The sequence below is a fragment of the Panicum virgatum genome, chromosome 6K (assembly GCF_016808335.1).
Source record: "Panicum virgatum strain AP13 chromosome 6K, P.virgatum_v5, whole genome shotgun sequence".
Lineage (NCBI taxonomy): Eukaryota > Viridiplantae > Streptophyta > Magnoliopsida > Poales > Poaceae > Panicum > Panicum virgatum.
This window is the reverse complement of record NC_053141.1, coordinates 25059745-25131317: the sequence shown is the minus strand read 5'-3', so window position 1 is coordinate 25131317 and position 71573 is coordinate 25059745. Positions and strand designations below refer to the sequence as shown.

Here is a 71573-nt window from a genome sequence, read left to right as displayed (position 1 = left end):
GTAGGAGGTACATAAAGTCATCGGATGTTCAGGCTCCTCCTGTTCATCTGGATGCGGTCTCCCTAGTCCATTGATCAAGCTTTTCCTTAGCGTATGAACCACTCATTCCAGCTTGCTCGTGAGAGTACAATAGATTATGGCTCTAGTTACCCTTGATCTTGCTCTTTCCTCTCCGATGTCCTAGACAAATTATCCAGTTGTGTTTGTATGTTCTGCTACCCTCCTTTACCATGAATATTATCTCCCTGTTCGGATCATTGGCATTAATCCATAGAGGTTCCCTCTAACTTAACTAAATTCTACACACCGCTGCCTTCCCTGCGGAAATATAATTGACACCCCGGGTTACTCTCGGGTAAAATGCTACGGCGGTACTCCGTGCGCTTGCGGAATTATTCGTGACCCATGAAATACCTGCCACCCCATTGACGTCTGCGGACGCCATCACTGTTTTCCAGTGGTGACGTTGGTAGGCGTCAACACGTAGATAGGCCCAGGTTGACGACGCATCACTTCGTCGTCTATCTATAGCACTCAAAGTTACCGAGCACGTTAAATCCGTCTGGTGAGGTTTAACTTGTTTACCAATTTATCAATAAAAGTTATCAATCTGTTAGATTAATCTGTTTTGTCTAGTCTTTTGTTGTTTTTATCCCATGTTATCGGTAATTTATTAGATCTTGCTAGATTAATCCGTTTAATCTAGTTTGTTTTAAGTTCTTACCACAAGTTATCGATAACTGTTTAGATCTTGCTAGGTTAACCCATTTAATCTAGTTGGTTTTAAGCTTTTACCACAATTTATTCAGCCTTAATTTGCTCGCTATCGGATTCATACATGATTGCATCACAATAGATGATTGGATCTGAATCTAGGTGTTGTCCTTAGAGCTACGTCGCTTTAGACCAACTTGCTTCCTCAGATCGGCTGTCCGATAGCCGATTGCTGACGTCATCAGTATCGGCTGGCTAGCCGATAGCCCCTGGAATTTAGCATTTATCCTTCTTGTCAATTACAGTTCAAATTGACTGGCACGCCAAGCGCATTAGATGCGCGCTGACTGGGTTCGATACTTGGAGCGAAGCAAATTTCCCCTGCCCTAGCGTACGTGAAGCATGAAGATCCGTTTGGCAGGATTTTTGCATTCACACACTTCTTGGCACGCCCGGCGGGACCCGTGATCAACAACCACGTGACATCATGTACGCCTACATCAACATGATCGATGCCAAATCGGCCAACGACGGCTCTCATGCTAAGATCAACCCCAGCAACTGTTGGCACTCCTTAGCCTATACGAATTACTCCGCAAGCGTACATAGACCGAGTATAGCTTTCACCAGGGAGTATACCTGGGATATCAAATCCAAGAAACGGTAAAGCTTCAACCAAATCTAGAACTATTCAACCGAACACACCAAGAGAGAAAGGTAAGAGGGAAGAGGGCCTAACTCCAGATAACCTACTGTTCTACCTAGCTAACAAGCTAACTACTAACTTGATCTACTTCGGTGGCCTCAGGGAAGGACTCAGAGTGGGGTGAGAAGGGAGTCCAACGGCAGTCGACAACTACTGCTATGAAAGCACCCGAATGTGGTGGACTACAAGGGACGGACAGGGCTGTCACCACCTGCCGCCTACCACAACGGTACCGAGGGGTGGAACACAACCTGAGATACTAACCAAGCCTGGGCACCTCGCCCACAGCTATCGAGCTACTTGCTACTTACGCAGACTCAGGATCCCGCAGATCAAAGGAAGGAATGAAACAAGTAACTAAGGCAGAAAGTAAAGCTAGCGAGATACTGAAGTTGAGACAAGGAACTTACTCAAGATATATTCCTTTGAGGTGGATACAAAATATGGAGTAAGACCGAGAGAACTCGAGTCCACTCCTTTAAGCTTGGTTTGCACCAAAGCTCTCACCTCACACTCTCCCTATTCTAATACAAATTTAAAGAGAGTAACAAGTGAACACTCTTCTCAAGTGGATGGTGTGTGTTACAAGTGAGAAATGGAGCTCTATTTATAGTACTCCAAGGTCGGTATCTGGCCGGTAATCCTATTGGCGTCACATGGAAGCAAGTGTAGTCAGTGTGCTTGACTTCCACACGAAGCTTGAAGTCCAGAGGCTGCAGAGGCTGGCCGGCCTAGAGATCGTGCCATCTGGCACATCTCATCCCTCCATTGCTCTGTCACGTTGATTGATGGTTGTATATTGCTCCTCAAGTCGGTTTGGGTCTTGGTTGATTTGGTTGTCACTGCAAATGGACCCGACTTGACTTGGTTCAAGCCTTTCGGTCTCAACTTGTGATTCTTGTGCGAGAACTCTTGGATTGGCTTGATCTTGTGCTTAGGACCATAGGTACAGAGTTGCAAGATGACATTCCGTGGGGGGGGGGAGGCTGACCGGCCTGGCCTAGGCCGGCCGGCCTGGGAATTCTCCCAGTTTGGCTCATTTTTGTATATGTTGTCCCTGAATTCAAATATTCACCAAATCTTGTGGAACTTGTCAATGTTTGTGAATTTAGTAAGATTACGGTCCTGAAAGTATGAAATCTGAAGGAATGTTGGTGGTAAAATTCATCGAAAACGACCGCCAACAGCAACGTCCTCAAAGTCATTGAGGAGCATCTCGACGAAGCCCAGAAGAAGAAGTTAGAGCAAGCCGTCGACGGTTTCAAAGATGCTTATCTTCAGACATTCAACTTGGTCGGCAGAGAGGGCAAGGTGATCCAGAAGACTGACATCCCTATGCCGTGCCACATCACCGTCACCAAAGACTCCGCAAAGTTCCAAGAGATGCTCAATCAAGCCATGCATCACGCTGTGATCAATTAATTGGACATCATGAAGAACTCCGTCCAAAATGCCATCTATCAGATGATGAATGGTAGATGGGAACCTAGATACACAAGGTCGTGGTACTCCCTGTTGACGCAAAAATCAACACACTGGAATCCGAAGGCGATTGTTCGCCAAGCTCGGAAAGTAAACCAAACATGCCAGTCAATTTGACCTGCAATTGACAAGGAACAGATAATTGTTAGATCTGAGAGCGTATCGGCTGGAATTCCGAATAACTCTTGTGCAGGTGTATCGGCAAGTTCTGCCGAGCGAGAAAATGACAAAAGAATATTAAACACGGCCTATACGAAAAACGACGAGATCGGCTTGGAAGCGGTCGATTATACATGCTTAACACTATAAAAGCTACGAATGTATAACTAAGATAATGCTATTCAGTATCATCGAAAACAGATCTAAACCGTCTTTTACAGTAATATGAGAATATCACAGAGTTTATAACCGATTTTACGTGTTTTAGGTAGATAGATCTGGTAAAAGCCGAAAAATACAGGAAAAACCTATAAACCTAGCCGATATAGATAAATTGTGAATAATTCTAGACGAGAAAACAGCGATGCACCAGAGATCAAAGGCTAGACAAATTCGATAACTTTTGAATAGATTTGAACGAAGCTACAGCGATACGCCCGAAAGCTAAAGCTCAGATATACTCGGTAAAATGAAAACTTACCAGCAAATCAAGTCACTCGAATGTGAGACATCCTTGATTAGCTTGAAAGAACTCGCCGAAAAGAAAAAAGCGAAGTCGCCGACAAGAAAGTAAATTTGCAAAGAAATTGTAAAGGGTTGTTGTATTGGATATGTATCAACTTTTTCCGGTCCCGTACAACTGATATATATAAGCTACGCTAACAAGTCCTAGCCGATTACGACAAATACATTACTTGGCTAAAAAGCAAAAGACCTCCTGAAATAAACTATACTAAATCATAACCGAATCATCAGAATCTCGATAAAATCCAAACCCCTTCTCCTTCTGACTCATCGGTAATACTTTCATCGGCTGATTGCCAAACCATGCAGATCAACATCTTCTATAATATTCCTCCAGCCCATCGGCTGCAACTTTATCGATTGATCCCGGTCCTATGCATGTTTTGATTTCTTTCAAATCAGCAACTTCTTCCTTCACACCATCACCTTTCTTGACACGCGTCAAAAAATGGTGTCAACACATGTCCTCCAGTTTCGGAGTAATATATCATTATGCTCCGAAATTAATTCTAATCAAGATTGCCTTTTTCTGAATCAATATTCACACAAATCCTCGTTCTCTGTGCAGGCGGCACATCAAATCTCCATTTTACCCCTTAGGCAAAGACTATAAATATTCCTTTCCTTCTTCTCTGCCGGCACCTTTCCAGCAGCATCCTCTTATTCTCTCTCCTCAAGAACAAATCTGCTCAGCCACCTCCATTCTTCAACAGAGTATTACTTGGGGATTTCAAGAACTCATCTTCATCCGGCTTTAGGAATTTTCTACCCCTAGTGATGGCTTCCATCACCGAGATCCCTCAGGTACATTCCTTCTTCCTCCTCTTTCTTCAGCATTTCCTATTATTTCTGCTTTTCGCATCAGTCTTGTTTTTGCCATTCCTCATCACTATCCTTCCTTCTTCAATCTTAGGAACAGCATAGTCATTCCATGTAACACCCTAGTTTAAATTTCAGTATTTATTAATAAATTTAATTGGCTTTATTTAATTTCCTAAGGTTTATTGTGTTAGACTTGCATTTAATCTAATTTTGTTCCTCAAGTAATTAAAATTTACCATAAGTTTAAAAATTTGTTGTTGCATTCATGCTGGTGCATAGTTTCAATTATTTGAGTGTGGTTTGAATTCAAATTTGTATTTGAATTCAAACTTTGTTTGATTTAGAAATAGAAAAGAGAAAAACCCAGATAAATGGAAAACCAGCCCGGCCCAAGCTGCCAAACCCCAGCCCAACCCGCTTCCTTCTCGGCCCAACCCACTCTCTTCCCGCGAGGCCCAATCCACACCCACGCTCCCTCTCTGTTGGGCCAGGCCGCTCGGCCTCCCTCCGCACCCCGGCCTGCCCCGCTCACAGCTCAGTCAGCGGCTCGGCCCAGCTTGCCACCTCCGCTCTACCGCGCGCTCACTCACCCGCACACCGGACCAGCCTCCCGCCTCCTACCGCCTGGCGCGTGGACCCCGACCGTCCTTGGCCCACCTGGCAGCCGCAGTGAGCCGCTCTCCCGCTCGCGTTGCCGCTCAGCCGCGCCCCGCCCCCTCACTGGCAGCCTGACCCCACCGGTCAGTTTCTTCCCCTCCGTGACGCGCCCGCGGAACGGCCTAGCCGCAGAGCCCGCCGTGATCCCCGTGGCCTTCCATCCCTGCTCCCTCGCCGAGATGTCCGGCGCTCCCCCTATAATTGGCCCCTGGCCCTCCCCAGCACCCCACATCCACCCACACGCCGCCATCCTAACCCTAGCGCATCGCCCCGCCTCGCTCCGCCCGGCGCAGAGCACCGCGCCGACGTGGCCACGCCGCCCCGCGACATCCCAGCCTCCCCCAACCTCTGTCCGGCTTTGACTCGGCACCTGGAAGCGCCCCGAAGCCCTCACCTCCGATCCCGACCCGTGTGCGCGTCGAATTTCCACCCGGACCCGCCTCCGGTGAGCACCGCCGCCCCTGCGTATTCCTCGCCGCCGGCGACTTCGAAGCCCCCTGACCCCTCTAGCATCCCCGCAGGAGCTTCACGGGTCGAACCATCGGATCCAGGACCCAGGAGTCCCGCCGCGACGACCCCGTCCGCGAGCACGGCCTCTGCACCGCCGCGCGACCCCGACGCCAGCCCTGCTACGCCGTGTCCTCAGCCAATTCAGTGCTCGGTGAGCATATCTATGACCTCTCTGCCCTGTTGCGCTAGATTCCGCAAACCGTAGCCTCAAACCGAGGCCGGGACGCCTTACTCCGGTGAGCGCCGCCGCGTAGAACCGCCACCAGCGCCGCACACGCCACCCAAAGCTTCCCCGCCCCGCGCACGAGGCCCAGGTGGATTACGCGTGCCGCGTACTCCATCCCAGGCCAAAGCCCACTCGATTTGACCCCCGGATGGCCAAGATTGGCCAAGTTCGGTGAGCCGCCGCCGCGGGAGCTCGCCTCCGGCGACCCGCGCCGCCGCCGTCGCCCCCTTTCAACCTGGGCCGTCGGATCTGTTTCTTGCGGCTTAGGTTAGATCCTGAACTATTTTGTTCTCAGCCGCCGGATCGTGATCCAATGGATCAGATCCGTGCGTACCGCTTCAGCCAGGCTCTTTTGCATAAGAGTCCCTGGGTTTTCTCGGAATAAACCCGCCATCCAACTGTATTCAAAAGTAATTCCTTTTCAGCCCAGAACTTTACACGAAGCCCCTGGTTTTTCTAGAAATAGGACCCGCCGTCCATAGCTGCTGTTTTTACACGTTAGCCCTTAGATTTAATGGTTAATTATGTTTTAGTCCTCGGATTTTGCAGAAAACCCCCTGGAACCCTGTTTTTATTACAAATAAGCCCATGAACCTTGTTTTTAGCCTAGATTATGCGTTTTAGCTCCGTTTTAGGCGTTCTTTATGTCCATGCGATCGTTGTAATGCGTAGAATAGCTTTAGACTAGTTTAGTGTGCTGTTTTTATGTATTGATGTACTGTTTCTTAGTTTTTGTTAGTGTTTGCTTGTATGCTTATTATTGTGCATTGTTTTGGCCATGTGTTCGTGAGTAGACGCTGATCCATCTGAGGAGCCCCAGTACCAGTACCCGGAGCAGCCGTCTTCCGAGCACTTTGAGCAGCAGCAGGAGTAGTACGAGGAAGGCAAGTATAACATGAACAACCTATCACTTTTAAATACATTTTCATACTGCATCTTAATACTGTATGCCTATAAGGACATTCCTAGCCACTTCATATCCTTTATATATATCCTTTGGGTTGCATTTTGGTTAGTTGTGCTAGGTTGCTGCGCTACAACATATTCTGGTCCTTTTTAATTAAATTGATTAATGGTTTACTTGAATTTAATTCTGAGAGTGGCACTCTGTGTGGCTTGAGTGGCTCACTTCTCGTTAAAATTGGTTTTGTTAGAAACATGGTTTAGGGGGCCAGCACGGTGCTTAGTGCTTGGTTGGCCACTCTCCATAAGGACCGGTTCATAGAGCGACAACCTGGGACAACAGCGCTACCACAAGACTGGAATGGGACGGTCTTGGCTTACTAATTAGGCCATTTTGGTTCGGGAGTAACTTACCGACGGGGCATGGGGGGTGGTGAGCTTCAATGGTGGCCAGGCTACGAGGCTGGTCTGTGTGTCTTGTACCCCCTCGAGGTGGTTACCATCGTTGCGGAGCCTGATTCCTTAGCGGTTACACCTTACCAACATGTCCTTTGTAATGGCCTCGTAGTGAGTTTGCTAGTCATCTCACCTAAGGAAGTGTGATGAACAACTGGCGTAGCTCACGACTTGTGGGTAAAGATGTGCAACCTCTGCAGAGTGTAAAACTGGTATACTAGCCGTGCTCACGGTTATGAGCGGCCCAGATCCTCCTTTTGATTAGTGGAGTTATCTCCTTCCGACGAGGGAGGTGCTTCTCGGGGTTACCTTGGTGGCTTGGTTTCGGTTTGGTTCTTAGTAGTAGTATGATTAATTCTGATTAATTACTATGTAACTGGGTTAATGGTAATTCATCAACTCGTAGTAAATAGCTTTAATAAAATTTTGCCAACACTTAAAAGCTAATGCAGTTGAGTCAGCCAACCTTAGAGCCTCATAGTTTGTGTTATACTTGTTGAGTACAAGTTGTGTACTCACCCTTGCCTCTTCTCTACTTTTTCCTCTTGGATCCTCTACTGCTGCTCAGTTCCTGCCGACGCGAGGGAGTTCGCTCAGCGCTACCAGGACTACGAGGGCTTCTAGGCGTTCGTCTCCCAGTCGACGTCCCTGTGGCGCCCTGCTTCAGCTTCGGAGAGTCTTTATCGTATTTGTACTTTGCTTCTGCTGTATCAGACATTTTTGTCATTAATGTAATAAATAACAATTCGTATTCGCTTTATTATATCTTTTTACGTGATATGTGCAATGATATACTGTTCATTCTGTTGCATATACGTGTGACTTGATCCTGGCACGTATATGATTGCTCGGTTTATGTTCTTTTATAAACCGGGTGTTACATTCCACTAGCAGACCAATCCGGCATGGCTTGTTTAGGTCCCTATTTGCACTCCTTAGCCTATACGAATTACTCTGCAAGCGCACAGAGACTGATGTAGCTTTCACCAGGGAGTATACCTGGGATATCGAATCCAAGAAATGGTAAACCTTCGACTAGGTCTAGAACTAGTTCAACCGGACCCATTAGGTGAAGAGAGGTAAGTGGGTAGAGGGTCTAACGCCGGTTAGCCAACTCATTACCTAGAAGACTTGAAACTAAACTGTCTTGATCTACTTCGGCGGCCTCAGGGAAGGACTCAGACTGAGGTGAGAAGGAAGTCCAACGGCAGTCGGCACTACTGCTATGAAAATACCTGAACGTGGTGGACTTGCTACTTACGCAGACTTGGGATCCCGCAGATCAAGGATAGAAAGTAAACAAGTAACTGAAGTAAAGAGAAAGACTAGCGAGATACCGATGAGAGATGAGGAACTTTACTCCAAAGATAATTCATTCCTTCGAGGTGGCTTACAAAAGTGGAGTAAGGCTGAAAGAATTCAGTACCGCTCCTTTAGCTTGGCTTTCACCAAAGCTCTCACCTCACACTCTCCCTATTCTAAGATGGACTACATCTTGTTTGAGTCTCTTCTCCTCTCCAAATGGTGTGTCTCCAAGTGAGGGGGGTGGTTGCCGTTTATAGGCCTTCAAGGTGGGTTGCTTAGCTTGTAAGCAAAGCTATGGTTGCTTAGCTTGAAAGCCAAGCTGTCCACTCATGCATGGCGGTTGTGTATCTTCCACTTGAAGGCTGCACACGTGGCGCGAAAAAGTGAGGCCGGCCGGCCTCACCTAGGCCGGTAGGCCTAGGATCTCTGCCAAATTTCCACCGCCTTTATGTGAATGCTCCTGATCACTCCTGGAGGTCGGTAGTGGTTGTGTTGGTCCAAAGCTATAGTTACGGGGCTCGTGTCAACTGTCTGTTGCACCGACGTGTCAATCAACGCTCATGAATTCCTTCACAAGATGGTCCATGATTTGGTTTCCAGTCTGGTCACTACAAGTGGACCCATCTTGTCATGGCTCAAGCCTTTCGGTCTTGGTTTGTGCGTTTTATATTAAACCACATTGGATTGGCTTGCATTTGCACTCGTGAGCACTCTGACCAAAGATGAACTTGAAACTCCCTGGGTATAGGCCGGCCTGGGATTTCTCCCATTTTAGCCAATTTTTACACACTGAATTCCTGCATTCAAATATTCAACAAAACTTGTGGAACTCGTTAATATAAGTCAAATTTAGTTTGTGTTGGCCCTCAAGTCATGAATTCTGGAGAAATGTTGGCGGTAAATCGACCGCCAACACACCCCCACAGCTAGAATTTGCTCGTCCCGAGCAAAAAGAGTCGAAAAAGATCCAGCGGATCAAGCAAAGTCCAGAATTCATGAACTCAAAGAGTGTATAAGAATTATTTCTAAGCTTTCCTCATACCTTGGATTCCGGGTGGCTAACACCTTCATCTTTGAATATTGATCCTCAGAACAACTTGATGGAGAGCATGATTCATTTCCTTTTCGCTGTACTTGGAGATTTTGCAAGATTTTCAAAACAGTAGGCATGCTCTCATCTCTTTCAACTCACTCTTAGTCTCTCTTTTGTATTTGAATCTCACTAAGGTAATTTGAGAAACCTCTCCTACTTTTTGATAGGCTTTTGTGTAGCTCGGGGTAGGGCTAAAAATACATATATTCCTCATTTATTTTGCAAGATCAAAAATCTAGTCTTTGAGAGGTCATGTAACCTTAGAACTTGGTCATGTGCATGTGTGTGATGGCTGAATGTCCTTTTGAGTGGTGTTTGATCTTGGCTCCTCCATCCTTCCCCTTTGTCCTTTTTTTTTGCTCGAGTAAGAGTGTCTCCTCACTCGCATTCCTCTTTTTCTCTATTTTTTCAGGGGATGGAGAGCTTCCGATGAACCACTTTTGATGGACTTTATTGATGAATGTGCGTGGTAGATGACCAAAGTATTGGATGATCATGACATTTCTCGAAAGGCAACGATGTTTGATCAAGCTCAAAATGTAAAAACATAGCTATGTGGGCTCAACTCTACTCATGTATGGCTCTGGATAGGACTTTTGTAAAGTTGAGAAAGCATGAGAGTTGTCTCATTTTAGCCTTTTAAAAAAATCTCCAAGACTTTGAATTGGAAAGAACATGTCTCGCATTTCATTATATCATGAGGGTCAATAGACCAAAGTTTAGGTGATCCTATTATGTAAGTTCCAAAGGTAACAAGTACTTGCATAAGAAATAAAACTTAGACACCTTTGAGAATCATGTATGAATTCAACTCTTCCAAGGTTTTTACAAGCTAAGCAACCACAGCCTTAGAACTCTATCAACTGCTCTAGTATTCGTATGTTTGCTCTAGTGTGATGTCTGTCCATCCGGAGGGTGGGGGCTCCGCGCGGGACACTAGAGTATCGCTTACTAGTGTAGACATGGTGTCTAGATTAGCTAAGAGTTGCTGGATGTCAACTATACCCACGGTTTGTAGAGGTAGCCGGCATGTGGTGACACCCTGTTCGAGCCCTAGTAATCCTCCATGTTCGGTATGGGGGGTAGGAGGTGCATAAAGCCGCCGGGGTGTACGGGCTCCTCCCGTTGCTTCGATAGCGGTCTCCCTGTTGTGTAGTTTAATCTCTGACGATCTAACCATAAGATGGCATAGATTTAGCTAGCCTAGCACAGTTGACTCGAGCTCTAACTTCTACCTTGCTCTCGGCCTAAAGCATCTTTTCTTTTCTTGTATTTATTTATCTAGAGGGTAGTTTGTGTATGTGTCACACTACCTCCTACCATGTTATATATCTTACCCCTGTTTATGCATGAGAATATCCAATCTAGATAAAGTTCATCAACTAGTCTATATCTCTTCATTCATCGCTTTCCCAGCGGAAATATAAATGACATCCCGGTATACTCCCGGGTAAAATGCCACAGCAGTTTTTCGTGCGCTTGCAGATTTATTCGTGGTTTCCGTTCTCTCTCCCGGGTAAAATTGCTCCGTCTGTTTCCGTTCTCTCTCTTGGGGAGAGCGAAGCAATGGTTTTATGCTAACAAGGCTACTGTGGACACTTGGGACAAATGTGCCAAGGCATTCCTCTCGAAGTTCTTCCCGATGCGCAAAACCAATGCTCTTCGTGGACGGATTTTAAACTTTCAGCAGGCATCAAATGAGTCAATTCCTGAAGCTTGGGAGAGACTTCAGGAGTACATTCTGGCATGTCTGCACCACAGAATGGACAATTGGCTCATTCTTCAGAACTTCTACAATGAGTTGACTCAATCATCCCGTGATCATGTGGATGCCACTGCGGGTGGAGCTTTCTTCTCGCTGACCATTGAAAGAGCTACATCATTAATCGAGAAGATGGTGTCCAACCAAGGTTGGAGCGATGATCGTCTCCAACCACGCTAGCGAGGCATGCACTCCGTCAAGGAGGCCGACATGCTTGCTATGAAGATTGATCTCCTCCTCAAGAAATTTGAGGATTATTCCCAAGATAAGGCTCAATTGTAAACACTTCAAGCCTTGGAAACTCGCATGACGTGTGAGGTCTGTGGGAATGTTGGACATTCGGGCGACAACTGCCCAGAAACCCAAGAAGAAGCATTATATCTCAATGGCAACAACAATGGGTTTCGTCCACAAGGAGGTCAGGGGTGGAATCAACCATGCCCATACTACCAAGAAGGTAATGGCAATTCAAATTCTTTCAATCCTAACCAACCTACCTTAAGAGATCTTTCTATGGCCAAGCAAAGATCAATGAGTCCCTTTAGAAGAAGTTGGCCGCTACAGACAAATCAATGGAGACCATCCATGCCATGATGGACGGATTCTCCACTGCTATCAAGAACCAGCTGAGTTTCAACAAGATGCTAGAAACTCAATTGGCTCAACTAGCTGCTGCCACACCTGATGCTGAACTAGGGAAGATTCTGGGGCAACCCGAATCAACTCTAGAAAGCGTCAATGTCATAAATGCTATGCGGGAAAGAGCCACTTAGCAGGACACCCCTCAGCTACGCAAAAAAACTCACACGCCCAAGAAGAGGTGAGTGGGGCGAGCTAGCAGCTGCAGTACGAGAAGATCCTGGAACCCCAGTGATAAATTGCTCAATCTTCGATTGTGAATTTGATCACGCCTTGTGTGACCTTGGAGCCAGCATCAACATTATGCCCAAGGTAACGTTTGAAAAGCTAGGCTATCCATCAATTTTCCCTACTACTATGTGTGTTTAGCTAGCGGATTCCACTGTGGGATATCCCGAAGGAGTCGTGAAGAATCTTATGGTAAAAGTCAAGAATACCTACATATTAGTGGACTTCATAGTCCTCGATATGGAAGGAGATCTTGGGATCCCCTCATACTTGGATGCCCGTTCCTCAAGGATACAAATGCCAGAATTGATGTAGGGACAGGAAGAATCAGCCTCCGCATCATGGGAAAGACCATAAAGTTCAAATTTCAAAACAAGAAGGAAGTATTCCTGATTCATGAGGATAGTAAGAAACAGGGGTTATGGGCAGAACTCGGTTGGGATGATCAAGATTATCACTCCCTTGCCAAGCTAGCTTGGGAGGATTGGAAGATTCATACTCCCCCGACCAAGCCAGTGGAAGACGACCAGAAGATCCCTAATTTTATCACCAATACAGTATGGAAAGATCTGGAGATCGTCTATCCTACATCCGACGATCCTATTCCTGTGCCATCTACGCCATCAAAGAAGAACAAGAAGAAATGGCGCAAGAAGAACAAGACGTCATCGACCGCTGCTACTTCTCCAGGTACGGACAAAACGACCTCAACCCGATCAGGTATGGAGAAAGGTCCTGCTTTTCGGACCCTAAACCAAGAGCTAGCTTGGGGGAGGTTTCCTCCCATAAGTCAACTGTATCCTTTATTTGCTTTTTATATAAAATTTGATAAAAAATTTTCCAAAACAAAATAAATATTTACTGCTTTATTTCCCTTTTTATCGTGCGCGGTAAGAATGTTTTAACTCCTTATGAAAGTTGAAAGGATGAGTTTTGCTTCGCTCTACCATGTCTGTTGTGCTTAGTTTGGAAATAAGAGTTCTCTTGAGTTTAAATCTGTTGGTTATGTAAATACCTTGCCAATGAACCTGAAAGTTCTGTGGGTTGCATACGCTTGATCCAAGTCTAAGTTGTTGTGAGTATGGATATGGTAAATAAGGTTGTACAAGTTTGTTCTAGTGATGCTCGAAATCTGGAGTTCTTTTCGAAAATCTAAAAAGGCAAGTTCCCCAGTGATAAGCAAATTCCTACCAGAGCCATATGTCATATTCCTTGAAAAACATTACACATATGCCGCTTGATGTTTTGTTGAGTTTTGTCAAATTGTGTGACCCTAGTGAGATGCTTTTCATGCATTCTCGATCATAAGCACGCACACGTCCCATCCATTTGCTACATTCCTACACTGAGAATTGGGCACCACCATTTATCCATCATCAATGCTCCATGTCTTGGTGATCCCTCTCGTAGAACAACCCTGAAATAAAATAGAGTCCGATTATGGTTGCCCCAAAAAGAGAAAAGATAGCATGCCAAAGAAGCATGACCCAAAAAAAAAGAGAAAAAAAAGAAAAGAAGAAAAAAGAGGGGAAGCCATGTCTAAAAAAAAAGAGAGACAGGGATGATTCGAGAGAGAAAAACCAATGCCTTAAGGACTAAGCCACATCCATCCATCCAATTGAGATTGCATGACCTATTTCTCCGTGGATCCTCTCTTTGACTTTACAATATATGGAATGCAAGTATGCCCTGTTCTTATCCTACCTTGAGCTCCACAAAGGCTTTTTAGCAATAGGAAAGATCAAAGGCAAACACTACCCTGGTGAGGATAGTAAAAGATGAGTGCCTCGAGAGAGTCATCCTGGGGACTCTGCCAAGTTTTCAAAAATATTTCAAAAAGTATCTCCAGATGGATTGCAGATCTATGAACAAGTAAGTACTACTCTATGCACCGTTCTAACTCTCAATAGCCCGAGACAAGGAGACAGCTAATAAGCCCCATGAAGGAGTAAGGTAATTGTGCAAAGGTATAATAGCCAACTTATTAAAGCTTATAGACGAATATCTTTGCTTCAGACTATGACATGACAGGTAAGGTACGAGTCAAATTGATTTTCTGATCAACAACCTGATTTGTCCTACTTTGCTCGGGACGAGCAAAGGACAGCTTGGGAGATCTTGTTGACGCTCACTAACGACCATTTTCAGGCGTTAACTTGATCAGAAAATCATGAGAGTTTACATTTTTTACACGCATCTTTATCCAATAAAGTTCCTAAACCACACTTCACCTTCTAGAAAATGTAAGTTGTTGCAAGTTGCAAGCACACTTTGGTCCGACATAAAATCACAGAAATTATCAGAGCACCGATTCAGGCTCAGATGGACCAAAAGTGGCTCAAGAACCCAGCTCAGATAAGCCAAGACAGACCAAGACCAACATGAACCAGATGAGGCAGCCCAGAACAACCCACCAGAGGAAGTTGGGGGCGGTTGGAGCCTCGGGCAGGCCGACCGATCAGCCTGGTCGGCCGACCTGGCCCATGGGCCCCACCACCTTAGCCATGCCACGTGTCGTCTCCTGGTTGGTCCCTTAGGTCGGTTGCAAGGGTCTCACCCCGTGGCTCCCTGCTATAAATACAAGGGGGGGTAGAGATTAAAACACACACACACACACACCTCACAACACTCACCTCTTGTATAGTCTTTAGGCTTAGTGGAGTTTAGGAGAAGTCTAGGAGTCTTCAAGTCACCGGAGTTGCTCGAGAGTTCTGGTATGGGTTCATCTCTAGCTCTCTCTTATAATATTCGGTTGTTTGTAATAGAATTAGACTATGGTTACCGATATCTGCTCGAAGTATGTTCTGAGTTATTGGATATATGCTTCTTGATCTGGTTGCATTATTGTTCAATGCTTGCATTGCATCATCGCTCTGTGGTTGCGATGGTTAACATATCGGCCTTAGAACTCTATCAACTACTCCAATATTTGTATGTTTGCTCTAGTGTGATGTCTGTCCATCCAGAGGGTGGGGGCTCCGTGCGGGACACTAGAGTATCGCTTACTAGTGTAGACATGGTGTCTAGATTAGATAAGAGTTGTTGGATGTCAACTATACCCACGGTTTGTAGAGGTAGCCGACAGGTGGTGACAGCCCTGTTCGAGCCCTAGTAATCCTCCACGTTCGGTATGGGGGGTAGGAGGTGCATACAGCCGCCGGGGTGTACGGGCTCCTCCTGTTGCTTCGATAGCGGTCTCCCTGTTGTGTAGTTTAATTTCTGACAATCTAACCATAAGATGACATAGATATAGCTAGCCTAGCACAGTTGACTCGAGCTCTAACTTCTACCTTGCTCCCGGCCTAAAGCATCTTTTCTTTTCTTTTATTTATTTATTTATTTATTTATCTAGAGGGTAGTTTGTGTGTGTGTCACACTACCTTCTACCATGTTATATATCTTACCCCTGTTTATGCATGAGAATATCCAATCTAGAGAAAGTTCATCAACTAGTCTATATCTCTTCATTCATCGCCTTCCCTGCGGAAATATAAATGACACCCCGGTATACTCCAGGGTAAAATGCTACAGCGGTATTCCGTGCGCTTGCGGATTTATTCGTGATTCATGAAATACCTGCCACCCCAATTGGCATCTGCGGGCGTCATCGCTGCTTTCCCGGTGGTGACGCTGGTAGGCGCCAACAAACTTTATCCAAGCTTACAAGCTAAGCAACCCACCATGAATGCCTATAAAAGGCAGCCACCCCCTCACTTGTAACACACACCATTTGGAGAGGAGAAGAGCCTCAAACAAGATGTAGTCCATCTTAGAATAGGGAGAGTGTGAGGTGAGAGCTTTGGTGAAAACTATGCTAAAGGAGCGGTGCCGAGTTCTCTCGGCCTTACTCCACTTTTGTAAGCCACCTCCGAGGAATGAATTATCTTTGGAGCGAAGTTCCTCGTCTCTCATCGGTATCTCGCTAGTCTTTCTTTTTACTTCAGTTACTTGTTTACTTTCTGTCATTGATCTGCGGGATCCCTATTCTGCGTAAGTAGCAAGTTCTACATATTTGAGAGTGCTCTTTGTCTTGCCATGGAGGTAGGAGTACGTAACTCGATAGATGTAGGTGTGGTGCCTAGACTGGGTTAGTTACATAGGGTTGTGTTCCACCCCACGGTACTGTTGTGGTAGGTGGCAGGTGGTGACAGCCCTGTCCGTCCCTTGTAGTCTACCACATTCGGGAATTTTCATAGCAGTAGTGCCGACTGCCATTGGACGCCCTTCTCACCCAAGTCTGAGTCCTTCCCTGAGGCCGCCGAAGTAGATCAAGACAGTTTAGTTTCAAGTCTTCTGGGTAATGAGTTGACTAACCGGCGTTAGACCCTCTACCCACTTACCTCTCTTCCCCTGATGGGTCCGGTTGAACTAGTTCTAGACCTAGTCGAAGCTTTACCATTCCTTGGATTCGATATCCCAGGTATACTCCCTGGTGAAAGCTATATCGGTCTCTGTGCGCTTGCGGAGTAATTCGTAAAGGCTAATGAGTGCCAACAATCTCGTGCGGCTCGGTCCAGTGTGGCCATGTGTGCGCGTGTGCACCCCGCCCAGGTGCTCGATGAAATGTCGCTGAGGTTCTGGACGTGACGTGCGTGCGACGTCGCAGCGTCGGCCGTGGTGTTCGCGCACGGCGAGGGCCGGCGAGGCGGCAGCAGGGTGGTGGTGTGTGTGCGCGCGCCAAGTGTGATGCGGCCGCAGTGAGGAGTGGCGAGGCCACGGCATGCCAGCGGCGGCTTCATTCAGAATGGCAAGGCAAGGCAGACGCAGCGGTGAGGTGGTCAGCACGTGGATGACTAGAAAGGTGGGGCCTTTGGCCTGTGCCAGCGGCAGCACGTGTCGTGTCAAGGCCACGGTGCGGTGTCGGCGGCGGCGACGCAGTGCGGCTCACGTGGGTGCATGGCGAGGGTCAGGCAAAGGTGAGGCCAAGGCAGTGCGCAAATAGAAGGTCCAAAATGTGGCCTTCCGGCCAAGGTGGTTGCGTGTGCGCGACGAGGCGCGGCCATGGCATCGCTGGACGGCGACGCAGCGGCACTCGCAGGTTTCGGCTCGAGCCATGGCGACGGATTTCAAAAGGGGGTAAAATAGGGTGCGGTGATGGCTAAGCGTTCCCGCAAGCTTGGGGACGCGGGGCTTGGTGCCGTGGCGAGGCGACGCAGGCGAGGCGTGGCCGTGCAATGCTGCGCGGCTATGTCGAAGTCGATGTCCGGGCACTGACGTGGTGAAGGTCCATGGCGGCGGCATGGTGTCGTAGTGCCGGTGGTGCTCCTCCTCCTTGGTTCCCGCCTCCTTGGCGTCGCTCTCTTCCTTGGCCTGGTGCTCGACGACTGCATCGAGCTTCTGCAGTGGTTGTCCTCCTCCCTCCTCTGCTCTTCTCCTCCCCTTTCTTCTTCTCCCTTCTGTGTGGCGGCGGAGGCTTGGGGATATGCCCCAAGGGCGGTCTAGGGTTTGGCTACGGCGGCCAGGGCTTTATAGAGGCGCGGCACAAGGGCTCCCCTTGGCATGGATGCCGAGGATTGCCGGTCCGAACCGGGGGTGCACGCGTCGACGTGTGGTGCCAATCCAGCCGCTCCGCGCAAGAGTTAGGGTTTCGGGAGCACGGGCGGGCGGCTTCCGTGCCTTGTCGCGGAGTGGGGGGAAGGGCGCGGGGGCAGGTGGGGCAAAGCAGCGCCAGCGATAAAGGCAGCGCGCGGCGACAGTGAAAAGCAGATTAAAGGGCGTCGGGCGGTTGGAAATGGGAAAAAGAAGGGGCTGACATACGGGCCCCGCATGTCAGTGGCAGCAGCGAAAGGAAGGGGGCGGTGAGCCGGTGTTGGGCTGGCCTGAGCTGGATAAGCATGTTAGTGGCAGCAGCGAAAGGAAGGGGGCGGTGAGCTGGTGTTGGGCTGGCCTGAGCTGGCTAAGCGGGTCGTGCACGCGCGGGGAAGCAGGCTAGCTGTGGTGGAGCTGGGCTGGTCGGGTTTGGGCCGAACTAGGCCAAGGCGGGTTAGTAGACCAAACTCGGCCTGTGGGTTAGGCTGAGCTGGGTTTAGGTGCTTGTCAGACCCGAGGCAGCAGGACTGCTCATAGGCATCGAATATTCTAGAGTAGGGAGTAGCACGTGGATATGCCCTACCTCTACTATAACTACTCGAATAGCAGTAGGACTAGTTGATGTACAAGGAAACTAGCCGACCACATCGGACTAGGACTCTGATAGTACTCGACTAGGAGTTTCCATGTAACCCTGTTCCCCCAGATTATATAAGGGCGAACAGGGACCCCTAAGGCAATACAAACCACGACACGGGACGTAGGGTATTATGCTCCGGCGGCCTGAACCTGTCTAAATCTTTGTATTCCTTGCACCACCGCGTTCTGATCTCGGTTAGTCCCTGCCTACGATCAATCTCCTCAGGGTATACCTTGGAGAGCTTGCCGGTAAAACACCGACAGTGTTGGGCTGGTTTCTAGGTGGGTTTAGGCCCAAAGCAGTTAGAAGGTTTTGTTAGTATTTGAACTTAATTTGATTGGTTCAAATCAAATTAAGTTCCACACAATTCAAACAAAAAAATTCAAATCCAAATTTAAACAAGGTAGAATCAAATAAACCACAAAGTTCCAAATAATTCACACTAACATAATAATCCTTGTATTTAATTTATTTTTAATTTTCTAAGAATTCGAGAAGGAAGAAGAGATCAACCTTATATTATTCTACCTATTAGCACTTACACACAAAAAGTTTTTGAAATTTTACCTTTTTGCTATATAACATTCCGTAAAAATTACGGGATGTTATAGAAATGCTAAATAATGTTCTTGTTGTCATATATATGCTTGTTGTTCATGTTGAAATTTGCAAATAGTGATTTAATTTGCTGCCTATTTTTTATAATGAGAGTAATATCTTATTACCACTTTTGCCAAATTAAATTGAGAGATTGAGAGATCGATACGACTATACAAATTAAAGCAGATTGTTCTTATGCTATTGTGTACTTGCACATAAATATCTCTGCCTCAAATGGCATGAAGCACATGCCATACAGCAAGGCAGAGGTGTTTATGGCAAGTATACAGTAGTTTATGCCCTTCGAGCATGAGGTCTTCATGGATTGTAATAATCCAAACATATCTCTCCCAGTTCTGATGCCTTTTTGAAATGCTAAATAATGTTCTTGCTCTCATATATATACTTGTTCATCTTGAAATTTGCAAATAGTGATTTAAATTGAGACAAGTGAATGCATGGTCTTCTATTCTCTGTGATATGAACGGAGACATGTGTCTTTTGTGCTATTTGTTTGCAGGTTCAAGATATGGCTGCCAAATCCTGACTGTGCTCTAGGAATCAGCCGGAGGAAAAAAAAAGGCCTTGCAGGGGTCTACTGTCAAAGGTAACGGGTAACAACCAAGGCGGGTCACCTTTGGTATTCACCAGGTGAAGCACAGTCCGTCACCTTTGAAAAATACAAGTGACTTGTGTTGTTTACGTCTGTCACTTACGAGAGCAGCACAAATGACGGGTGTTGTTTGACACCCGTCACCTTTATTGGACAAAGGTGACGGGCGTGGACCTAATACGGGGGTCCTGGTTACAAATTAAAGAAAGGTGACAACGTCACCTTTTACGTACATTGGTGACGGGTAAATCCCCGTCACCTTTCTATTCTAAACAGTGGCGCTGAAGAAGTGATGGGCGCGATGCCCGTCACCTTAGGGATTTTCTTATATAGTGGAAGACTCTGAAGTTTCATTAAAAAATTCAACACTGGGGGCAAGAGCAAAAGAGGACCACCAAGTTTGCAAAGATCGGTCGGACTGATCCCTCTGGTAATTTTGGAAAAAGTTCCAGAAACAAGAAGAGGGGGAGACTGAGATTTGAAAAACTCTTGGCCAAGTTATAGCAAAAATGGCCTCTCATGCCATATTTCAATATAATATTTTGGCGATTGATGACATACACAACACTTGGACTAATGTGATTGTTAAGATGACCATTCTCAGGCTTTTAGGTTCAAGTGATGACAAAGAGAAGATAGGCGTACCTAGGCCCGAAGGGCCGCCCCTACGGGGGTTTCGCTACCCGGTTAGCGGACGGGGGTCGAGGGGCAGCACCCTGAAAGCTCTTCGGTCCAAAGGACAAGAATTGAAGAGACCGTGAAGAAAACCAAGTCAAAGAAATCAAGACAGAGACAATTTACTATCACCGGTTAAACCGACGATAGGGAAATTGTACTCACCGGTGCAACGGATTCAGAGAAGGCCAAATCAGCAGAGTACACCGGTTGAACCGACGCTAAGAAAATTACATACGTCGGTGCATTGACTTGGAGCACGTCTGGGAGTTTTGGTAACACCAGTTGAACCGACGCCAGGAAAGTTGAATACGTCGGTGCAATGAACTCAGCAGCTGAGACAAAATCTATACACCGGATGAACCGACGCAAGATATTGGTAAACGTCGGTGCAGTTGTCCAGAGAGTTAGTTTTTCAGTAACTACACTCGCCGGTTAAACCGACGCTGCATCGGTTGAATACGTCGGTCGATTGAGGTAGCCGTTGAAGTATAACGGCTAGTTGGAAAATGCACTCACCAGTTAAACCGGTGATGACAAAAACGGGAGCATCGGTTTAACCGGTGATAGCACTTTTTGTCAGCCTTTTTCCAATGGCTAGTTTGGGGTGTGTGGGCTATATATATGCCCCCCCACGGCTCATTTGAGGTTGCTGGAGACCAAGGAAGTATACAAGAGCCAAAGATCATCTCCAACCACCATAGAGCTTCATTGTACATCATATAGGTTTAAGCACACTTGTGAGAGTGCTTAGTGCTTGTAATAGGGATTAGTTCTTGCGAGAGCTCCCTTGAGAGAAGTCTTGCTGCGGCAAGCAATCCTTGTGATCCATTGTGTGACCCTCCGACTTGGTGTGGAGTGGCAACGACACTTTGTGCGGGGGAAGAGGAGACCCCCTCCTTGGTGGAGAAGCTCCGTAGTGGATTTCGGCTGGGTGACCGAGAGAGACGGTGGCGGTGCACGAGACTCGGTGTCTTGTGGGCACTTGCCTTTGCTTGCCGGCATCGCCTTGGTGGCGTAGTGCAAGACGGTGATCGGAAGAGCCTAGGTGTCCCGTGGACGTAGGCGTTTGTGCCGAACCACGTTACATGACCGTGTCTACTCGGGAGTTTGCATCCCTCTTGCACTTACCTCTTTACTTACCATATTACGTTTCCGCATTTACTTTATCTTGCGTGCCTTTACTTTCCTAGTTAGTTTGTTTAGGATTGGCTATAGGTTGCAAGTATTTTGGGGTAAGTAGAGAGTAGCAAAGATAAACCTTAGTCATAACTAGCTTTTATAGGACGTGTTAGGTTTATCTTATGCAAGTAGTTTGAGCCCTAGGATAAAAAGCGATTAGCGACCCTATTCACCCCCTCCCCCTCTAGGGTCGGACACCCCGGTGATCCTTACACAAGTACGAGAAGAAAGGATCCACTCTGAATCAAAAGGGCGGCCAAATAAAGCTAATGATACGAAGCCATTGCCGCGACATCATGAGCAACCGGATTCTCATCCACGCCAAGGTAATCATGTTGCCGCACCATATTCATTTGATGAGTTGGTTGCTCCATGGTTTTGGTTGAATCCTTGCTATTATACACCATTTGATTATAGTAGAATGCATATGCAGCCATATATCATTCAATATCCTTCTACCTATCCAAATGGTGGCTCATCACAAAGATCGATTATAGTTAATAACAATCCGGTCAGAAGTGTAGTTACTAAAGATGAAGGAGGTGAGAAGAACTAGAAACAAGACAACTAAGTGTTTGTAGCCAAGGGGTGTTCCTCGGGCTTGTCTCACACCGAAAAGAGAAGATTACAATGGATGCGCAAGAAAGAAACTGTGGAGCAATAGGCGAAGGTTGTATCAGCAAGGTTAGCAACTACGAAGAAGGTATGGAAGCCAAAGCAAGTTGTTTCATCGTTAGCTTGAGTTAAAGCAAGTAACAGGCTCATAGCCGATAATATTTATCGCCCTTAGAACTAATAAATGGCCGATGTATTGTTCATCATCGTCCGTAAACAATTTTAGTCTAGAAGATTATTTTTTTGGCATGCAAGCTTTGCCAAGAAGTAGGGGGCATATGTTGACGTTCAAAACTGACACACTATGCAGACTGATTAGATCGTTATGCACAAACCTGTCTGACCGGTCAGGGTGACTTTATCAAAACTCAAATTTGACTTCACCATTGCATAGCTCTTGTCGAGACGATCAAAATGCAAATATAGAATGTCCAATTTGGACTTCGAATGAGAGAGTTATGACTTCGGAAAGATTTGTCCCCATCTGACCGGTCAGATCAGTTCAAGCTGCACATTCCGAGTTATGAGTTGTATTTTGACCACCGTTCGCCTATTTACACCGTTTTACACGATGTGTAAATGCTACTCGATGGATTGCAGTGTAGGCCGATTAGCCGTGTAAAGTCATGCAAAACCATTTCGACCGTTTAAAAGGCTGTTTAAACGACCGTGTGTACTGACCTTTTGCTAAACGATGGGTGACCAACCACTAACCGTTTAATGTTTAGCAAAAACTAATTTTGATATGAGCTTTGTATAAAATTAGACTCTGAATGGAACAAGACCTCCTCTCACAATAAATATAAAAGTCCATGGTTAACAGAGAGTATCCCATCGATAAAAATTATAATCTTTATTATTTTCTCCTTTACTTTTGTATTTCTTAAACCTGAGCTCTTCTAACCCCAATCTTCTATTCTTCCTGCATCTCAATAACATCCGAAAGCGTTCTAGATATGTGACAATCTAGGTTTTATGGGTTAAAAATATAGCTTTTGTGTTTATGTATATTTAAAAGTTTAAAACATGATTGCCCTAGCAAGGGTATTTCTGTAATTTTAGAAAAGTGCAGAGTCCTTTTTACAAAATAGTTTTTGCAAAAGGCATAATTTCCAAATTTTATGAGGGGTTAAAGTGCATAATTTGTTTTTCACTTTTACCCTCATAAAAAGATATATTTATGCTTAGGGCTACCCTTGCAAATTTAAAACTTAAGTTGTGTTCTTTTGCATTTTAAAAGATTTGGTGGATTTAAAAATAATTTCAAATCCTTTGACCTAGTGAATTTTTGCACAACATAAAAGTTGTAGATCTTGAAAAACTACACAACTTTCATGTTGAACACATTTTCATCTGAGCCCTAGATCAATGGAAAACTTTGTTTTTCAGTTAGGTCCCTGAGATTTTGGAAAATTATGAAACCACCCTTGTTTCTTTCTTCTTCCTCCTTCCTCTGCCCGAACAGGGGCGCCGCTCCCGCCGCCGGTTCTCGCCGCCATTTTGGTCGCCGTCGGTTTTCCTGCCCGCCTGTTGTCCCGCGCCGCCTCCACGCGTCGAACACAAGCTCCCGCCGCCATCTGAACCGCCTCTACCTGGCCTCCTTTTCTCCTGCTGGCGCCCTGCACTCGCACCACGACCGCCGGCCGCCGCTGGACCGCACCCCCATCATCGGATCCTGCCCACCGCCTCCAGCGAGCTCATTCCTTCCCTCTCTTGCTTATCCCCTATATCTTCCGGCTATAAATAGCCCCGGTCAGGCCCTATCCCGATATTCCCCACCGCCGCCCTCCTCCATTTGCAATGCCGCTCGCCGGCCGCACGTGGAGCTGCCACCTCGCCCTTTCTTTCTTCAATTTGAGCAACCCACGACCTTCACCACCTCCCCTGGAAACTTCCTAGCCCGGCTGCCTCCTCCACACCTCGCCAGAGCGCCGCCACCGCGGCTCAGTTCACCGCCAGCTCACTGCTCGCCGTGGCGCCGCCGCTATAGACCGTCCCAGGCCCAATCCGAGCCACCCACAGGTGCGCCATGGTCTACTCGTGCCCCCTGGCCCCTTGGCCCTCGCCGTCGGCCCGTCCCTCGCCAGAATCCGACAGGCCAGGACTTCCCCTGCCGCCGGCCAAGGCCCCAGGGACCCGATTGCAGTGATATAATTTCTCCTGGGGTCCTTTTTGCAAAATAGTCAGAACCCTTTTCTTTTAAACTTGTGAACTTTGAAAAATCCTAGAAAAATAAAAAAATGCCAAATTAATTTTGTTGTGTTCCTTTTAACTAGCTCTATGACTTTGGCTGCTTAAGTTTGTTTGAAACCTTATATTGTGTGCTCTAGTTTAATTGTTAGGAAATGAGTGATTTATTTATATCTTTTAACCATAGCCTTGGTATGCTTGCTTTTTGGAACCTAGCTTCCTCTTGCCATGTATAGTCTTGTGAAAAATTTGTGGTCCTAATGCCTGGCTTTTGCTTGTTATTTCATGTACTTTATTTAATTCTAACTTATGCACTTATTATTTTATTAAAGCATGTTTTTATTCGTTTATTAGGGTCATCTTTTTACCATGGGCTCTACTGATCACAAGTAGTTTATGGTAATTTTTGGGAGAGTTTTAGCGCTGTCTAGATTAAGGTTTTAATTTAACCATGGGTTCTAGTTTTAATTCATGAGTTATGTGCTGCCTGTATGGATTTGAATTTTGTAGGGTAGAATTGCTTTTTTTAGTATTGTTTAGCATAAATTTTATAGGATCAGAACATGTTCCTAGTTTAGGGTTTGTTAATTGTTTCTGAACCATGACTTAGGTGGATATAAACCCCATCCTAGTTGCCATGTGAATGTAATTATGTTGCTCTAGTTAGATAATTTTTGTAAAGTACTACTCCGCCAATATTTGCCAAGTTTATGTTAAAATGATTGAATGCAGGGTCATGCCACGTTTGCATTAAGGTCTAAGTCGTTTGACTTTTTTTGATTTTAAACTCTAGATTTGAATGAAACCACTCTATGTTGCTTAGAATAGCCAACCATGTTCACTTTCACTCTATAAACGATTGCCCAGTAAAGTAACACTTTTAAACTTAGTCTTAAATGTATACTTTATTGGTTTACAACTCTATAGTGAAGGAAAGCTATACTCAAGCGTCTCACTATTAATTTCCAATTATTGCATTGCATATAGAAACAACATCGTTTGCAGACGGAACATACAAACTTATTCAGGAACTAGACGGGGATATTTCTGAAGCTCAGGCTAATATTTTGGAATTAACCGAAGTCCCGAACTCCGATTCGGAAGAGTTAAAGCCTACTGACTCTATAGACACCACTGAAGGCAAGCCCTGGTGCATAATCCTATTATTTTGAATTATGCAACTTACTGTTATTATTTATTTGTGCATTTAAGTTATTGGAGTTGAATGAAATTCTTAGATGCATAATTCTAGGTACCTATTGATTGAACACTAGAAACTGAGTCCGATTAGATGCTATGCTAATAGGACCGGTAAAAGTCGAGTGATTGCCTGTCACTCGCGAGCTTTATAGGAATTGATTGTTTACTTTCTTGCAATCACTATAAGGACCATGAACGGATTGGGTTACAAGCTTCATGGTGGAAATCCGTCTGTGTTGATAAAATTTGATAAGGCCGCAGTGTGTGGTAGCGGTGGTTAAGCATTTGAAAGTACTAGCCACATACCGTAAATATAGTACGCGGTAAGTCTAGTAACCAATCGGCCAGGCAAGTGGACATACATTCCACTCTCTCTTAGAGATAGGATGGATAAAATGGATAAAATAGAATCTGTAGCGCTACACTATGACTATGAGGGACGAGGTTGGTGCCCTATAGTCGGGGATAGTGGCTCTGTTCCACGAACCGGAATGAAAGGCAAACGGTTGCTTGGGAGTGACTCGACAGTGCTCCAAGCGTGTGTGTTAGGTTTACCCTTGCAAGGTTGGAAATTCGATTCAGAATCGTCCGTTTCTCGTGGAAATTGAGACTGCTTGATCCCTTTGCCACCTAGAGTAAGAAGTGGAACAAAACAATGCTCAATATGGTTGGATGCAATTAATTCCTCTACCATATTTGTATAGATAGGTGCATACCTAGATTGATTAATCCAACTAGAGTCTGGAAGCTAAAACTTGAAATTAAGGACGTACTCTTTGTTGATTTTCAGCAAAAGAAACCCTAGAGCCTTCACAAGCCTTGCATGTCTAGTTAAAGGGATATTATATACCCTTAGTCGGGTCAGTCTTGCTGAGTATTAGTATACTCAGTCTTGCTTGTGACTTTGTTTTCAGGTAACTTTTGAAATGCTTAGTGAGCATGTACGGGCTTCATCATGATGTCATATATCGTCGCTAGTTATCGTTTTCTTTCCGCTGTTTATAAACTCTGAAGAACTTATCTACTTTCAAATTTTTTGAGGTACCCTATTTGAAATTCTCAAACCCAGTTTGCAATAACATTTACTATTGAGGTTTGTATTATAAAATTTATGGTTATTGTAATCTCTGAACTCACCCTCGGGTGAGGTATGTTGTTTCGATCGGAAATACAGTGGTTTTATCGAGATTTACCCGACAGACTGTCAGATTACTTCGGTTGAAGTGCGTGTTAACCATTTTAGCTGTTAGAATAATAGTTAGCGTACTTAAATCGGATTAATTTAGGCAGTTCTGCCACAAGATAGTCTACTGACTTTGAGACAACCTGTGAGCACTTAAGAATTGCTCCTCTATAGACGTTTAGGGCATCTGCAATAGTTAGCTATTTAGGTAGCTAGATTTGATGTGATAATAAAAAAAGTAGGAGAGAGATTAGTCACCAGCGACAAGCAAATAACTGATTTATTTTACGTAATCCAAAAATATGCACATCAAAACAGACTACTTAACTGGTACTGGCTATTACCATTGCAGACGCTTTTGGATTCCCATGGACGTCCCGAAAAAACTGGTGTACCAAACACTCTGTTCTGCTGGCTTGTCAGGCAACCAGCCAGCAGTACTTTTCTCTCACCAGCACCGGCCACTAATCAGTCAATAATACTTTTTTTTCACAATAAATTAGCACCAGCCACGAGCCACGATCAGCCGAGCCGAAACAGAGGTGCTGTTTGATTTCAGGGACTTTTTTAAGTTCCTGTCACATCAAAAGGAATTTTATTATTTTAGAGTATTAAATAAAATCTGTTTATAATTTTTTTTGACAGCTGAGTGCTAATTCGCGAGACGAATCTAATGAGCCTAATTAATTCATAATTTGCTACAGTGATGCTACAATAACCATCATCTAATCATGAATTAGTATACTTCATTATATTCATCTCGCAGTTTAGCTCTAGAATTTTGCAGTTAGTTTTATAATTTATTTTTATTCAATACTTCTAAATACTAAAATTGTTTTTGATCTGATATAGACTAAAATTTGGCCCCTAAAACTAAACAAACCCAGAATACAAAACTGTCTGACGTCTCTGTGCGACCGGCCTGAGGCGGCGCTGCAACGCGCGCCCTGCTGCTGTACAGCGGAGCCCTGCTGCAAGAAAGGTTCAAGGCCTGCGCTCCCTTCCTTCTCCCCTTGGGGTTTTGCGCTTGGGAAGGGGAGAACAGCTCGCAATCGCAAAGGTACGAATCTTCTGCTGCCTATTCGCCCCCTCCCCCTTCGATTCCTCCCCTGGTGCTGCGATTCGATTCCTTGTGGCGCGCCGTTCTTGGTGATTTCTGGGGGGCTTATGTGTGCAATCGGGTCCTTGTTCTGGTTCGTTTTGTGGTGGCGTCGCTGCGCCATGTGGGTGTGGAGCGTGTTCCTTAGATTTGTGAGGTGCCCCCCTCCCCCCGATTGATTAAAAAGAGAAATCCAGATGTGTTACGGTTAGTTTTTATATTTGCTATTAACAGGAAAGGTTTCTTTGATAGTGCCTTGCATACGTTTAGATGCTGGCCGCAAGTGTCGATGGATTTATATTGGTTGTTTTCTGTGAATTTCTTTCGCATAAGCATTCACGGGGATTTACAGTTTCATCTTTTATAATGTTTCAAGCACAATATTCAGACTCCATCGTGCAATTAAATGTTCATTTTTTGCCATTACTGCTGCTTATGTTCTTAAGTTACAATTGTTGCCCATGCAAATGCTCCTTTTTTCTGGGCATTTCTCGCCTGCATTTTCATCTGTTGGCTGTCGAATCAGTGTTAATTGAATTGGTTCTCTATTGATTATAGAAAAGGAAAAATTGGCTATGGGACACCGTTCAAAGATGGGAAAAATTTGCTGTGGGACACTCTTCAAATGTGGTTTTTGCTCCAAGACACTAAAAAATGTGGTCTTTGCCCAAAGACACTAAGATTTTGTGGCCATTTGCCACGGCACACTAAGAAGGATGGGATGGATGGTCTTCTTAACACCGTTAGCTACAGGGCCCACTTGTCATCCTCTCCAACAATATATTCCCCTTATCTTCCCACGCGACGCAAGCGGCAATGGTGGCCGGTGCCTGACCTCGCCTCCTTCCCCTGGCTCCATGCCTAAGCTCGCCGAGCTGCTGCTGCAGGGCCTCCGCTGCCCAGCTCCGTGCGAGCTCGCCGACGACACGACGAGTGAGCGCACCGCGGGTCTGAGCCGTTGTTGCCGGGCCTCCACCACCAGGCTCCGCGCCTGAGCTCGATGCTCCATCTTCGCTACGCCGCCTACGAGTGCCCAGCTGCGGCGGCCTTTGCTGCCGGCAGTGGCCACCGCCGCACCTGACCGCGGAGCCCCGCGCCCTGCCTACACTGCTGGCAGGAGGAGGAAGAAGGAGGCGCGGCAGCGGTAGGAGGTGCGGCGGCGTTGTCATCAGGGATGTGCGGCGGCCGCATCAAGGAGGTGTGGTGGCAACATCAAGGAGGGGCGGCGGTAGCAGTGGGAAGGGGCGGCGGCGGGCTCCTCCTCACCACCGGCACGAGCAGCAGAAGGAAGAGGATGGAGGCACGACAGTGACGCGAGGGAGACGGAGGGAACCACGATGTGTTGTGGCAAATGGCCACAAAATTTCAGTGTCTTTGGGCAAAGACCATATTTTTTAGTGTCCTAGGGCAAAAACCACCTTTGAAGAGTGTCCCCCAACAAATTTTCCCTTTTCTTTAATTCAGTAGTTACCACTGCTATTGGTTAAAAAAATCTGAGGGTTGCCAGCAGTTCAATTGTTTATGCATTTGAATTGGGGAAAATATTATCTCTTGCGGTCCCCTTTCAAAAGAAACACTTTTTAGCCTTGGCTTAAGTAGCCAGAAAGAATTTAATTAATCAGTTAATCTTGACTGAAGTTTGGTAGATACATTTCTGGCTTTATTGCACACTTAGTTACAAATCTTTTTTTGGTGGCTATTATTGTCAGCAGTATTTCCTTTTATCGAAAACCTTGCGTATTACTTTTTTTTATATTTTGTGCAATATTTTTCATGCTTCCTTTAGTGGACATGACTGGACACTCTATGCTGTTATTTGATATATGGTTCTTTACTTGATGTTTTGTTCTGAAATGAGATGACTTCCAATTGTTGTTTGCTTGTCATTGAAAAGGTAAGATTTCTGTTGTCCCAGCAGAAATTGAGGAACCATGATGTTTGATGATGATGATGATGATGGTGTGGAGCCACAGTTCAACGCCGTGGACGAATATTATTTTGAGGTTACCAAGGACGAGCTTGTTTGTTTTAGTATTTTGCCTTTTCAGTTTGATGAGAATGATGAAGTGGGAGAGTGTGATTCTGAGAAGAAAGTATACTTGCGTGGAGTCATGGATAAAATCCCGTCTAGTGCACAAGCAAGTGGTAGCTTGGAGGGTAGGACTTGACTGTGAGCAGCCAAACATCTCAGTTCTTTCGACTGAGGGAAAGTGGATAAAACTGTTGAATCCATGGAAATGCTACAAACATGAGCTTGCTCGGTCAATATTGATCACAGTTCAAATGCTCCACTTTGTCAGGAGGCAGCATAGATATAAGAGAGACCTTTGGGATCGCCTTTGGGATCACCTCAATGAAGTTTTCATGTAATCCATCCACATGCCTTCATTTGACCTTTGCTACTATGTCAGTTGTCTATTAACCCATAAGATTTATTATTTGTTCTTTTTTGTAGTAAACTTGGTACTAAACCTGCCATATATGACTTGAGGAAGCACCATCCCCTTATCAAGCTATTCCTAGAGAGAGATCAAGCTTTTATGAAGTTAAAGGCATAAGTTACCAGAATATTTACTGCCTAATTAAATTATCTCCATAAGTATCCGGTATTGTGGTTCTTAAGTATTCCGATTCAATACATTTTTCATGTCTTTTCACTCTAGACTTGTCGGCTTTCTTTGGCTCATTGCTGTTGTATTCTTGGTCTCAGACCTTATATCACTTCTTCATTTTAATATATTCAGTATGGTACACTTCCTTACTGTTCTCCTAAATAGGTTACTTAAATTTTTTCGACTAATAGGTTACTCCATTTAGTAATATAGAGTAAGGGTTACTCAAACCTTCACTATTTTGCTGTCACATTGCAAGGTAGATTAAATGCAGAGCCTTGTAGTCAGAAAAGCTTATTGTCATGGGTTTGAACTTTGAAAGCAAATAGTGCAATAAGGTACAATGTGCCACATCTACATTTTGCATTTTAATGACATCATATTTCAGATACGATCTGACATTTTCCATGGAAGTCTTCTTAGGAATCCATTGTCATCATGAATGGCATGGGCTTTATTCATATACAAAATTGAGACAATGATTCGACTGCTTGTTTGTGTTGGAGTATATTGAGCCCATGTGTATAGAGGCCCATCTAGAGGCCCATGTATAGGTATTATATATACCCACCCTTATAGGGTTGGAGGAATACAAACAATCATTTCCTCCTACATGGTATCGAGCCATCTCTTCCCTCTCCCGCCCTCCTTCTAGCAGCCGCCGGCCCTACCCGACGTCGCCACCGCCGGCGGCCATGGCCGGCCGGCCGCCGCCCCTCTTCCCTCACCTCTCCTCCTTCTGCTCCTCCCCTGCGCCCGGCGCGCCGCCCGCTTGGCCGCAGCTGTCTGGATCCGCCGCCGCGCCGTCTGCTCGGCCGCGCTCGGCTGGATCAGCCGCCGCCGCCGCGTTTTCCGCCGCCGCCGGTGCACCTGGAGTGCCTCCCCTACCTCCGGCTGCCGCCGCCGCCCAGGCCGCTCCTGGTGCGGGCGCGAGCGCCCAGGACGCGGGAGGCGCGGCCCCTGTTTCCACGCCTCTGCTGCGCGCCGCCGCCGGATCCGCCGCCGGCCCGCGCCTCCTGGCCCTGCGCGCGTGCTGGCCCGCGCGCTACCCTCCTCAGTCGAGCGCTGAGGCCTCCAGGTGCGCCACCGCGGGTTCCCCCGCGCTGTGGCCGCCGGATTCCTCTCCTGCGCGCCCTCTCCCTCCCATTTCTTCCTTCCACTGCAGCGCGCGGGACCAGGGAAGGCAGGGCGCCCCAGACGCTCCTGCCCCCGACGGCGCACCCCTGCCGCGGGGGTGCCCTCCTCTGCCCCGCTCGCCTGGGCCGCCGCGGCCAGAGCTGCTCGCGTGGGCGGCTCGCTTGTCGGGGCTGTCCCTCCCCTGCAGCCGCCCGTCGGGGCGCCCCCCTCTCTCCTGCTCCGATTCGCACAGGCGCCCCCGGCAACCTCAGCGCCCACGTTCCCGGCGACCTCTGCTTCAGGGACGCGCTGCGCGTGGGCCGCGGGCTCTGTTCCGGGGGAGCAGCGCGCGTGGGACCAGTCCGCTACTGCGCAGCCGCCTCTCACCGCCGCCCCCGTGGCCACTGCGCCCGTGGGCGCCGCTGCCGCGGTCCCCTGCCGCTGCGGCCTGGCGTGCCCTGCGACGCGAGCTCGACACGCTAGCTGCCATCGAGCAGACTGCTGCGGTTCGCTGCAAGAGTACACACGCCGCGCAGGCCGCCGCTGCGCACGCCGCGCAGGCCTCCGTCGCGCCCGTCGCACTCGCTGCGCGGGCGCACGCCGTGAAGGCTGTCGCGCCCGCCGCGCACGCAGCGCAGGCCGCCGCCTCCCTCGCCGCCGCGCCCGCCGCGCGAGCCGTCGCGCCCAGCGACCCCGCGCGGGCCGCTGCCTCTCTCGCCGCTGCGCAGGCTGTCGCGCCTGCCGCGCCTCGTCCTCAGCCTCGGCCGGCGGCCATGCTCGCCGCTGCCTCTCCCCTGTTCGCGCCGCTCTGGACCCCGCCCGCTCCACCCAGCCAGCAGCCGCCCTGGCCTGGGGGGTGGGACCAGGCCACACTAGCGCAGTCCTTCAGCGCCATGGGGCGGACGCCGCCGGTCAGCACCGAGTGGATCGCCGACTCGGGTGCCTCCTTCCACACCACCCCACCCCACATGCTGGTATCCTCTCTTCTGTCCGACCCCACACACCTCTTGTCCTTCTTCCATCATGGTTGGTGACGGGTCTTGCCTTCCTGTCACCGCCGTGGGTTCTGCTCCTGACTCTTTTCGTCTTCCCAATGTCCTTGTTGCTCCTCAGATGGTTCATAAGTTTCTTTCCATTCGTCAGTTTACAGCTGACAATTCTTGTGCCATCGAGTTTGATTCTTCTGGCCTCACTGTAAAGGATTCGGCCTCCCGGCGCCCACTACTCCGGTGTGACAGCACGGGGCCCCTTTACACCCTTCGCTTTCCTTCTTCCGCTGCACCACTCTCGCCTTCTTCTTCGCCCTGGCCGTCTTTGTCTGCCGCTTTTGCCGCGACACCGTCTTCCACCACCTGGCACCGCCGTCTTGGACACCCTGGCCGCGACGTTCTGGCTCACCTCGGTCGTAGTACCGATGTTCCTGGTACTAGGGCTCCTGCTCAGCCCCTCTGCCATGCGTGCCAGCTCGGTCGTCATGTTCGGCTCCCTTTTTCCTCTTCTTCGCATGCGACGCGTGCATTCGATCATGTTCACTGTGACCTGTGGACCTCTCCTGTACTTAGCTTTTCTAGTTATAAGTACTATCTAGTGGTGGTCGACGACTTCTCGCACTACTCTTGTACGTTTCCTTTGCGCGCCAAGTCTGAGACCTTCTCCATCCTCCTCCACTTCTTTGTCTGGGTGTCCACTCAGTTCGGCCTCACCGTTAAGGCCGTCCAGTGTGACAACGGGCGGGAGTTTGACAACTCCACCTCCCGTTCCTTCTTCCTGTCTCGGGATGTTCAGCTGCGTATGTCTTGTCCGTATACCTCTCCTTAGAACGACAAGGCTGAGTGGATGATTCGCACGACGAACGACGTCGTGCGCACCCTTCTGATCCAGGCTTCCTTGCCCCCGCGCTTCTGGGCTGAGAGCCTCCACACCGCCACCTACCTGCTCAACCGCCTTCCGTCCACTGCTTCTCCTGCTCCCACTCCACACCACGCTCTCTTCGGTACCCCTCCTCGATACGACCACCTTCGGGTCTTCGGGTGTGCGTGTTACCCTAACACCTCTGCCACCGCTCCTCACAAGCTGGCGCCCCGCTCGACTCGTTGTGTGTTCCTCGGTTACTCCCCTGACCACAAGGGGTACCGATGCTTTGACCTCACCACTCGCCGCGTCCTGATCTCCCGACATGTCGTCTTCGACGAGTCGGATTTTCCATACTCCACCTCCTCTACACCTTCTCCTGACCCCGAGCTGGAGTCTCTGTTTCCGACTGACCCGGTGGTTCAACCACCGTTACTTGTCTGTCCTTTTCCTGTAGGTTTTCCCGGCACGCCGGCACCGTTTCCGGTGATCCCTGCTGCGCCGAGCGCGGCCCCGGTGCCCGCGGTCGCGCCACGCGCGGACCTGGTGTCACCCGCTGCGCCACGCGCGGCCCTGGTGCCTTCCGCTGCACCTGCGCGGTATGCTCAGCTGGTGCAGGTGTACCGGCGCCGCTCGGCGCCGAACCCGACACCGCAGCGGTACGCTGAGCCGGTGCAGGTGTACCGGCGTCGTTCGGCGTCGACACCGGCGCCACCTCCTGCTCCAGAGGCTCCTGCGACGCCGACACCGGAGCCGTCGCCGCTGCCGCCACCTCCGGCTCCCTCTCGAGCCGAGCCGGAGGTGTACCACCCGCCGGTCATCCATCGGGATCCTCGGCATATCCATCCCATGGTGACTCGGCGGATGGCGTCCCAGGCTGCGACTCTCTCCGCCACCGAGGGAGAGCCGTGGGTCTCTCCGGTACCCTCCTCTGTCCGCGACGCCTTGACGGATCCTCACTGGCGTCGCGCGATGGAAGAGAAGTACGCGGCTCTTCTTGCCAACCAGACGTGGGACCTCGTGCCGCGTCCGTCTGGTTGCAATGTGGTGACTGGCAAGTGGATCTGGACGCACAAGCGTCGGGCTGACGGCACACTGGAGCGCTACAAGGCTCGCTGGGTTCTCCGGGGGTTCACTCAGAGACCTGGTGTGGACTATGATGAGACCTTCAGCCCGGTCGTGAAGCCCGCTACGGTGCGCACGGTCCTCTCGCTTGCGCTCTCGCGCACTTGGCCTGTGCACCAGCTGGACGTGAAGAATGCGTTTCTTCACGGCACCTTGTCAGAGACTGTCTACTGCTTTCAGCCCGCTACCAGCTGGATTTGTGGACTCGAGTCGTCCGGATATGGTCTGCCGGCTCAACAAGTCTCTCTATGGACTGAAGCAGGCCCCTCGGGCTTGGTACTCTCGGTTCGCCACGTTCTTGATGACACTGGATTCACCGAGGCCAAGTCTGACATGTCTCTCTTCATCTACCGCCGTGGGGATGAGACGGCATATCTGCTGCTATATGTCGATGACATTGTGCTCACAGCTTCCAGTCAGCAGTTACTTTAGAGTGTCATCTCCTCTCTGCAGCAGGAGTTCGCTATGAAGGATCTCGGTCAGCTCCACCACTTCTTGGGCGTCACTGTTGAGCCTCGCCCGTCTGGTCTTCTCCTTCACCAGCGGCAGTACGCCCAAGATATTCTGGAGCGGGCTGGGATGACTGATTGCAAGCCCTGCTCCACTCCAGTCGACACTCAGGCGAAGCTGTCTGCTGATCTGGGTGATCCGGTGGCTGATCCTACTGCCTACTGGAGTCTGGCCGGCGCTTTGCAGTACCTCACCTTCACCAGGCCGGACCTCACATACGCTGTTCAGCAGGTCTGTCTCCATATGCATGATCCCCGGGAGTCACACCTTGCTGCGCTGAAGCGTCTCCTCCGGTACGTCCGTGGTACTGTGGACCTCGGCCTGGTACTTCACCGCTCGTCCTCTGCTGAGCTGGTGGTGTACACCGACGCTGACTGGGCTGGCTGCCCGGACACTCGTCGCTCCACCTCCGGCTACGCCGTCTTCCTGGGCGGCAACCAGGTCTCCTGGTCGTCCAAGCGGCAGCCGGTTGTCTCCCGCTCCAGTGCCGAGGCGGAGTACCGGGCTGTCGCTAACGGCGTGGCGGAGGCGTCCTGGCTACGACAGCTCTTGGCGGAGCTCTACAGCCCGCTCGCCAAGAGCACGCTCGTCTACTGCGACAACGTCAGCGCCGTGTATCTCTCCACCAACCCCGTCCAGCATCAGCGGACGAAGCACGTGGAGATCGACATACACTTCGTGCGCGACAGAGTCGCAATCGGCGACGTTCGGGTACTCCATGTCCCGACTACCTCCCAGTTTGCTGACATCTTCACCAAGGGGCTGCCCTCCTCGACCTTCTCGGAGTTTCGATCCAGCCTCAATGTAGCCGGTGGCTAGTTGTGGCTGCGGGGGGTATTTGCCCTTTGTACTCTCTTCTTGTCCAGTCTTGAACACCGCTGCATCGGTTGTTCAGACTGCGGGGGGGTGTTATCTTTCTTGTTGTCCAGTCTTGAATACCGCTGCGCCGGTAGTTCAGACTGCGGGGGGGTGTTGGAGTATATTGAGCCCATGTGTATAGAGGCCCATCTAGAGGCCCATGTATAGGTATTATATATACCTACTCTTCTAGGGTTGGAGGAATACAAGCAATCATTTCCTCCTACAGTTTGTATGATGATTCTTTTTATGTAGATCCTGCACAGGTTTATTGGGGATATCACCAAGACTATGGAAGAGGTACGCTAATAGATATGCTAATCTGTTGTGGTCTGTAATCACTTTTTTTTTCTCAAACGTGTTGGAGAGCTGCATTTCATTTCATTAAAGACGAATGCACGTGTGTGCACACAAGCTCCCTCCCTCCCCCTCTCCCCCTCCCTCTTCCTTGCTCGCGCACTCCCTCCCTCCCACTCTCTCTCTCTCTCTCTCTCTCTCTCTCTCCCTCCCTCCCTCCCTCTCTCTCTCTCTCTCACACACACACACGCACCCACCCACCCGTGCGCGCGCACACGCTTGCAATGATTCTTTGTTCTTCTGTGTATTCCGGGAAAAATATTTCATTATTGGTTTCTTTTACTTTTCTTTTGATTAGCCGAGGGCCTTGGGCACCAAAGTGCAATTCACTGGTAGTGATGAGCCACGTGAAAGAAACAATGGCGCTGATTCTGAATATGATGATGATGATGGCAATGATGATTCTGATTACGATGAAGATATTAACAGTGTTGGTGATACTAATAATGACGATGGTGCTGATACGTTATGTGCTTTATGCGATGATGGAGGAAATTTGCTCAGGTACGCGAGCTTCCGTACTTTATTAAGTTGATCAGTACAACAACAACAACAACAACATAGCCTTTTTTCCCAAGCAAGTTGGGGTAGGCTAGAGATGAAACCCGAAAGAAATAAGTTCAAGGTTCAGGCACATTAATAGCTAGTCTCCAAGCGCTCCTATCCAAAGCTATCTCTTTAGAGATGTTCCAATCTTTAAGGTCTCTCTTAACCGACTCAGCCCACGTCAGTTTAGGTCTACCTCTACCCCTCTTTACATTATCGACTAGCTCAAGGACCCCATTACGCACCGGCGCCTCAGGAGGCCTTCGTTGGACATGTCCAAACCATCTCAGCCGATGCTGAGTAAGTTTCTCCTCAATTGGTGCCACCCCGACCCTATCCCGAATAACTTCGTTCCGGACTCTATCCCTCCTTGTGTGCCCGCAAAACCACCGCAACATCCGCATCTCTGCTACACTCAGTTGCTGCACATGTCGCCTTTTTGTAGGCCAACATTCAGCACCGTATAACATCGCCGGACGAATTGCTGTCCTATAGAATTTGCCTTTTAGCTTTTGTGGCACCCTCTTGTCACAAAGGATGCCAGAAGCTTGCCGCCATTTCAACCAGCCAGCTGAAATTCTATGTCTAACATCTTCATCAATGTCGCCATCCTTTTGTAGCACCGATCCTAAATACCGAAACGTATCCTTCTGGACCACCACTTGCCCATCTAGACTAACGTCTCCCCCCTCATGCCTAGTCGCGCTGAAATCGCACATCATGTACTCGGTCTTGGTCCTACTAAGTCTGAACCCTTTCGACTCTAACGTGCGTCTCCACAGCTCTAACTTCCTATTAACCCCTGCCCTACTCTCGTCAACTAGCACCACATCATCAGCAAAGAGCATACACCAAGGGATCTCACCTTGTATATCCCTTGTGACCTCATCCATCACTAAAGCAAATAAATAAGGGCTCAATGCTGACCCCTGATGTAGGCCTATGTTAATAGGAAAGTCAGTGGTGTTGCCATCACATGTCCGGACAAACGTCGTCGCATCCTTGTACATATCCTTAATGAGGGTAATGTACTTAGTTGGGACTTTGTGCTTCTCCAAAGCCCACCACATGACATTTCTCGGTACTTTGTCATATGCCTTCTCAAGGTCAATGAAGACCATGTGCAAGTCCTTCTTCTGCTCCCTATATCTCTCCATCAATTGTCGTATTAAGAAAATCGCCTCCATGGTTGACCTTCCAGGCATGAACCCAAATTGGTTTTGGGTCACACTTGTCCCTCTTCTTAGGCGATGCTCGATAACCCTCTCCCAAAGCTTCATCGTATGACTCATCAGCTTAATCCCACGGTAGTTAGTACAACTTTGAACATCGCCCTTGTTTTTGAAGATAGGTACTAATATACTTCTCCTCCATTCTTCCGGCATCTTGTTTGACCGAAAAATAAGATTAAAAAGCTTAGTTAACCAAACTATTGCTCTATCTCCTAGGCATCTCCACACCTCAATGGGAATACCATCAGGACCCATCGCTTTACCTCTCTTCATCCTCTTCAAAGCCTCCCCGATCTCTACCTCCTGAATTCTCCTCACAAAACGTCTGTTGGTATCGTCAAAAGAGTCATCTAACTCAAGGGTAGGGCTCTCACTCTCTCCATTAAACAACTTGTCGAAGTACTCTCTCCATCTATCCATGATCTCCTCATCCTTCACTAGCAGTCGATCTGTCCCATCCTTAATGCATTTGATTTGGTTGATGTCCCTTGTCTTCCGCTCGCGGATCCTAGCCATCCTATAAATGTCCTTCTCCCCTTCTTTCGTGCCTAGCCGCTGATACATGTCATCATACGCCTTACCCTTTGCTACACTCACAGCTCGCTTTGCAACCCTCTTCGCTAATTTATAGCCCTCGATGTTGGCTGCACTCTTGTCAAGGTGGAGGCGCTTGAAACACTCCTTCTTCTCCTTAATAGCCTTTTGCACCTCGTCGTTCCACCACCAGGTGTCTTTCCCCTCCTGTTTGCCTCCCTTACTCACGCCAAACACCTCTGAGGCCACCTTCCGAACACATGTTGCCATCTTTAGCCACATGTCATCTGCGTCTTCTCCTTCTTCCCAAGGCCCCTCACCTAGCATCCTTTCCTTAAACGCTTGTGCCGCTTCCCCTCTAAGCTTCCACCACTTTGTTCTCGCAATCTTAGTACATTTGTCCCGGTGGATACGTACCCGAAGACGAAAGTCCGCCACCACAAGCTTGTGTTGAGGGACAACACACTCCCCAGGTATCACCTTACAATCTAAGCAATCACGTCTATCCTCCCTCCTAGTAAGGATAAAGTCGATCTGGCTCGAGTGTTGTCCACTACGAAAAGTCACAAGATGGGATTCCCTCTTCTTAAACACGGTATTCGCTATCAACAAGTCGTAGGCTAACGCGAAGTTCAACACATCCTCCCCCTCTTGACTCCTGCTACCATACCCAAAACCCCCGTGCACTCGCTCGAACCCTACATTAGTCGCACCCACATGGCCGTTGAGATCTCCTCCTATGAAGAGTTTCTCGCTGGTAGACACGGTACTAACCATGCTATCTAGATCTTCCCAGAACTGTATCTTGGTGCTCTCACTAAGGCCTACCTGAGGGGCATAGGCACTGATCACATTCAAAACCGAATCTCCAACTACCAACCGGATTAGGATAATCCGGTCGCCTTGCCTTCTAACCTCTACGACTCCATCCTTAAGGTTCCTATCAATCAAGATGCCTACACCATTCCTACCCGGAGTTGCTCCCGTGTACCAAAGCTTGAAGCCAGTATCCTCAACCTCCTTCGCCTTCTGGCCCTTCCATTTAGTCTCTTGAACGCATAGAATATTTACACGCCTCCTAATTGCTACATCAACTAGCTCTCGCAACTTACCCGTTAGGGACCCTACGTTCCAGCTACCTATACGAATCCTAGTTGGCTCGGCTAGCTTCCTTACCCTTCGCACCCGTCGAGGGAAGTGCAAAGACCCTTGCTCATTTTTCACTACACCCGGGCGTAGATGTAGCGCGCCATTCAGGTGACGACCCGACCCTTGCTCACTTATCATCGTACCCAGGTCATGATACGACGCGCCCTTGGGGGGATGGCGACCCGGCCCTTGCCCATTTATCACCACACCCGGGTTCCGATGTAGCGCGTCGCTAAGAGGGTTACGCCCCAACGAGTTTCTTGTAGGTTTCATATCCATTAGAGTGGCATTTTTTATGCTGGTTTGCCAAAACCTAACGCAACCCTCCTCCTTTACCCGGGCTTGGGACCGGCTATGTTGAGACGACTCAGGAGAGAGAGTCTTCCAGTCAGCATAGGCGGAGTTATTAAGTTGATCAGTGACTAGTTTTTATGCATTTTTATCCATTGTGGGATGCCATGTGCTTGGTCTCCTTTTTCTACATCATGGCACTAGTTTTGGGTTGGGTTGGGGGGGGGGGTGCATGAAGACCCACCCCTGCACATATGATTCCGTCTACACTGAATTTCTTGCCATGTCTATTTAAAGATATATATTGCATGTTGAAGCTTATCTTTGTTATGTAGATTATGTTATGACCTTTCTTGAAAAACTATTTTTTTGGCAATACTGTTTGTGCTTTGTGCGTTCATGTATATAACAGTGCAGCTATCTACCTTAAACATTCCTTCTTTCTTTGCATCACTTAACTAATGATGTTTGATTAGCAGCAATTGTGCCATCTTATTGTCTGGACCATTTGTGTTAATACCTAATAATGATAGGGATGAAAGCATATACTTTATGGAGACATATCTTCCATAGATTTGATGTTTCTAACTTGATGCTTTAGATGTAACAATTCAGATCGATCCCATTATTTCCGTGGAGAAATCATTTTTGTTTCAGCAGCTTATAAAACCTCCTAAGCAAAGCATAATTATTTGTTGATTAACTGAATCAATTTGGTTATATCTTTTGCTTTGGCAATTTTTTTATCTAGCTGTATAGGCCGGTGCAAGAGGTCCTTCCATCCCAGAAAGGAAGATGGCAAAGAATCTAAATGTAAAACTCTTGGTTACACTTCGGCACAGTTGAAGGTGATTTTTGAAACATTGGTCCTGCAACTTCATCCTTTTCCTGGATTGAATTGGCGACATATTCTTTTTACATATTTATAGGAAATTGATTCTTATCTATGCAAGAACTGTGAATATAAGCAACACCAATGTTTCAAATGTGGAGAACTTGAGCCATCAGCAGAACCAAATGCTAAGGTATGGACCTGTGTGCTGGGAGACTGCTATTGTTTTACTTCTCACGAAGACAATGCTTGATTCCTAGCCTGCAATGAATGGGGTTGAATTTATGACATCTCATTTTCCCCCTATTTTGGTTCTGGTACATTGAGGCAGACTGCTGAGCCTAGTGTAGTATAGATATATTTGAAGACAATGCTTGCTTTCTGGCCTTAAAAATGGTGCTTATTTTCTTTTATGATTTATTTAGATCCCTTTTATGTCTATACTTTTAGCACCCTTTCTTCATGCTACGGAGAGTGACTAACTGCTGCAACCTGCAAGGATGAAAAATCAATAGTAAACTCTCATCGAATGCTAATTATTGAAATGGTTATGCGATGTTTCAAAAAGTGATAGGCAGTAGGCATGCGATTAGGCTCAACCTAGCACCTTGGCATGCCTATGAAATTGTATTTTTCTTTTTTTTCTAGAACATGCAGGAGAGCTGCATATCTTTGTGTTATGAAGAAGGAATAGTCCAATTACAGAGCCCAAATCCCACCTTGGACCAGAATGGGGTTGGTGATTAACTTATTAGGAGCAAAAACTATTACAGAATAACTAACTGGAAGGACCTAACCACGAAAGCACAAATGGCTAAACTACTGAACCACCCGGCCAAGGCCAAGGGTGGACCAGCCGACTGCCACTGCGCCGTGAGCCCCTGCGCGACACTGTCGATGTTGCTGAAGGAAGACGAGTTGTGCTCTTTAGCTGCACCGTCTACCATCGCCATCCGCGGCATATCGTCCTGCTGAACTTGTCAGTAAGAAGCTGCTGGTTTTGTGCACTCGTACGGTTTTGTTGATGCTTTGGACCCGCATCGTCTACCACGGCTTTTACCGCGTCAGCGCGTCCACCTCGATGGGTCAACCTCGGCTACTTGGGCACTAAGGGGGCTATCATTTGCATGAGCTACTCCAATCGAAGCATTCTCATTGGCGTTCCGACTACGGGGGGATATCTCCATTGTTCTCCAGTCTATCTGTTCGTGTTGCTACCGCTACGACTCTGTGGGGATGTTAGAGTATAAGGCAACATTGGATATGGTTAGTTTAGGATTGATTGTAATACCGGGATAACCATCCTTATCTCTAGGAGAGGCTACTTGCCCTCCAAGCCATGTACTCCTATATATTCGCCCTGCAGGCTCAATACAATATATCCCGCGCATTATACTTTATACATAATCTTACACTCGGGTATTTTTCCTCCACGATTTTTTCCACCACTCTACCAAAGAAGTACATCTTCGGTTTGGAACCAGTGCCGACAAATTCAGGGGTTGTAGAATGCTGAACCAGAATTGTCTAGCAAAAACACATGAAGTGAGTAGATGCTGAACCGTTTAATCATCCTGGTCACAAAGGGGGCAATGCTCTGGATGTGGAAGTCCTCTCTTTTGTAGTCGGTCAGCTGTCCAGCAACTGTTGCGGACGGCCAGCCAAATGAAGGTTTTGCATTTCCCTGGTGCCCAGGATTTCCAAATCTGTTTCCAAGGCTCAAAGGTGGTTGAACCAATGAAGAAAACACGATAAGCCGACCTGGTAGAAAAGATGCCTGATGATTCAAACCATGTTCATTATCATTAAGAGCAATGTCAGAAAACATATCCCAAAGCTGCAGATATTCAGCAAGACCCATGCCAGCCAAGATAGCTCATGGAAGGCCTCGGCTACAGTTCTTTTGTTCCTCATTCTTGGAGGAACACTCTTTGAGAACATTGGGTGCAAGGTCTTGTAAACTACAGCCATGGATCCAGTGATCCGTCCAAAACATTGTGTTCTCACTATTACCAACTGAAGTTACCACTGAAATTGCAAACATAGCCGATTTGTGCATATGAACAGGGATCTCAAGACCAGCCCAAGGGCGCTCTGGCTTAGTTTTTTCAATCCAAAGCCACCTCATTTGCAGGGCCCATCCCATAACTTCTAGGTTGTGAACAGCCAACCCTCCTAACTCAAGTGGCCGCATGACTTTCTCCCAAGTTACTAGACAGCACCCACCATTTGCCTCTTTCCTTCCTTTCCATAAGAAACCTCTTCTGATTTTATCGACAGTTAAAAGTATTTACATGTCACATTAGGTTTGTCCTAAGTCAAACTTGACCAACTTTGACCAAATTTATAGGGGAACAAAATGTAAGCAATGTAGATTGCAGGGAATGAATGGATTGATTGATAGAGGTGCACAAGGGTGTACATATATAGGCGGGATACTCTAGATGGTTTATAGAAACACCACCATCAGGGGGATTCTGCCACCATCTACCAAACAAGGAGGGGGCGGCGCCCCCAGCTAGGAAGGCTGGGCGCCGGCCACCCAAGGCCCAATGGGCCAGCTACTCATAACCCTAATTGCCTTGCTAACACGCCCCCGCAGTCTGATCGTCGAAGCTCTGAACATTCAGACTGGACCTGAACTCCTGAAACAGAGAAGTAGGTAACCCCTTGGTGAAGATGTCGGCGTACTGTGCAGACGTCGGGACGTGCATGACACGGACATCACCAAGAGCAACGCGCTCCCGCACGAAGTGAAGATCGATCTCGATGTGCTTGTTGCGCTGATGCTGGACGGGGTTGGAGGACATGTAAACAGCACTGATATTATCACAATATACCAGCGAGGCGCGGCGTGAAGGCGCATGAAGCTCCAGCAGAAGTTGGTGCAACCAGGTGGCCTCGGCCACGCCATTGCCCACGGCACGGTACTCAGCCTCTGCACTGGAATGGGAGACTGTGTTCTGCCGCTTGGAGGACCAGGAGACCAGATTGTTGCTGAGGAAGACCGCATAGCCGGAGGTGGAGCGCCTGATGTCGGGGCAGCTAGCCCAATCAGCGTCGGAGTACACCGTCAAGTCAGAACTCCGAGAAGGCTGAAGTAGAAGACCCATGTGCAGCGTGCCACGTACATAGCGCAGAATGCGCTTGAGGGCAGCAAGATGCGGCTCCCGAGGATCATGCATGAAGATGCAGACCTGCTGAACGGCATATGCGAGATCCGGACGGGTGAAGGTCAGCCACTGAAGAGCTCCTGCGCGGCTGCGATAATCCGAAGGATTCTGGATGGGCGGTCCATCTGCTGGCAGCTTTGGATTGATGTCGACAGGAGTAGAGCACGGTTTGCACTCAGCCATACCTGCGCGCTCTAGAAGGTCCACCATATACTGACACTGGGATAGGAACAGGCCAGTGCCACGGCGCTGCACATGCATCCCCAGGAGGTGGAGCTCACCGAGGTCCTTCATAGCGAACTCAGACTGCAGCGAAGTGATGGTGCGCTGAAGGAGTCCGACAGAAGAGGCCGTGAGCACGATGTCGTCGACGTAGAGCAGCAGGTAGATCATATCATCGCCGCGGCGAAAGACGAACAGGGAGGTGTCCGACTTGGCCTTCGTGAATCCCAGGGATAACAGGTATGCAGCAAATCGACTGTACCAGGCACGGGGCGCCTGCTTAAGTCCATAGAGGAACTTGTTCAGGCGGCAGACGTGGTTAGGAAGAGCTGTATCCTCGAAGCCAGCAGGCTGAGCACAGTAAACTGTCTCAGAGAGAGTCCCGTGCAAGAAGGCGTTCTTCACATCTAGTTGATGAACAGGCCAGCCGCAAGAGAGTGCCAGAGAGAGCACGGTGCGAACTGTGGCCGGCTTGACAACTGGACTGAAGGTCTCGTCGAAGTCCACGCCTGGGCGCTGGGTGAAGCTGCGGAGGACCCAGCACGCCTTGTACCGCTCCAGAGTTCCATCAGCATGGAACTTGTGCTTGACTATCCACTTGCCGGTGACGATGTTGGTGCGAGGCGGGCGAGGAACAAGATCCCAAGTCTTGTTCGCCAGCAGAGCGTCGTGCTCGGTTTCCATAGCAGCCCGCCAATAGGGATCGGCGAGGGTGATGCGGAAGGTCTTCGGGATCGGCGACAGTGGAGTGGCGTGGTAGAGCGCCGGCTGGCGGAAGCCGGACTTCGCCCTGGTGGTCATGCCGTGCTGGTTCACCAGGGGGGGGGGGGGACGGGCACGGCTCCCTTGGGCAAGGGAGGAGGGCCAGCAGGGGGCTGCTGTCGCCGAACGTAGACGTGCTGGAAGGCAGAGAGCGGTCGGTGAAGAGCAGCCGGGCCAGCAGGCTGTGGTTGCTGTCCGGGTGACGGAGTGGCTGGCCGGGGCTGACTGGACGGCGGAGTGGCTGGCTGAGGCCGGTCAGAGGCCGACGGGGAGCCAGCCATGGCGACGGGCGACGGAGGAGGCCGGCTGGGGCCGGCACCTGGCGCCGGAGTGCCCACCGGGCGGGGTGGGAAGCCAGGAGGCGGCCCGGCCTGTCTAGGGAGTGCCGGGGCGCCTGCTGGTGAAGTCGTCGGGGCGCCGTTGGCCGCGCGTGGCAGCACGGGGACGCCGGAGGTCGCGTGTGGCAACGCGGGCGTCGTCGAGGCGCCGGAGGCCGCGCGTGGCAACGCGGCTGCACCGGGGGCCGCATGTGGCAACGCGGCGGCATCGGGGGGAGATCCTGTAGAGGAAACAAGAGGTGACGGTCCAATGGGGGCCGTCACGTTAGTAGTAAAATCATCCAGGAACTTAAAGTCTGCCTCGTTGAGAGGTCGGGATGGCTCAGCAAAGGGAAACGAGGCCTCGTCAAATGACACATAACGAGAGATGATGACTCGATTCGTGGAGCGATTAAGGCAGCGGTACCCCTTGTGATGAGTAGAGTAGCCGAGAAAGACACAGAGTGTAGAACGCGGTGCAAGCTTATGAGCGGCTGTGGCAGCGAGGTTCGGGTAGCATGCACAGCACAGCCAAAGACCCGGAGGTGATCGTATGTAGGCAAGACCCCGTGAAGGGGGAAGTGCGGTGTAGCGAACCCTAGGGTTTTGGTTGGGAGGATGTTGAGCAGGTATGTGGCCACGCCAAGAGCCTCAACCGAGTAAGATGGCGGCATGCTAGCTTGGAACAAGAGTGAGCGGATAATATCGTTAGTGGAACGAATAACGCGCTCAGCTTTACCATTCTAGGAGGAGGTGTAGGGGCACGACATCCAAAGATGGGCGCCACGGGTCAGGAAGAATGTGCGGGCGCTGGAGTTGTCGAACTCGCGGTCATTGTCGCACTGAACTGCCTTGATGGTGGTGCCGTACTGTGTGGTCACATGAACAAAGAAGTTAGCCAGGGTAGAAAACGTGTCAGACTTCAGGCGCAAAGGAAAAGTCCACAAGTGGTGCGAGCAATCGTCGAGGATGACCAAATAATATTTGTAACTGGAGACACTAACAACTGGTGATGTCCAGAGGTCACAATGAATAAGGTCAAAATTATTGGACGCACGCGAAGTGGATGAAGTGAACGGTAACTGAACATGGCGACTGAGCTAACACGCATGACATAAAGATGTGCTAAGTTCTTTATTACATGAAGGTATGATAGAAGCTAACTTGGTCATGACTTCATGACTGGGGTGACCAAGACGACGGTGCCACGGTGATGGGGCGCCCACAATGAAAGCGGCGGCGGGAGGCAGGCGCAGAGGATATAGGGGACCATCACTATTGCACCTGACGAGAACTCTCCGAGACTCCATATCCTTCACAGAACAGCCAGCGGGATCAAATTCAACAGAACAATTGTTGTCAGAAGTAAACTGGCGCACAGAAATCAAGTTCTTAATAAGACTAGATGAAACTAGAACATTATTAAGCGAAAAAGGACCTGGAAGGGTGGCTGTGCCGGTAGAGGTAACCGGAAGCAATGAACTGTTACCGACAACAATGGATGAGGGATACCGCAAGATAAAATTATGAGTAAGATTGGAAGAATCGGAGGTCATGTGGGAGGTAGCACCTGAGTCGAAGAACCAGTCAGTAGTAGGAGGCTGGTTCAGGGAGATGGTGCTGAAGGCGGAGGCGAGCGATTGCTGATTCCATCCGGCTGGAGAGACGGCCGGAGCCTGGACGCCGGGTGCCCAGGGAAAGTACGCCATCTGGCCCTGCGCCGCCTGCGCCTGGGTGGCCTGTGCCTGCTGCAGCGCCTGCGCCTGGGCGGCCTGGATGGCGTGGGCCTGCGCCTGCTGAGCCAGCAGGGCTTAGCGCCTGGGCCTGCTGGACCAGCAGCGCCTGCTGCCGCGCTGCTGAGGAGGTGTTGGGGCGACGGGGAGCGGCGTCGCGGGTCGCGGGCCGGGCCACATCTGAATGGCCCCGGCCCACGGGTGGAGGAAGGACGGCCAGGTGGCGCCACCAGCACCACCTGGGCTAGGCGCGGAGGCCGGCTTGCCGCCCCCGGATGCCCCGCTGCCGGAGGACGACGACTGCTTGCCGGAGCGAGGCTTGCCGCCCTGTCGGCGGCGGTCCTTGGATCGCTCGCCGGAATTCCCGCCCCCGGAGTTGGAGCCCCCGTTGCGGGCAGGGTTCACCAACCGGTCAAACCGGTCCGGGCTGGTTCCGGTTTCGGCCGGTACCCAACCGGCCAAAATTCAAAATTTAAATTTAAATTCAAAAAATGAAAAATTCACAAAAAATTCCTAAAAATACTTCAAGGTGCGATGAATCTAATGGTGTCAAATTTTCTCAAAAATTCGTTTATTTAGTATAGTTTGCGGGGATTTAAAGTTAAATCAAAAAAGAAAAAGAAAAAATGGGCCGGCCCATTAAGGCCCATCGGTCAAACCGGTCAAATCGGCCGATAAACCGGCCGGTAAACCGGTTGCACGGGAGCTTTTGAATTTGGATTTGAATTCAAACCGGTCAAACCGACTGGTAAACCGGTAAAACCGGCCGGTAAACCGGTCAAACCGGCCGGTAAACCGGTCGGAACCGGTTGCACAGGAGCTTTTGAATTTATTTGAATTTGGATTTGAATTCAACCGGTTTCCACCGGTTACCGGTCAAACCGGTCCGGTAAACCGCTACCGGAGGGCGGCGGTTTGACCGGACCGGTCGGTTTGGTTAACCCTGGTTGCGGGAGGCCTGGGGGGGGGGGCGGGTGCCTGACGAAGACGGCGGCGGCGGCGCCCCGAATGGGGCGCCCTTCCCAGCGGCGAGGAGGGCTGTGGGGGGAGTCGGCGCTTGATGCGCCATGGTGAGCTCCTCCAGCATCAGCTCATCGACGGCGTCCTTGAACTTGGGGAAGGGGTGGCCGCGGCGAATGTGGCGGCCAGCGTCGCGGAAGTGCTCGTTGCGCCCTCGGAGAAGGTTGAGGGTCAGCGTGCGATCTGAGACGGGTTCCCCAAGATCCGCAAGCTGCTGCTCCATGTTCTTGAGGCGCCTGCAAAAGTCCGTGATAGACAGATCACCTTGGACAAGATTGCGGAACTGGACGTCGAGGTGGAGGGCGCGGGTCTCCCGATTGCCGAGAAACTGGTCCTCCTGGGCGCACCAGACGGTGCGGGCGGTGGCGACGCAGTCGATCACCATCTCGGCGAGGTCAGTGGAGATCGTGCCGGCGATCCAGGACTTGACAGCGCAGTCCATGCGTGTTCAGTCCGGGAGGTCGGGCGCGGGGAGGTCGACGAGGACGTGACTCTCCAGCGAGTACTTGCCGATGATGAGGAGGATCTGATCGCGCCACCGGGTGTAGTTCCCGGCGTTGATGTCGAGGAGGACGTGGACGAGGCTTCGGATGTTCTGCACGCTGATGGCCTGAGCGTGCATGTTGATGAGAGCGGCGGCTTCATGGGCCAGGATGGCGTGATGAAGTGTATTCCCGTCGGAGTCGACGGAGGCGGCGTCCTCCTCCTTCTCCTCGTCGTGATCGGCATCGGGGGCGCCCTTGGCGGCGAGGGCCCGTTCCTTGGCCGCGCAGGCGAGGGCGTCGCGGGCGCGCGGGGCAGCGGCGTCGCGCTCCAGCGCGGCGGCGGCGGCCTCCTTCTCCGCGGCCTCGGCCCTGGCTAGGGCAGCCTCGCGCTCCTTCTGAGCGGCGGCGGCAGCCTCTTGCTTGGCTGCGGCGGCGGCGGCGGGGTCGACGACGCGCGGGGAGGAGGTGGGTCCTAACCATGGTGGATGCAGCGGCAGATCACCAGCGCACTTGGTTTGGGGCGCAGCTGGAATGGCGTGCTATGGCAGCGGAAGGAACAGGGAATAAACCCTAACTCGTGATACCATGTAAGCAATGTAGATTACAGGGAATGAATGGATTGATTGATAGAGGTGCACAAGGGTGTACATATATATGCGGGATACCCTAGATGGTTTATAGAAACACCACCATCAGGGGGATCCTGCCGCCATCTACCAAACAAGGAGGGGGCATCGCCCCCAGTCAGGAAGGCTGGGCGCCGGCCACCCAAGGCCCAATGGGCCAGCTAGTCATAACCCTAATTGCCTTGCTAACACAAAATAACATTTACCATACCAAATTTGTTTCATTGAATCCACCATGAAATATATGTTGATAGTGCATATGTTGGATAGTATAGTTGCTATATTTTTCAATAGATTTGGTCAAATTTAGCCAAATTTGATATAGGACAAACCTACCAAATACGACATGTAAATAAAAATGGAGGGAGTATCCTGTTAAATATTTGAATTTGTTATATGAAAATAAAGAATTTAACATAATAAGACATTGATGAGTTCTATGACCATAACTAATCTTATCCCATCTCCGATTCTCCCACTTTCATACATAAGTCATGCTTTAAGAAGCTCTTGGTGGGAAAAAAAAACTCCTAGACAAAATGCCTATGTGAGTGATTATGTAATTGTAGTATCTTGGTGATGTCTCTTCTAGTCGTCCCTAAATCTGTTACATGCAATTCCTTAGGTGTTCAAGTGTAATAATCCAACTTGTGGACACTTCTACCACCCCGAATGTGTTGCAAAATTACTGGAGCCTGATGACTGATGGATCTTGTGAATTGGCAAAAAGGATTATGGCTGGGATGCCATTTCCGTGCCCTGTGCATTGGTGCTTTGAATGCGGAAGAATGGAGGATAGAACCCAAAGAGCAATGCAGTTTGCCGTTTGTAGACGTTGTCCAAAATCGTATCACAGAGAATGTTTGCCAAGGTATTGTAGAGCATCTAGATTGTTTGTATGTGTTTTGTTTGCATATTTGATTGTTCTCATGATATCTAATGTCATTTCTTAGGGAGATATCATTTGAAACAAAGGACAAGGATATCAAACAACGTGCTTGGAAGCTTTCTGGAATTGTTATGATTTACTGTCTGTAAGTTTATTATTGATTTGTTTCCTAGTGTTTCTCTGTGCTATCTGCTCAGAGCTATTAACTTCTGTTGAAATCTACAGAGACCATAAAATATGCAAGGCTACTGGAAATGCAGAAAGGGGACATATTAAGTTCCCGCACACTCCAAAAATTACCAATGTCGGAGATCTTTCTAAAAAGAAAGGCAAAATGGTTGGCAAATGGAAAAGGAGCATTGATCAGTGTTCAAAGAAATCCACAAAGGTCTTAAACAGGTTTCCGAGAGAAAAAATCGACCACACCCAAAACTCATTGGAGCATATGGTTATTGAACCTGAGTCCCCAATGAACTTGAAAGAGGACCTGCGTATTGAACAATCATCTGCTATGAGTCGCAAAATAAAGAGCAGGTGACTCGCCATCCTCATCTTTCGAGAAAGAAAAAAACTCACCATTCTCATCATCATGCTAATTATTTAATTCATTTCTGATAGAATACACAGATAATTTTTTGCTACAGAAGACACCAAAAGGTTTAGCTTGTTAGACTATTTGGTATACTAAGTATTTGCACATACTGCAAGCGACCTTTTCATTTCTTTTCTACTTTATTTTAGGCTTCTTTACCTTACTGACAATTAGTTGCAGAATGCTACAAAAGGCAACATGCTTCATAAAACCTCTAAACAAGGCACAAGTGATAGGGATTTTTGTGTTTCTTCATCCCAGGAAAACAAGTGGACGAAAGAAGGAAAGATCCTCAAGGACATCATGCAATATTGCTAAGAAGTGTGTTGATCATTCTGTTCAGGTACTTAAATTAGGCAGACAACCTTTAACAATCCCTGTATTTGTGACCAGCTCTTCATCTTATAGTATGCTTTATACATTCGGCGGAGTTAAGGCTTTATTATGCTTTAAAACAGTTCTTGAAACAGGCACTCAAAACTAGCAGAATAAACTATTGAGTCTGAAGTCTTTAATACTATGAGGAGTTTGTAGAAGAAGAGCATATGTACCCAAATTTAGACTTCTTTCACAGTTGATTACTTGTTTTGTTTTTCCTTATAAGCTAATCTGGTTGTTTCTATAATCTCGTAATTGAGCGCATCGAATTAATTTGGTACCCTTATCTATGTTGGTGATGTGGATTTAGTTTTTAAGTTCTATTTTGATGACATGGTAGTAGCGCCTACATCCTATTTTCTAAAATCCTAAGACTAGGCCACAACAAATATGCTACCACTGGGAGAGATTTTTTGGTAGATCAGTTATTATCGTAAGACGTAGAGGTAGAGAGGTAGCTGTCTGAATTTCAGTTGAGGTCAACAGACCATGAATTCCTTCCATGTCCCGAGTGTGTTGGAAGGCACATAAAAGTCATGTGGTAGTTGAATTTAACCAGTTGGCATGCTCTGCTGCTGCTCTAGGCACCCTTTTCATGGTTGGATTCATTGGTGTTCTTTCTAATTAGATCGTTTCTCTGAGGTGTGGTGGTCGACTGGTGTTTGAGACACTCAAATTTTAATGTTAGCCAGTCCGACACGACTGTGAGATCAAGCAAGTAGTTAATTCTCCCGGCAGATGTGGATGACACCCATATTTGGTAGTTTTCGGCATCAGGCCATTATTCTGCAAAGACTGATTATGAAGCTCTTTTTACTGGAACTGTCCAATTCAAACCTGGGAAGAGAATTTGGAAAAGTTGGGCACCTGGCAAGTGCAAATTCTTCATGTGGACGGTGGCGCACAAAAAATGTTGGACAGCTGATCGCCTTGCAAGAAAATGACTTCCGCACCCGACAATCTGTCCTCTCTGCGACCAGGTTGAGGAAATGCTGGACCACTTACTGATCTCCTGCATCTTCTCCCGGTAGATGTGGTTCAATTTGCTACAAGGTCTTGGATTGCAGGTGTAGGAGAGAATAATGGATGTATTTCTCCAAACCCTAAAAGGGTGGGATATATAGATTCTATACATGGGCCTCTAGATAGGCCTCTATACATGGGCTCACATATACACCAACACCCCCCCCACAGTCTGAACTACCGGCGCAGCGTTGTTCAAGACTGGACAATAAGAAAGCCAACACCCCCGCGCAGTCTGAACTACCGTCGCAGCGGTGTTCAAAACTGGACAAGAAGAAAGTACAAAGGGCAAATACCCCCCGCAGCCACAACTAGCCACATGCTACGTTGAGGCTGGAGCGAAACTCCGAGAAGGTCGAGGAGGGTAGTCCCTTGGTGAAGATGTCGGCAAACTGGGAGGTAGTCGGGACATGGAGTACCCGAACATCGTCTATGGCGACCCTGTCGCGCACGAAATGCAGGTCAATCTCCACATGCTTCGTCCGCTGATGCTGGACGGGGTTGGTGGAGAGGTACACGGCGCTGACGTTGTCGCAGTAGACGAGCGTGCTCTTGGCGAGCGGTCTGTGGAGCTAGATGCTAAGGACACTAGTCCAAGATGCTACTGCTGTCCTAGAAAAGTAGATGCTAACTGCTAGTCCTAACTGCTGTCCTAGATGCCAACTGAAAGGTAGTCAAGGTGCTGTCCTTGCTGTCCTCTAGGGGCAGCAAAGCACAACGTGCTGCAGCAAGAGCATCTCCTCTTGTGCAGCCCCACAAAGACCAAGTACACAGACTTATCCATCAGCGGCCAGCAATAGCGCGGCCCAGCACCCCCGCCCGCGCCTTGGATCTGCATGTCCCCGGCGGACAGTTCTGGACCGTCTCCCCCGGCGGCAACACTGGCGGCGGGCACCCCTGGCGCTCCCAGCAAGGCATCCTGGGCTCGGCTCCTTCTCCGCAGCAGGCCCACACCGCCTTCGCCCCGCTGCACGTCTCGCCTCCGACACAACACAACCCGTCACAAACTCCCTATTGGGATCAGGCCGGGTTGATCGCCGCCCTCTAGCAGATGTCGATGCAAGGCGGCTCTCCATGGGTAGTGGACTCAGGAGCTTCCTCCCACATGTCTTCATCAGATGGTATACTGCTCAAACGCCTTCCCACATCTATTTCTTCAGTTTTAGTAGGCAATGGTTCTAGTATCCCAGTAGCTTGTCACAGCCACTCCATTTTGTCCACCGAAACGTCAAACTTTGCTCTCAACAATGTCCTTGTCATCCCATCCATAGTTCAGAATTTACTTTCTGTTCGTCAATTCACCCGTGACAATCATTGCTCTATCGAGTTTGACGCTCTCGATTTTTCTGTCAAGGACCTTTCAACGGGGCGCGTGATGCTTCGCTGCAATAGCACTGGAGATCTCTACACCTTGCCACAGTCCAACACTAGCCCGTCTGCACTTTTGGCTGCCTCTTCCTCCCTGTGGCACCAACGTCTTGGACATCCAGCACCTGCAGCTCTAGATTCCTTGAATAAGAACAATTATATTTCATGTAATAAAGTAGGAGATTGTATTTGTCATGCCTGTCAACTCGGCAAGTTTACACGCCTACCTTTTAGTTCATCTACTAAAACTGCTGCACCTTTTGAGTTACTTAACTGTGATGTTTGGACCTCACCTATCAATAGCATCTCTGGCTTCTCATACTATCTTGTGATTTTGGACGGCTACTCACATTTTTGCTGGACCTTTCCTCTCCGATGCAAGTCTGAGGTCCACCAGCACATAGTTGAGTTTGTGGCCTATGCACACACCCAGTTCGGTCTTCCTGTGAAGTGTCTCCAGGCTGACAACGGCACGGAGTTCGTTAACAATGCCACCTCCACCTTCCTGGCGGCCCATGGCATTCTATTGCGTCTTTCATGCCCATACACCTCAGCACAGAACGGCAAGGCTGAGCGCATCCTTCGTACACTCAACAATTCTGTACGGACACTCCTTCATGCGTCCATGCCACCATCGTATTGGGCAGAAGCACTTGCGGCTGCCTGTTACCTGCTGAATAGGCGCCCCTCCTCATCTATTCACACTGAAGTACCCTACACATGCCTCTTTCGTGAGCAGCCAACTTATGATCACCTTCGGGTCTTTGGGTGCTTATGCTACCCTAACCAACAGGCCACGTCTGCACATAAGCTCGCTCCTCGCTCCACGGCGTGCGTATTTCTTGGGTACCCTTCCTCTCACAAAGGTTATCGCTGCCTTGACTTGTCCACTCGGCGCATAATCATCTCTCGACACGTCGTTTTCGACGAGTCTCGGTTTCCCTTTGCAGACGGCTCACCCGCTCCTGATTCTTCACTCCTTGATTTTCTGGTTGATGACACTGTGGATACTATGCCTTGCTCTACTAACCCTGCAGCTTCCCCACCACCGGCTGGGCCTTCTCTGGCGGCACCAGCGGCCGCTCCGTCCCCAGAGGACGTAGACCAGCTACCCCCTCCTCCACTGCATGCTGGACCAGGCGGGCGTGGTCCCGTGCCCCCGCCAGGTCCCGCAGCATCTACGTCTTCGGGCGGGCGTGGTCTCGTGCCCCCGCCAGGATTTCAGCAGGCGCGTCCAGCGGCTCCACGGGATGCCGCTGGCCTCGTCCCCGCCCTACCGCACGTCTATGTCGCCCACCAACGCCGACTTCTCCGCCGGTCCCTGTACCTGCTGTCGTCCCTGACTCCTCCCGGCCTGTCACTCGTACACAGTCCGGGGTGATTCCGTGTGTGCAGTACAGGGGCCTCAGCGCCACGACTCTGTCGCCCATTCCGGCTAACTACCGCAGTGGGCTGGCCGACCCAAACTGGCATGCGGCCATGGCCGATGAGTACATGGCCCTGATGGACAATGGCACCTGGCGACTAGTTCCACGTCCGCCTGGTACCAACGTCGTATCGGGCAAGTGGATCTTCAAGCACAAGTACCACTCCGATGGCACTCTCGCTCGCCATAAGGCACGCTGGGTCGTCCACGGCTTCTCCCAACAGCACGGCATCGACTACGACGAGACGTTCAGCCCGATTGTCAAACCGCCGACAATCCGGCTGTCCTGAGCATCACTGCTTCCCGCTCGTGGCCTATTCGCCAGCTGGACGTGAAGAACGTGTTTCTTCACGGACATCTTGAGGAGACTGTCTACTGCCAGCAGCCACCTAGCTTCGTCGATCCTGCCGCCCCTGACCATGTTTGTCTTTTACAGCGCTCACTCTATGGTCTCAAGCAGGCTCCGCGGGCGTGGTACCAGCGTTTCGCCACGTACATCCGGCAGCTTCGGTTCACTCCGTCGGCCTCCGACGTCTCCCTCTTTTTGTACAAAGAGGGTGGATGTCTTGCCTACCTGCTGCTGTACGTCGACGACATCATCCTCACTGCCTCCTCGCCGGCCCTCCTTCAGCGCATCATCGATCGGCTCCACTCCGAGTTCGCCATGACAGATCTTGGGGATCTCCATCACTTCCTCAACATCTCCGTCGAGCGCTCCTCCGACGGGCTGTTCCTGTCCCAGCGACAGTACGCAGTCGAGCTTCTTCAGCGGGCTGGCATGTCCAAGTGTCACTCTACGGCGACCCCTGTTGACACTCGGACCAAGCTCTCTGCGACCGATGGTGCTCCCGTTGCTGATCCTTCCGAGTACAGGAGCATCGCCGGCGCTCTTCAGTACCTCACGCTGACTCGTCCTGACTTGGCGTATGCAGTACAGCAGGTGTGCCTATTCATGAATGATCCTTGTGAGCCTCACCTAGCATTGGTCAAGAGGATCCTTCGCTACGTGAAGGGCATACTCTCCTCCGGTCTTCACCTTGGCGTCGGCCCTGTCCAGTCCCTCACCGCATACTCGGATGCGTATTGGGCTGGCTGCCCCGACTCTCGACGCGCCACCTCCGGCTTCTGCGTCTACCTCGGCGACAATCTCATCTCTTGGTCTTCCAAGAGACAGACCACCGTCTCTCCGCTCCAGTGCAGAGGCGGAGTACCGGGCTGTGGCTCATGTCGTCGCCGAGTGTTGTTGGCTGCGGCAGCTTCTTTAGGAGCTTCACATCTCGATTGCTTCGGCGACAGTTGTCTATTGTGACAACGTCAGTGTTGTCTATATGGCAGCCAACCCAGTTCATCATCGCCGCACGAAGCATATTGAGATTGACATTCACTTCGTACGCGAGAAGGTGGCTTTGGGACAAGTTTGGGTCCTACATGTCCCCTCCTCTCACCAGTTCGCGGACATCATGACCAAAGGCTTACCTGTACAGTTGTTCACTGAGTTTAGGTTCAGTTTTTGCGTCCGAGACTCTCCCGCTGCGACTGCGGGCGGGTGTTAGATATATATGTATAGCCGGCTGTACATTGCCTTGTATAGGTGATTGATAACCTTCCTAGTTTAGGAGATTGTATCCTTGTACACCAAGCCTCTTGGCTATATATATGAAAGGTCAACACCCCCCCATTGGGTGTGTGGTGTTTCCCATTCTATCTCTCTACAGCGCTGCCCTCTGTTATCTGGAGGAAAACATTCAGCACATCCTAACTTCCTATGTTTTTGCTAGGCAATTTTGGTTTGCCATTTTGCAGCCCCTAAACCTGGCTCGACTGACGCCCACAAGGAGTGTTGTCTTTTCTGACTGGTGGAATGCTATGAACCCCAGTTCATTTGGGGATAGGAAGGATAACCATTGCCAGGAAGATAGCCGGGCAAAGTCGGCGTGGAGGGAGACTAGAGTAGTTGGGAGATTTGGATTGTTTGTTCTTTCTTCATTGCTTGATTAAAAGAGATACAATCCCATCCTTATATAGATGGGCTGACTTGACTCTTAAGAAACTCTGACTTAACCCTTAAGAAACCAATCTCTAAATTTAAGAAAATAACAAACCAATCTAATCTAATCTTTCCTAATATCTGAGATTTGTTACTGTTCACGGCGTGAACAGTACTTCCTACCCATGACATCTCCCTCCTTCAAAGACAGCTCGCCCTCGAGCTGTGGTGGTCAGGTGGAGGCCACGGCTCCAGCCCTTCATAGCCCCATGGCAGATATACGTGGGTGCTGGAAGGATAGCCATCTAGAAGCTGCTTCTCTGCTCCCAAAATGCTTCCGCAGCAAGGAACTGCAGGACCCGACGGCGTATGAACAACGTAGGCTTCACCATGAATGTAGTCCCCAGGAAGAACGGCAGGAATGTAGTCCCCAGGAAGAACGGCAGGAATCACCGCCGTGCGGTTGAGCACCGGATGATCCAGCAATGTATTTGATAGCTTCTCCTTGCATAGAAGCTGCAGCTGCTGCGTTCCTCGGCGGTAGTCGATGCCGGGCTCGAAGTAGTCAAAGAAGGGCCCGAGGTAGTCGGAGGAGGTGGCGCTTGGAGCGCCAAGCACTGGAGCGGCGGCAGGATGTCGTGCTGCTGGAATTGATGGGGCGTCGATGAAGGCGCCACTGTGGTTGATGCTGGTCCCGGCGGTGCTGTCAGGAGCGGGGCTGGCAACGCCAGGCGCTGCAGCGCCGGAAGGATGCCCTGGTGTTGATGGCAAGGGGTCAGGGGTGCTGGCGCTGGGGGAGGGTCGAAGCGAAGATGCAGCAGCTCGGTGAAGTGGCGCCATGGTGGCGTGCCCTCGTCGCGCTGGACCTGGATGTACCATAGATGGGCGCCTGCTTCCAAGTTGGAGGAGGCCATCCAGACCTTCTCCTCTTCCATGATGCGCTGCTGAAGGAAGTAGGACTCGCAGCGGTTGATGAACGCTAGCGGATCCGATTTGCCATCATACTTGGGGAAGTCGATCTGCTGGAATCGTGGTGGTCGGTCGCTGTGGTGTTCGCCGGAGGTCGACCGGCGGGGACCGGAGGAGGCGGCCACAGGGAGCTCCTGCCTGAGCCTCTTGACCTTGGCCTGCAGGGACTCGACAGATGCGGATAGCGTCCGGAGGAGGGCCACGAGGTCCGCGGCGGTTGGCTCGGCCATCGGGGATGTAGCCAATGATGATGGCGACGAAGTGGCGGCGGTGGCGGCATGGTGGGGTTGAGCGGCGGGGTGGTGGAGGAACGCCTGGATGCTGATACCAGATGTTATGAACCTTAGTTCATTTGGGGATAGGGAGGATAACCATTGCAAGGAAGATGGCCGGGCAAAGTCGGCGTGGAGGGAGACTAGAGTAGTTGGGAGATTTGGATTGTTTGTTCTTTCTTCATTGCTTGATTAAAAGAGATACAATCCCATCCTTATATAGATGGGCTGACTTGACTCTTAAGAAACCCTGACTTAACCCTTAAGAAACCAATCTCTAAATTTAAGGAAATAACAAACCAATCTAATCTAATCTTTCCTAATATCTGAGATCTGTTACTGTTCACGGCGTGAACAGTACTTCCTACCCATGACATGGAAAAAGGCTGAGAGGAAACTTCGGAAACAACACAGGAAGGGGTTTAACTCTTTGTGCATCCTTGGAGCCTGGATCCTATGGAAGCATAGGAATGCTTGTGTTTTCGAAGGGGTGTCTCCAAACCTGCAGGTAGCGGTACAAGCCTTTAAAGAGGAATCTCACCTTTGGCAACTCTCGGGGGCTAAGAGGCTTACTGCTCTAAGACTCGAGATGGGGGTGGTGCAGGCCTAATATCTGGGGGTGTTTGTGGTCTGGTCCTAAAAATGTGTGTGGCTTTGTAATAGTCTTTTCTAGACCTGAACGCTCCACACTATGGTCCAAGGTGTGGAATGTATTTTGTAATGGCACCACACTTTCTCTCTTAGTACAAAGATATGCAGCTCTCCTGCGTGTTCGAAAAAAAAAAACAGCTACATCTGTAGATAGTGGAAGCTATAGCTGGAGATTTAAAACCTTTACATGCTTGGTGTAACGCCACTGCCTTGGGCCTACACTTCTCATGCTGCCACCATTTCAAGTGACTTTCTTTTTTTTGCTGCACATTCCTTATATGCGCTCTGCCTTGAGCTATCCTAGCCTCACCCACGTTATCATACCCACAATGATGGAATGGTAGCCCTCAACATCGACCAATAGTTGTGGTCAGATTCAGTAGGGGAGCATGGTGTTCGTCTCTTTGATGAATAGCCTCAACAATGCAAATTCTTTTGTTCTTGGTCTAGCTTGTTGACCCTTGTTCAGATTAGTTGATTACAAGGAAACTCAAATTTGTTACCTTGAGTCACACCATAGGATTTGTATATTTTAGCAAACATGCAATTAAAAAATCTTAGTGGCATTATGCGCTTTCTCTTACATAAGAGGGGTGTTTTTTTTTACCTTCTGTAGTTTATGGCTTTGCTAGTGTACAAGACTGTTTTCAAACAACAAAAGTTATTATCTAGGAAAAGAGAAATGTAACCCTTGAATCACAAAATGCTTATGATACTTGTGAATTATGGTCCTTTAAGCATCAGTAGTAATTCTCTGAAGATTTTTTTGGCTCATTTATGCACTTCTCTGTTGTAGATTGCTGACAAGCTTCATTCGCAAATGCAACCCGGAGATATGGTATGTTTTTTTTTAATTATTGGAGTATGAATTGTTTAGGTCCTTGGCTCATGCTCTACTCATAAATCATTGTAACCTGGAATGTACAGTTATGTTGTTAGGAATGGATGTTTATGATCTTTGGATCATGCCATGTCTTATCAAACTAGATCCTAATGAATTTGAGGGAGTTGAAAAGATATGCAATACCCTTCATGTCATTAAGCCATAGTTAATAGATATAAGAGTAAATGCTGGGCATGGGCCAACCCTATAGTACCTGGCCCTACCAGGCCAACTTCACATTGTATGAAAATGATATGATATCTGTGATAGCAGGACTACTTGATGGATGATTCCCATGTGGACAAGGATGCTGAATTGGACAATGAGATCTGCAGAACTCCAGAGGATAAAGATGGCGATGGGAAAGAAAAATCATCAGAGCATTCAGTAGAAGCAGAAGATGCTACCAACAAAGACACTTCCCATGAAAATAATGAGCGAAATGATGTGTTAGGCCAGATCAATGTGGATATACACGCTGAAGTAGATCAAAGTAAATTTAAATCAAGAGCAGAGAGAAGCATGGAGTTGAGAGAAAATGCAGATGGACATGACTCAATATCGGGACAAGAGATCTCAATTGGAGAAAATCAAATGTGTCAAGGGATGTGTGAACAAGAATCAAGATCAGGTAAAGGGAAGATTACCAGGAATAAAAGTGCTAAATCTGGTTTGGGCAACGGTGTAACACCAAATCATGTTGATGACAATCCTCGTGAAAAGCTGCTGCATGTTCCACATGTTGATAAGATGACTAATACAAATGGACTACATCCTCAGCCAGAATATGGTTGTGGCAAAGACCAAGAAGTTAATGGGGGCCATGCTTTTCAGGAGCCAAATAGTTCTCGGTGCAATGTTAATCCAGAAGCTATGGGCATACATACTTTAGGTGACAAGTCAAGAAAGAGAAGGGAGCTAGAGAAAAAATCAGCTGATGATAACAGCACAGACTTGGATAAGAAGAAAAGATGCAGTCACATTCAAGATGGAAAAAAAGCACATTGTGATGATAGTAGTCGTCAATGTCATTCACTTCATAAAGTACTGGATTATGAGGATCGCAAGTTTGGAAATAGTGGGCGTGGTTCTCGGTGCTATGATGAGAACGGTGCAGCTGAGATTTCTGAATACAAATCCAGACAGAGTACAGGACCAAGTAGTTCTCAGTGCAATGTTGATCCTGAAACTATGGGCATGCATACTTCAGGTGACAAGTCAAGAAAGAGAAAGAACCTGAAGAAAAAGGCAGCTTATTGTATCAATACAGATTTGGATAAGAAGAAAAGATGCAATCACATAGAAGATCTAAAAGTAGCACATGGTGCAGCTGAGGTTTCTGAATACAAATCCAGGCAGTGTACAGGATCAACTGGAAGAGAAAATGTGGCTTGAAGTAGAAGAGAAAATTCATCTAACTCACCCATGGGTAGAAATTTTCAGGAGAAACCAAGGAACCATTTATCAAACAGGCAGAGGAGCTACCGTGATAGGGATGCAACTAACCGACACAGGTATGAACAATATCATGATGCTAGCTATCTCAGCAGTGGCGATTATGGCCCGAGGAGTCATGTTCCCTTGTGCCCTGTATCTGCTCCCACTGATTTTGATGCTAGGTACGATCCCCATTCATACCCAAGAGGACCAGAACATGATATTACTGGATGGGACAGGCCCCAGTTATACCCAGGAAGAGCTGGATATTTCACTGGTGGATGGCAGAGTCCTCCTTATTGTCCAGCAAGACCAGAGAGAGCATATTATTCAAGGAATGTGAACAGCTTTCCCATTGATGGATATGATGAACATGGCAATTTCATGCACGGTGCATACCGTGCAATGGGATTTACTCCTGCTGCTATGAACCCCCCCTTTCAGGTCAGCAACAACGGCACATATCAACCTCGCACAGATGTTGACATGGAAGGATGTGGAGAAGCATATTGTGGCAATAATAGAGAGTATGGAGCTAGATCAACTTATACATTTTGCTCGGGGCCTCTGCGTTCAGCTGCAGGGTCGGTTATGGACAGGTATGCTCCTAACCTTGAGCAAACAAACCATCGAGCAAGAGGCTGACTACATCATGTCCTGCCTCATATTCAGTGGTGGCACTTGACAGGTAACTTTATGCCCTCCTAATTACCTGCCCTATTCAGACAATGAAAAGCCTGTAGGAACCTAGTCTGAGTTGAAGAGGTAGATTGATAAGTTAAGTAACTTTCGTAAGCTTCTGCTGTGAGGTGTTTGATGTGATCTAAGTTTGGAGCTCTGTATGCACCAGATCCAAAAAAAAAACATAGTGTCGATGTTTTCAACAGGTATCCCTTGGAAATGGGGTAGTTGAAGAGAGGCTTTGCTTGGCACGGCATGTTTGGAGAGGCTTGATACCTTAAGTAACTGTCGTAAGCCTCTGATTTGAGTTGTATGATGTGATCTAAGTTTGGAGCTTTGTATGCACCAGAACCAACAAAAAGCATTGTGTCGATGTACTCTTTTCAACAAGTATCCCTTGGAAATGGGGTACTTGAGGAGAGGCTTTGCTAGGCGTGGCATGTATGGAGAGGCTTTGCTTGGCGTGGCATTCTTGTTTCTGTCATGTTGGTTGGCTCATTGCTGTTGCATCTGCTATTCATTTTTACAGTCTGTGCTCACTTTTTTCCCCTTATTTTGTGATGGTTGCGAGGATTGTGCTAGGCCATTTGGTTAAGCCAAAATGAAGTTGTCTTCCAACGAAATTGTCCTAACTCGTATTTGCAGGTACTCTTCAGGGCGACATATTGGGCAAGGTTTTGGTCGCAGCTATCTGAAGCGGAAGCGTTGCAGCAAGTAAAGAACAGTTGTCAGCATTTGGAAGGGGTGATAATGGAGCTCTACAACAAATGGGGTTGGAATTTCAGAAACAGAATTCGGCAGTAGTATTTCAGTCTTAGCTGTATCAGTTTGGATAGTTTTGTGAGCTCTTGCTCCAGCAGCCTGTGTGCTGTGGTTGTGATGTGTAACGACCCAAGTTTAATTATCATGATAAGCATTGCATGATGAGCATCCTTGTTTAGCTTTGAGTAGCATCCTTGTTTAGCTTTGAGAAAAATTTTGTGCTTTATTTGAATGCATTTGAATTTAATTTTGAATTGTTATACATTTGAAACTCATGCTTTGTGAAGCAACTTGCATTTTTATTATATGACTTATGTTGGGAGTTATTTTTATAAATTTCTATTTTGAAAATCTAGAATTAAGGTGATTTTTCCCGGGATTTAGGAAGCCATCTTGAAGCCAAACAACTCAGCTAAAAACCCAAAAATAGCATTCCGTGAAGAATTTTTATTTTAAATCTACAATAGCTTTTCTACCAATTCCAAGCAAAATGGGTTGATCTTGATTTCTTGTATCAACACAAAAATTGGCGTGATTTTTGGAGGTTTGGAAGATTAGTTTTGAAGATTGAAGCAAAGAGAGAAGTTTCTGCACAGAATTAGGATGTTACGTGATTTTCTTCGTCGGACTGTCCCCTCCTGTATCGCGGACTGTCCGCGAGAAGCATCTGCGTGCGTGTCGCCTGTGCAGAGAAGCTGCGCCACGTACCCCACCACGCGTCCATGCCCCAACCTGACTTCCCACCTCACCCACGCTTGCTCCCCTCCCTGTTGCTTCTCCTCACACAGAAACTAACAGTACCTCTTCTCTTGATCTTCCCCAACCAAGCCATGGAGGAAGAAACACTTTTCCACACCAAATCCACCACATCTTCGCCGGAGTTCGACGGAGGACGAGTCAAGGACGATGTCGACGAGCTTCTCTACCACCACGACTATCTCTTCCTCGCCGGAGACCTAGGAGAAGGTCATCCCCAAGCTTCTTCTTCATCTTCCCCAAGCTCACAAAGATGAACTCGACCCGATCTACACCGACGCTGCTCTACTCCAACAAGTGGCCCCTTGCTCGTGCTCTGCTCATCGCCGGTGAGCTCCCCTCGCTGTTCCCCTTTCTTCTTATGCCCTCATTCAAGGTCCCTATCCCATCCATGGCATCTCACCATTAATGACCTAAAGCTTCGTAGACACCATGCATGTCAAATCTACTAGCCAAATTAAATTCCCCATGTCCTTAGGAACCGATAGAAACAAACCGCACTCGAAACCGTTGCCGGAGCCTCCGCCGGCGACCTTGCCGGTGAGCCTCGGCCGACAAGCGGACGGTCCGCGACTTATGGTCGGACGGTCCGCAAGTCATGGCCTCTAACACCGAGTCTCTGCACAAAAATGCGTCCCTAGAATTTTCTACGGCGGACAGTCCGCCATCCACCCCCGGACGGTCCACAGTTTACTTCCAACTTTCACACAGAACCGAGGCGTTTCTGGAAGTCATCCCGAGCTTGTACGGCGGACGCGACGCCGCTCTGGGCCGGACGGTCCTCGGTACGGTAGCAGTACCGCAGATAGCCTATTTGGTCTGAGTACTTAAGCATGCATCATCTTATATAATTCGTATAAAATTGAATATAACTTCGATTGATGTGAAACAAATTTTGTTGGTTTTGTCTTGATGTTCTCTACCTATTAAAAATATGTTTACGCCCAAAATAATTATATTATTTTCTCAGTTTATTTAATATGTGTTAATAATATTAATTGCATAGTTAATTCTCTGTTTCTCCAAAAATTATGAAACCAATTTTGCTAGCTTCCTTATGATGTGCACTATCCATTAGACATGTTGTTTTGTATGAATTGTTTGTAGATTGATACAGTTTAATATATGTTTGTTTAGACCTAGTTAACTAGTAAATTGATAATAAATACATATGTACTTCTAAAATTGTGAATCCAATTTTGTTTACTTTCCTCAACCTCTATATACCGTCTAAAATTGATAGCACATCATAACTAGTTATATAATCATATAGTTTCTAATTTGTTAATTAAGAGCTTGCTACCTAATTGAATGCATGCATGATTAATTATTTTTTGATGCTCCTAAAATCATGAAATGAATCTTGTTAGTTAGCTATGGCCATGATATGTTGTTGATAAATGTTAGCTTTCATTAGATGTTTATAGAAGGATGTTAACTTATATATGCTTGTTCTAAAACTAGTTTACTTGTAATAAAATGCCTAGTGAATCGACTGTGCTCATGTGAGCTGTCAACTTCCCTTTGTTAATTAAAGATAAATGGGATATGCTTTTATGGTTAGGAACCTCCATGAAATAACTTATAATGATGTTGCTTGTCTTAATTAAGTAGAACATGATTTGCTAGCTTCTTTTTGTATAATGATATGATTTTATCTTAACTAAGATGTGATGTTGCTAGACACCCTTTAATTCTTGAGTTGTCTAAAATTTGATATACTAGTGTATCAACTTGAATGAGCGTGGTCCAGTACTTTATGTTGATAGCAATCATGAAACCCACGTGGTTGATGCCTTATGTTGTGATGAGTTACTTGTCGTTAATTGATATGACCAATAGTAATAGCACAACTAGTTTTTATGACATCCTCTTGTTACAACTTATTTTGTAGAGTGTGTGCAAACGTGTGATTATTATTTTGCATCTCCCTTTGTAATTTTTGTGTGCCTTATTTTAATTGCTTGCTTTATGACCTTAAATCATGTTACCCTTTCACTCTCATAAGTTATTGCATCTCATAAAAGCATATGCATGCATGGCATCCTTTCTAATTCATGCATTTATCTCCTTTCCTAGAGGACGACGTTTCGGAGTGTCGCGGTTTGCGGAGTACCAAGGCAGGCACCTATGTATCTCAAACCCTACTTTTGAGTATTAATTTGTTATTATAAATTATTGCTTGTGCATGGGCTTAACCCTACCTAGTTCATGTGATATGTGTAGAACCCAACTTGGCATGTTTTCCCTCTAGTTCCAGAATAACTTATACTAAGTGAAGCATGTATGTTTAGACTTCTCGAATTAATTACTTAGTCATACTTAGCTTACGGTAGAAGTCGAGAGGTGGCAAGGTCACCATCACTCGTGAGCTATAGGATGTTTGATTAATTTTATATGATTAGTCGATGATGGATAAAAATGGAGCAATTAAGAATGATGATTCGGACTTGAGCAAGAATGGTAGGACCATGTTGGGAGTGGAATCCAAATGGTTAGTCTTCCTTGGGTTGGTTAAGGACCGATCGTTATCATTGTGATACTTGAGCACTTTTATCCTGGCATGAGTCACACCTTGCCTTGATCGGATTCGGTGCGAGTTGCGATGGAGTGTGATCGGCGGTTCCGGTGCACTTGTCCTTCCCGGCCGTTCGATCATAGCCGGTTGTGTTTGTGTGAAAGGTTGAGGCATGAATCAACACTTATCCTTGGCCGTGGGTATGGTCGTTGGTCTTGTTCTCGTGTGGGAAAAGTTGTACACCCCTGCAGGGTTTTTGATCTATTACAATAGCCGCGCTCTCGGTCATTGAGCTTGCTCCTGTACTTGGACTTTAACGTAGAGTTTCGTGAAGGGCTTATGGAAAATTGAGCTCATGATTACATGATCACATTACTTATGCAATTGTATTGGTGCTTGATATAGAAATATTAGATGCCATGCCTTTGCTTATTCACTTGATAAATTATGCTCGCATTTTATATATAAATGTTAAAATTTGTCGAGCCTCATGCATCCACCAAATGTATAGTATTATGGATAAGCCCTGCAAGTACGAAATGTACTTACGGTGTTGCCATTAAGTTGTTTTGCAGGTTTTCTTCTAAGGAAGGCCACGTTCATCCCGCCGGAGCCGGCAATGTGAATGGATGGTGGAAGTTACTCAAAGCTTATGCAAGTGGTGTCTTGGGCAAGGACATCATTATTGCTACTTAATACTCCCTAATTTTTCCACTGCGTTTTAGCTCTGAAACTAAGGAAAAACATGATAGGATATCCACCTAGACCTAGGATACATCTTAGCTTGTAAAGAAAATTTAATTGCTGAAAACACTTAGGTATAGTTGCTTATGATATAGTTAAATTCATAAGTTTTTGTAAAGTAATTAAGACTTGTAATCAAAAGTTTAAATTTCTGCTCTCATATATTCTTGTGATGGTTTCCATGATGTGAACAAAACAGTATGCGAGTTGTTCCTGGGCGTTGCTCGAGGCATATACCGGGGACTACCGAGATTATTTCGCTTAAGCTGGGTTGATCAGTTGATGACAACCCGGTTTAGTCGATATAATTTGGGCGGTCCCTCACATGATGGTTGGTTAAACCAGCGTGGTTGGTTCAGTATTGGTGTGGGAGTCGTAGCTCTGGCAGCCTGTGTGCTGTGTCGTGTTTTGTGGCTACAGTCATTTGCATGTGAATGATGAAGTCTGAAATTATTTCTTAATCCATCCATCCCCTAAAGGATCGATTAAACATCGCTAAGTCCACCCAGAAATTTGCACCATGCAGAGACAGTTACAGCATTATGTACCTACGAATTTGTAACCTCCATTGACATGTACGGCTACGATGCCTCGACGCTGATCGTCCGGCTTCAACGCCGCCAACCCCCCCCCCCCCCCCCCCCCCCCCGGGCTGCAGCTTGTATCCCCATCCGTGTCTCCCAACCCCGGGGCCGCGCCGCGCCGACCACCTTCGGCAGCGGTTCGAATCCCACTGAAGCGAAAAAAAAGCAAAACTTCCCAACGCTAGGTCGACGCTCGGCCTGGAATCCTGGATGCCATCGCGTGGGCCTCCACGGGAGGCGCCGCCGTGCGCCCTCGCTGGTGGTAGAATGGGGAGGAGGAGGAAGAGGAGGAGGGCTGGCTCGGCAGATGCCGCACGGCGGCGCTGCACCGCGATGGATGGGGGGCTTGCCCGGCCCTGAGACGCGGGCGGAGCTGGGCGTGAGACGGGGATGCGGCCGGCGCCCATGGAAGCAGGTGGCTGTGGCTGCGGGATGCGGAGGGTGAGAGGAGCCGCACGGCCTCCACCCTACCGCATCCGCCGCACAGTCCTCTCCCGTGGAACACCGCCAGCACCAGCTCCTCTTCCTCCCAGTGCCACCTTCCCTTTCCTCCGTCTCCCCAATGCCACCCAGCCCGGCGGAAAGCAGCAACCAGCGGGCGCAGTCAGAAGCGGCAAGGGCGGCGCGCGGCCACACCTGGCCGGGCGATGCGGCCGTAGCAAGGCGGACCAAGCCGGCGCGGCGGCCAGGCCACGCGGCCATAGCCAAGCGGGCTAAGCCGGCGCGGTGGCCGGGTGACTGCGTCCAAATTTGGAGGCGGGCGGCCAAATCCAGCAGGTGGACGCAGCGGCCGAGTGACCACGGCCAAATCCGGCGGCAGGAAGCCAAATCTGGCCAGGTCGACGCGGCCTTCGGGCGCGCAGCCGCCTACGAGGGCAGCACTATGGCAGCTCCGTTAGCTCGTCGGGCCGGCGGGGAGGCGCGGCGCCGCCGTCCTCAAGCGAAACTACTTGGAAGACGGGGCCGACGGGAGGCGCAAGAACAACTTGTTGCGGGAGATGGAACATCCGTGTCTGCGACCGCCCGGGAGGAGGGGATGGTGTGGGGGATCGGCACGGCATAGATGCCGAGCATGGGGCTGGGATGCTTAGCAGCATAGCGTGGGTTGGTTGTAGTATGGAGAGTCTGTTGGATGCTAACAGGGCGGGATTAAGAGCATCTCCCAAAGTAAACAAATTGGATAGATGCTCTTAATCGCGCCCTGTTAAATGGAACTGCTAACTAGGAGTACTGCGGTAATTGTACGTCTGTACCTGTGCATGCGAGTGACAGATGAAATAGAAGATTACTCTTCGTATATATGGCAACCCATACCGTGCCAAGATTGCTGATGTCTTTGAGGCTGGGAGAGGAGATGCAAGTATACATGCACGACAGTCGGGCAAGAGCTATCCCCAGCTGGAAGAAACTCGCGTAGTCGTTTTTGTTGTCTATGCTGTACTCCTTCCGTCTCATGAAGAGTACAATTCTAAGTTTTTTCAGACAGATTAGTGGTGGCGTGAAAAAACTATCATGTCCTCAATTGTTTACTACATATGGTTAGTTTTGACATGTAATTTAAATCTTACAATTTAATTAGGCAGATAATTAAAATCCAATCTCTAGAATTACATTTTTTTTAATTTTTTCAAACTTAAAATTACATTTTTCATGAGACGAAGGGATACATATAGATTGACCATCAGAAGGCAACAGAGAGCGGTGATATGGTGTCTTCATCTCCCTTAGCGCGTCTTTCAGCATCCAACACATGGCGCCCCATGTGTCAGCCTGCATGCACGCCTCGCCTTTACTCGCTGACGATCATATACTCATATATCGTCCGAGGACAACCGTGCATCCATCAACATCTCTGTCCTTTCAACTCTGCCTTGTCCTTCAGTCAGGATCACAAGGGGGCAGATCCATGGCGACGGCGCTCGTCTTACGCCTCGCCTTGCTCTTGGCAATCGCAGCCGCGGCAGCAGCCATGGACAACGCAACAGGTGACGGCAGCAGCAACACCACCACGTCCCCCGTCCTATGCAATGGCGCCGAGTGCGAGCTGCCGGGGAAGCCACTACCGATCTACGGCTACCCGCCTCGGGCGCCGTCGCTGCCGTCCGCACCGCCGATGCCACCTTCGGCCCCTGGGTCACAGACGCCGTGCCCGCCCGTGGCCGTCGTCTGCTGCGGCGGCGCAGGGGGTCAGTACATGCCACAGCAACCAAACTACTATGGGCCTCCTACCGGCGGCTATGTGCCCTACTACAACGCCTCTGCTTCGCCTCCTGCGCTGCTTGCTCCTATTACTCTCGTTGGCTACTACGCGATGGTTGCTTGCATCTTCTTTCTGTTGTTTGTGGTGTAGTCGTTTCTCGGTTTCTGGCATCTGATAGCTTATATCAATTGGGTTGACACATATAGTAGAAAACTAGAAATTCAAGGGGATACGTACGTATACTTGTAGTGAATTACTTACTATATAGACTAACTACTGGATACCATGATTTTCCTGTGTGTGAAAATTCGATAGGAAAATTTGACACGCACAGAAAAATCGGTTTCTAGTAGTGACTATGGAGAAGTGTACCTAATTTAACGTGTATCTGTGTTCAAGGGTAACTACGTATCGTGTCGTTTGTGGTGTGGAGATCTCTTGGCATCTCTACTATCCTCTCTCCTCCGATAAACTTGTGGCCAAGCTGAGTGTGTATGTGCTCTTGTTTGACCAAGTTTATAAATAAGGTAAAATTGGCTCTAGGATGTATGCACTACTATAGAACAGGCCTTTGTTCCAGGCCATTTGTCCCGGCAGCCTTTAGGCCTGGGACAATAGGTGGTTTTTGTTCCATGTCCAACGGCTAGCCAGCCCAGCGGGGGGGACAGGGGCCATTTGTCCCGGTTGGAGGCACCAACCGGGACAAAAGGGTGGTCTTTTATCCCGGTTGGTGGATCCAACCGGGACAAAAGGCCCGCGCAGGCTTTTGTCCCGGTTGGATCCACCAACCGGGATAAAAAGCCCCCTTTTGTCCCGGTTGGTGTCTACAATCGGGACAAAACTCCTTGGCCCCCTTATCCCCTTCCCTCTCCCCCCGCCGGAGCCATTCAGCTCACTTGTTCTTGCTGTTCTTGGCTCGGGAGAGGGGAGTTCTTGCTCATTTCTTTACCAAATTTGTGAAGATCTTTGATTCTCCCGTCCATCCATCGGCGCTAAAGGTTTGGGGCTTGTTTTTCTCTTCTTCCTTGGCTTGTATAGCTCATTTCATACTTTAGAAATAGAGAAAATGTGTAGCTAGCTCATTTCTTGGACATTTAGATTGCATATGTAGGTGTGATTTTCTTTTAGATTTAGATGAGTATGTGGATAGTAGAAATTTTTAGAATGAGTGTAGACACTTCATGTGATGTACTTGTATATATGACCATATTGTGGATAGTTGATTTTTGTATTCATGAATGAATTAACGAAATGAGTATATTAGAATTTTTTGTATTAGGAATGGATTATTTTGACACTCTAGTGATGTATTCGTTCATACTCACACTCTAGTGATGGATTACTTGTATATTTTTTTATATGATTTCATTGTTATTTGCAAGAGTTATTAATCTGATCATTGTAATTGTAATAGTAAATAATATTTGCATTGTAATGGTAAGAATTTATAATTTTGTGGAAAATAAAGGTATTTTCCAGTAAAATATGTCTTCAGCAGCTGGAGGGAGTGGCGCCGGTGTGGGTGATCGTTGTCCTTTTGGAGAGAAGGGCACAACTCGAGTAGTTCGTCGGTCCAAAAAACCTAGTGCTTTTCATAGAGCAGCGCTCCGTTATTTGGAAAAAGAATATAGAGAATGCATGGCAAGGGGCGAGGAACCTCCGTTTGATCTTGAGGATTTATTGCGGCGTTACGGTTCGTCACCACCAAACTCGGAGGTTTCAGCTCCGCCATCTTCTTCTGCGCCAGCAAGAAATCCGTTAGAGCATTCTGCGTTCTAACACAAGGACGGTTGAAAACCTATGTGTTGTTGTCTGAATTTTTAACTTTCATGTTGAGTACTCCTTTGTTAAGTTCTATAATGGATTAAGTACTCCTTTTAATTAATCAAGATGTATGATAGATATTGCAGATCTTTTAATTATTCATGTTATGTTATATTTAGTTTAATTTAGGTTTGATATATTTTATTTATTCGATACATGTAAAGAATTCAAATCGATTTCTTTAAAGTGTAGATGGACCGGCAATGGATGTACAATGCTGACCGACGTTCGAAGGAATTCATTGATGGCCTGCATTATTTTTTGTCTGTGGCTGTGGCAAACAAGCAGAATGATTTTATGTGCTGCCCGTGTGTTCATTGCAATAATAACAAGGATTACTTATCTTCAATAATCCTACACAGCCACATTTTCGCAAATGGTTTCATAGAGAAGTATGTTTGTTGGACGAAGAACGGAGAACAGGGGGTTACCATGGAAGACAATGAAGAAGAAGATTTTGACGACCACTTTCCCGGGAATGCTGGAATCGGTGTATTCGATGACGATATTCCCATGGAAGAGCCCGAAGTAGATGTAGCAGAAAATGATCCCAGCGACGATCTGG

General features: G+C 48.4%; 2 protein-coding genes across 7 annotated transcripts; both read left to right on the top strand.

Moving 5' to 3' along the window:
- Window positions 1-27511: 27511 nt before the first annotated feature.
- LOC120712091 lies at window positions 27512-62668 on the top strand. Of its 6 annotated transcripts, none has more exons than XM_039997804.1 (11): window positions 27512-27674; window positions 29608-30079; window positions 30169-30265; window positions 36041-36085; window positions 36447-36646; window positions 40646-40742; window positions 40824-40919; window positions 58327-58476; window positions 59416-59457; window positions 59773-61627; window positions 62266-62668. In XM_039997804.1, the coding sequence occupies exons 2-10, from the start codon at window positions 29655-29657 to the stop codon at window positions 60895-60897; spliced, it is 2277 nt and encodes a 758-aa protein (XP_039853738.1). In that variant the 5' UTR covers window positions 27512-27674; window positions 29608-29654; the 3' UTR covers window positions 60898-61627; window positions 62266-62668. The 6 variants fall into 6 exon arrangements, with proteins under 6 accessions (XP_039853738.1, XP_039853737.1, XP_039853739.1 ...); XM_039997803.1 differs by having other exon boundaries at window positions 36441-36646; window positions 59776-61627; XM_039997805.1 differs by lacking the exon at window positions 58327-58476 and having other exon boundaries at window positions 27513-27674; window positions 36441-36646; window positions 62266-62568.
- Window positions 62669-68890: 6222 nt separating this feature from the next.
- LOC120713349 lies at window positions 68891-69585 on the top strand. The gene has a single exon (XM_039999332.1). The coding sequence runs from the start codon at window positions 68891-68893 to the stop codon at window positions 69332-69334; it is 444 nt and encodes a 147-aa protein (XP_039855266.1). The 3' UTR covers window positions 69335-69585.
- The last annotated feature ends 1988 nt before the right edge of the window (window positions 69586-71573 follow it).

Coding starts and splice junctions, on each gene's coding strand:
- LOC120713349 (XM_039999332.1), top strand. CDS start 68,891: ATGGCGACGGCGCTCGTCTTACGCCTCGCCTTGCTCTTGGCAATCGCA.
- LOC120712091 (XM_039997803.1), top strand. CDS start 29,655: ATGATGATGATGATGATGGTGTGGAGCCACAGTTCAACGCCGTGGACG. Junction 58,477..59,415: donor GGGTGTCTCCAAACCTGCAG/GTAGCGGTACAA, acceptor TCTCTGTTGTAG/ATTGCTGACAAGCTTCATTC. Junction 59,458..59,775: donor AAATGCAACCCGGAGATATG/GTATGTTTTTTT, acceptor CTGTGATAGCAG/GACTACTTGATGGATGATTC.